Source organism: Capsicum annuum, chromosome 2 (assembly GCF_002878395.1).
Source record: "Capsicum annuum cultivar UCD-10X-F1 chromosome 2, UCD10Xv1.1, whole genome shotgun sequence".
Classification (NCBI taxonomy): Eukaryota; Viridiplantae; Streptophyta; class Magnoliopsida; order Solanales; family Solanaceae; genus Capsicum; species Capsicum annuum.
The window spans coordinates 97,618,411-97,690,499 of NC_061112.1; the positions used below are offsets into that span (position 1 = coordinate 97,618,411).

At 35.9% G+C, this 72,089-nt stretch overlaps 1 protein-coding gene across 12 annotated transcripts; it reads left to right on the top strand.

Moving 5' to 3' along the window:
• Window positions 1-4,960: 4,960 nt before the first annotated feature.
• On the top strand, window positions 4,961-54,990 carry LOC107852625. 12 transcript variants are annotated; one of them, XM_047406525.1, is made up of 24 exons: window positions 4,998-5,238; window positions 5,933-6,025; window positions 10,324-10,374; window positions 13,486-13,689; window positions 14,756-14,818; window positions 18,966-19,306; window positions 19,476-19,563; window positions 19,650-19,727; window positions 19,811-19,870; window positions 19,958-20,062; window positions 20,613-20,723; window positions 21,821-21,862; window positions 21,974-22,066; window positions 22,155-22,339; window positions 27,180-27,469; window positions 28,907-29,028; window positions 29,201-29,243; window positions 29,312-29,403; window positions 44,451-44,499; window positions 45,990-46,060; window positions 46,191-46,310; window positions 53,298-53,398; window positions 53,782-53,827; window positions 54,789-54,990. In XM_047406525.1, the coding sequence occupies exons 4-24, from the start codon at window positions 13,552-13,554 to the stop codon at window positions 54,837-54,839; spliced, it is 2,289 nt and encodes a 762-aa protein (XP_047262481.1). In that variant the 5' UTR covers window positions 4,998-5,238; window positions 5,933-6,025; window positions 10,324-10,374; window positions 13,486-13,551; the 3' UTR covers window positions 54,840-54,990. The 12 variants fall into 12 exon arrangements, 11 of the variants coding, with proteins under 11 accessions (XP_016553140.2, XP_047262482.1, XP_047262483.1 ...); XM_016697654.2 differs by lacking the exon at window positions 5,933-6,025 and having other exon boundaries at window positions 4,961-5,238; XM_047406526.1 differs by lacking the exon at window positions 5,933-6,025 and having other exon boundaries at window positions 4,997-5,238; window positions 28,913-29,028.
• Window positions 54,991-72,089: the final 17,099 nt, after the last annotated feature.

Sequence of the window (72,089 nt, forward strand, 5' to 3'; positions counted from 1 at the left end):
CTAACGCCAAACCAACCAAACCAAACCATAAGTCTGTTTTTTTCTCGATTTGGTTTGGTTCGTCGGTTCGGTTTGACTTGACGGTTTGATCTGTACACCCCTAATTAGAAGGTTTATGCAAGTTTGAGTTTTTAATGTGAACATTTTACACCAAAGTTTTAGAGAATGAAATCTCTCTTGTTCATGCAAAAAGAAAATTTGAACTTATTAAGTATCTTGAATCTTAGAATATCTAAGAAAAATATTATTAAATACCCATACTTGATTAATTTATCTATAAGATCAAAAAAGTTGAATAATCTGAATAGTAACTCAAAAATGAAGAAACCGACTCATTTTATCCTATTTAAAAAGTTTGACATCTGAAACTTATAAATTTTGGATTCGCCTCTGACCTTGGAGATTTGGTTGTGTTCTCGTCGGTACCAGGTTCATACAATAGACAAGTTTTATGACCACTGGCAGACCCAGACTTTTCATCAAGTGGGTTTAATATATAAAAAATAAATATGCAATGAAAAAAATAAAACAAAGTTTGATTGACTAAAACATATTATTACAATACTATTCTACGAGTTTTTATTTCTTGAAACCTATTCTTCATAATACTTTCATTAGAAAAAATATTAAATATTTTTTTTCTACATAAGGCACTGCTCATGAAACCATCATCCATTTGATTTCTCAATCCACTCTTGATCAACTTCATTGCTTAAAAGGCTCTTTCAACTGTAGCAGTGGCAACGGGCAGGAGCAATGCAAAGTTTATAAGATGAAACACACGAGGAGAATTAACGTGTTTCTTTGTCTTAACTAACTCCCCAGAAAGGTCACCAAGTCCTTTTAAATTAAAAAATATTTGATTAGCATCACAAACATCAACAATATAAGTCTGTAGCTGATTCTTGAGAGAAACCATTATATTTTCACCAAAATCATCAGGATATAATCTGGCCATTCTCAATATTTTGTTTATGTCAAAACAAAAAAATGAGTCAATGGGATTCAAGCAAGCAACTCCAATAAGCAAATTTGTTCTCATGTCATTAAAACGATCATTGAGTTCTTGAAGTTGCCAATCAATAATCTTAAAAGATACTTTCACGCGATAGTGATGTGAGATAGTATAATAATCAATTGTTCGTCTAGATCTTCCAAAGTTAACACAGAACTTATTAAAATTGGGTATCAAAATATCATACAACAACAATAAAATGCTCAGTGTATTTTCACATAGTGGGGTCTGGGGAGGGTAGAGTGTATGTAGACCATACCACTACCCCAAGTGAAGTAGAGAGTCTGTTTCCGATAGACCCCCGGTTTAGGATCGATAACAGGATAACAAACACAAAAGATAAGTACATATAAACTAGTACAGTATGCAAAATAAACTAACAGTATAACAAACACAAAAAATAAGTGCATATAAACTAGTACGGTATTAAAATATCATACCTGACACAAAATACAAACATATTCTTAATAAGTGGATCCCATTCTTCATCCCTTAAATCTTGCAATCATTTCTTCACCACTTAAACAAGTAGAATAACATTTGCAATATCTTATTCTTTCTTCTATAAGGATTCATTGAGCTCATTTATGATTGCTAAAATATCTCTCATTAAGTGCAATATGGAAGCATTCTCAAATATTTGACAAGTTCTGAGATATCCTAGTGCACTAGCTTTTTCTTCAACAAATTCAGAATCAATAATAATAGTATCAAAGACATTAGTAATAGAACCAAACATACTAATAAAGTTCTTAAATGACTTATAGTGTGAACCCCAACGAGTCTTGGCAGCTCTAGCAAGAACAAGTTCTTGATTTAAGCCCTTACCAGTTTCAACCTCGCCCATATCTAGCGCCTCATGAACTTTTTCTGCTTGAGCTTGTCGAAGTTCATCTATTCATTTAAAAGAACCTCCCACTACATTTAAGACATAAGTTCTCCAACTTGAAGATATTTTTTAGATACACCAACAAACGTTAACTGAAATTAATGAGCAAAACAATGAATTGCATGAGCTAATTTACCTTCTTGCTGAATCAAAACTTTAAGGCCACTTAGATACCCTTGCATATTGCTTGATCCAGCATAGCATTGCCCTTATAAATGAGATAAAGAAAGTTGAGTAAGATAGTTAACAATTGTTTCTTTTAAACATAAAGCACTAGTATCATGAACATGGACAATCACTATAAATTGTTCCACAACAGATCCCCCACCATCAACATATCACTAAATAATTGTCATTTGTTTCTTATGTGACTCATCAAAAGATTCATCTACTAGCAATGAGAAATAATCACCATTTAGATTCATCACAAGATTCATCTACTAGTAATGAGAAATAATCACCATTTAGATTCTCCATAATAGCTTTAATTGTTTCAAGATTACATGCAATGACAATATCCTTTTGAATTTTATGAGAAATCAATTGATTATTCTTTGAAGCCTTTTTCAACATAATATCTCTAATTTCATCACGCTGACTTGCATAGCATGAAAGGATTTCAAGAAAGTTACCCTTGTTCAATGATGATTCATTTTCACGATGTCCACGAAATGCCAATCCTTGATTTAAAAGTAATCTCACCACATCAACAGAAGCTTGTAAACAAATTTTGTATTCAAGCTTGGTTTGATTGGATGACTTCACAAATGCGGCTTGAATTAATTATTCTTGTCGTATTAGATCTTCACACTTTTTCTTTGCCAGATTGTGATCACTCTTTGGCACTCCAACGTGCGTATTTAATCTTTTCTTTTTGTGCCAACTTCTGAATTTTATACTTGAAAAAGCTTCACTTCACCTTGATGAATGCTTTTATCTTGAAATAAATAACAACATAAACAATAAACGGCATCTTCAATTTCACTATACTCCAATCAATCATGATATATTTTAAACCATTTACAATTAAAACGATATTTTAATCCAGAAATATCTCTTTGAGAAAACTCGCGAACTCGAGGTTGATGAGGGCATCTTTGAATATATGCTCTCCTAATCTTATCACGATCATCGGATAATATTCCCAAATATATTTTCTTTTTTTAGATCTACCGGTAAGAAATTCAAGTTTACTCCTTGTTTTTGTTTTTTAGCAGAATGATGATTTTCTTCTAACTGATTCAAGTTTTCTTCCAGGCGAAGAGTATTTTGAGTGGATGAACTTGATTGTGGCAACTTTGATGATACCAGAGGAAAATATCTCTTAGTAAATTTAGAACCTGTATTGTCGAATTAAACGTCTCATTAAAAAAATAATAGTTATTGTCAACATTTGAATATTAGAAGTCTGTAAAAAAAGTAGCTGAATTGAAGAGAAAATCAATTGTAATTTTCTTCAATTTTAAGTAGAAAGGAATTTTTAAGTTGAGGAAATAAAAAATAACTGTAATAATTTTATATCTATAAATGATTGAATGTAGAGAATAAAGAGCAAAGAACAAACTTGATAAATTTTTTGATTGATGTGAGATTGACTTTTTTTTTTGCTTGGAGGCTGCAGTTTTTATTTATTTATTTTTCTTTAATATCGTAGGAAATGGGGAATAAGAGGGAATTGATTGGAGAATTAACATGTTAATACTTTATGAGAATTGGGCATGTTTTTAGGAAAAAAAAAAAAAAAGTAAATCTTTTTTACCGAAAAATCATTAAATCAACATGTTTTGATAATACCTTAAAATTTTCAACTAAAGCCGCTTATAACCCAAAAAACTCAGCTGCTTATAAACCAAAAGTTCGGACAATTTTAAACACAAAAAGAATGTCGTTGTAAGGGTTCAAACACGCGACGCCGATAACAAGAATTGAACTTCCTGCCACTGGACTAAGCAGTCCACTTGTGCATAGTGGGTTCAAAATTAAATATATACCTTTTATATTTGTAAAGACTGATTATATATACATATATATACGATGTAATTTTTTGACGAAGTGGGTTGAACCTAAGTGGGTCCGCCCCTGTTTACGATACCGGATTACCTTCGAGTGGTAACTACATATTGATCGGTCATATGAGGCCTTCCCGACTTGCCTATCAATTGAGTCTTGTGGTATTTGTCTGGGGATACAATGAGTCTTGTGTGGTCGGAGATGCGAGCCTTGCAATGCTAGGAGGTGTGGAAGAGTCTTGTGTTTCTGATTATACAGTGCGGATGGAATATGGAGTTGACGGACCCTTCAGCCACATATAGCCTATTCACTCTCAAGCTAATTATACAATATTGACGAGGGAAGGGTTCTTGCCCCCTAGACCGTTAAACTAGATGTGGTACAAAGCCTATGGATTATATTATACATATTTTACACAATTCTAATATTACTTGTTTGTAAAATCATTTTTCATATTAGAAACACGTTGAAATTAAATGTGTATTTTTACCAACTTTTGCATTTACCTCATTATCAATTTTACCAACTTTTGAATTTTATATTTGAGAGCCAAGGAACCAGGTTCCTTTAATCTTTCCTTTTAAACTCAACGAATGATTTTTTTTTTCTTTTTATAAAAGTGGCTCATTTGGAAAAATAACATAAGTACATCTTAATATTTACACAAGTTTTCACTCTTACAAATTAATTACGAAAATTTTAACTAATTATGTATCTTCGTTGGATGTATTGGGAGCTAATTATTTATCTTTACTAAGGAAAAAATATATCTTCATTGGATGCATTATGTATTACGATAGACCCAAAATCAAATAAAATATATCGGGAGCTAATTATGTATCTTTACAAAGGAAAATATATCTTTGTTGAATGTATCAGGAGTTAACTATATATCTCAATAGATTCAAAATCAAAATTTTAGTAGTTATGCAAAATACCATGATTTTTTGTAATTAGCCTTTAAATTATCGAAATTTATGTTATTTGCACCATGACCCAAAATATCCAAACGAACTTTTCAGCCCAGAATAATCCCCAACCCGGCCCACATATTCTTTGAACACCCAAGACCCCTTTTCCCCTTCATTCTTTCAACAACACAGACAAAAGCGCGTACAATCAGGGAAAAAACGCGAACCCTAATCCCCTTTGAGCTGGAAAATCACCTATTCGGCTATGATTTTCAAATTCTTATCCCCGAGCCCAAGAGCTTTGGTGAAGTTTCTGCTCCTACTATAATTTTTGTTTCTTCTGTTTCGAGTCCAAGTCATTGGTTTGGAGTCAAAATCATCTTTTTTGTCTCTGTCTCGCTGCCTGGGAAAAGGTAATATCTCCTCTCCTTAGCATTTTATGTCATTACTATGTCCTATGTATGTGTTTAGTTTTTTAGTTTTGTTTGAGTAATCAAGGCTTTTCTGTTTAGCTATTTCTTTTCTCGCCTTTTATCAATTTTTGTTTTGTTTCTTCTTTGAATTAAGTTTCATTTAGTATGTGATGAACCAATGATTTGTTTCATTTATGTTCATTGTCTTTATTGATTTCAATACATGTCTACTTGAGGGAGTATCAGTTTTATTTTTGTCAACGAGAAATTCTGCCTAATACTCTTTACTATAACACCTTTTTTCATGTCTAAATCAAGTTGAATTCAGACAAGCATAATACATTTTAAGACACTTGTAATACATCTATATTGCATACATAATTCACTTTTAAACATAGGTCAGTTGCTATCGATGGTAATAAATAAAAAGTATGTTTTAACGTAGTAGTTATTGATTAGAAGGTAATCAGCCAAGTAATTAGTCCTTCCTTTTAAATTCGACTTATGGGCCATCCATAGCAAATTACCTGGTGTTGAATTAATTTCCTTAATTAATTCTTCTATTTACTGTAATGTTGTTTATTATAGCACTTCTTTCATGTCTAAATCATGTTGAATTCAGTAGACTAAATGTTCATGTGTATTAGCTCAAGATTCTGATTCCAGCGTGTGTTTCTTTCTTCTCCATCATCAGAGGTAGAGGTATGGACTGCGTACATCTTAACCCCCCCAGACCCCACTAGGTGGGAATACACTGGGTTTGTTGTTGATCTTGCCTGTCACGAAGGTTTTGTGGTCTTTTCTTGTTTCCCGCGTCTTTAGTTTGCTGAAAATACATGTGAGTTAATAATCTTTCATTATGGGGATATTGCTTGAGATTTGCTTAAGGTTTCACTTTTGAATAAAAGTGTTGCAACACACAGAAGCTTATGAACGTTATACCCCTATTAGATTCGTAGCCTGAATAGAGGATTAGCAACTCATAAAACAAAGAGAACAATAAAAAGAATTAATTGAAACCATAACTCTTACTTCGAATTTAAGATGAAAGAAATACTTTACAACAACAACAAACCCAGTATATTCCTCCCACCTAGTGGAGGCTGGGGAGGGTAAAATGTACGCATTCCATACCACTACCTCCGGGGAAGTAGAGAGGCTGTTTCCGATAGACCCCCGGCTCAAAACAAAAGGACAAAAGGCAAAAACGTCAAAAGCGTGCAACAGGAATAAAATAACACAACAATAAAGTACACAAACAGACAATGAACCTCCCTCCCCCACCCCTAGACCTACCAACCAAGCTACACCAAACCCTTCTAACTACAGACTGCTACTCGACCACCCACCTTAGCCCTCTACCCTAATGCTTTTCCTCCATATTTTCCTATCAAGGGTCATGTCCTCAGAAAGTTGTAATTGCTCCATGTCACGTCTAATTACTTCTCTCCAGTACTTCTTCGGTCTACCCCTCCCCCGCTTGAAACCATCCAAGGCCAATCTCTCACACCTACGAACAGGGGCATCCGTGCCCCTTCTCATCACATGATCAAACCATCTCAACCTCACTTCCCGCATCTTATCTTCCACCGACGCCACTCCCACCTTCTCCCGAATAATCTCATTCCTAATCCTGCCAGCCCTCGTGAATCCATACATCCAACGCAACATCCTCGTTTCCGCCACCTTCAACTTTTGGACGTGAGAGTTTTTAACAGGCCAATACTTCGCCCCATACAACATAGCCGGCCGGATCGCAACTTTATAGAATTTTCCTTTGAGCTTGAGGAACACCTTCTTATCGCATAAAATCCCCGAAGCAAACCTCCATTTCATCCAACCTGCCCCAATACGGTGAGAGACATCCACATCAATATCTCCATCCCCTGAATCATAGATCCAGGATACCTAAAACTATCCCTCTTACAAACCACCTGCGAATCCAACTTCACTACCTCCTCTTCCTCTCGCCTCGAGTCACTAAATTTGCACTCCAAGTACTCTGTCTTTGTCCTACTCTATCTGAATCCTTTAGATTCTAGGGCTTGTCTCCAAACCTCCAACTTATCATTAACACCTCGACGCGACTCATCAATCAACACTACATGAAAGAAATACTTTCTTTGTCACAAAAGCTTCGAAAACTAGAGAAAGAAAATAGCGCGAACTAAAAACTACTCCATTCTGATAACTCTCTATTACAAAAATACTATGAAAAATATTTATAATGACCTACAAATTTAAAATCCTAAACAAATTAAATTGCCCAGCCGATACCATCCACGGACTGCACATCGATCCATGATTCGTGAATTGCCTTTAACTTTGCCGTAGATTATGACTTAAGGTTGCTGGTTTCAGTTGTGGTTTGACCCACGGGTCATACATTGATCAACAGTCCGTGAATCCTGCCGTAAATATTCCCATCCATCTTATACTTCTTCAATTGTACGAACCAGGATTGTGACATACAGTCCTCACTTCCCTTCATAGATTGATCATCTTTAGAATACCCTGAATACATCCTCTCTGAAATTTTCCACGATGAGAGCCACAGTCCGTATCTTCAATCTACAAGCCTTGGATTCCTTTTTTCTGGCAATTTCTCAGCCTTTTCTCTTTTTGACAATTTGACACCCAATACCTACAAAACAATATTCATTAAAACTCGGAAAATCATGCAAAAGGGATATATAAAAATCAATTAAAAGACATCAGGTGTCCCCTCCCCTAATTCCTAGGCAGAATCATTACTATTAAGTATTAGTTTTGATATTCTTATTATTGTCGTATTTCTCATTTCTACTACTACTTGTTGTCTTCTATGCTTTAGTTTTCTTACTATCCTATTGTTCTTACTGCTTGTATTTCCATAGTTCTGTTTATGCTTTTCTTTAATAGAGGGTCTATTGGAAACTACCTCTCTACCTGGACAAGATAGGGATAAGATTTGCCTACACTTTACCCGTCCTAGACCTATTACATTTGGTATGTTATTGTTGTTGTTATTTGAATCTAAAAGAATTTGAATGTTTTGTCTTAATTCATTAGTCAAAATGTTATTATGAGCTAACATAATGAGGTTAATTATTTACAACAACAACAACAACAAACCCAGTGTATTCCCACCTGGTGGGGTCTGGGGGGGTAGGATGTACGCAGTCCATACCTCTACCTCTGAAGAAGTAGAAAGGCTGTTTCCGATAGACCCCCGGCTCAAGACACGCGGTACCACACAAACACATAGTAAAGCACAGCACAAGGTTACAAGATTACATAACATAAATACGGCACCCATAAGTAATCTGAAACAAAGGAAAACACACAGATCTATAATAAAACATGGGACACGGGCTCCTAACATGCATAAACCCCCACCAAGTAGTTCCCTACACTAGCGACTCAGGCTGGCCCTAGTCCTCTGCCCTGATTCGCGTCCTCCAGACCTTCCTATCTAGGGTCATGTCCTCGGTGAGCTGTAACTGCTCCATGTCTCGCCTAATCACCTCACCCCAGTACTTCTTCGGCCTACCCCTACCCCGCTTAAACCCATCCAACGCTAGCCTCTCACACCTACGGACCGGGGCATCCATGCCCCTCCTCTTCACGTGTCCGAACCATCTCAATCGGGCTTCCCGCATCTTGCACTCCACTGGTGTCACACCAACCTTCTCCCGGATGTTCTCATTCCGAACTCTATCCCCTCTAGTCAGCCCACACATCCAGCGCAACATCCGCATTTCTGCCACCCTCATCTTTTGGATGTGGGAGTTCTTCACTGGCCAACACTCCGCTCCATACAACATGGCTGGACGGACTACCGCCCTGTAGAATTTGCCTTTAAGCTTAGGCGGCACCTTCTTATCATTGATTTATTTAAATATAATTAAATTGATTTAAGTAACTTCATTATTATTGGCCCATTTAGTTGGTCTTCTAGATGAACTCACCCCTAGGGCAAGTTCTATGACCCACTAGCCTTTCTTGAATGTTACTCCACCCTATATTTATATAAAGATGTTAGTGCTCTCTCGTGTGAGGGGACCTTTCATAATAAGATGACACAATAAGGCTTGTGGATCAAAGATCATATTTTTCTTCAAATAGCATACATTTAAGCACCCAAGTATTTATTTCAAGTTCTAAGTATTAATGATCAAACTATGTAAATCAAGTCTCAAGGCGTTCCAGGTCGAAATTACTTGTTCGTGGAATAATTATTGCGCGCGACGACCATCAAAAGTGTTTGTGACGAATAAACTAAGCTCACATTCAATTTCAGATTCAATAAAGTTATAGGACCTTGACCTCAAGTACAAATCAAACAAACTTAAGAACTAGCATCAAAACCTCGAGACAATTGTATAAGAGAATAATCAGTTGATACTTTCTCAAGACCTAGGAAAAATTTCTAAAGATTATATTACTCATTTTACTTGGGGAAAGAAAATACTATAATTGTTACAATATTCTTGTCTTGATTATTTTTTCTTGCTACTAATTTCATTGTTGAATATATATATATATATATATATATATATATATATATATATATATATTACTTTATATGATTTATTGTAGTTACTTTTAGATAAATGGTATATTAGATTCAAGAAATAAAAGAAGAAACTAGGGGTGCGCATCTGGTTCTCCATATCTTTGATTTTTCACAAATTTGAAATTATGGCCTTTTTTTACAAAACTGAATTTATGGGTCAAGTTTTACATTTTAACAAAATTTGAAATTTGAAGTTATACTTTTGGAGAATTGAGATTTGAAATTGAAGTTGAAATTTTGTGCAAATTTCATAAATAAGCATTTATTTCAAATAAAAATTTGAAATTGGGGTCTCAAATTCAATGGCCAAATGCCTACTAAGAGACCTACCTTGAGCAAAATCAGAACCCAAAAACCTATCATTACAACTATATTGATGCATTACTCAACACAACCAGGACATTTTTCACACTTAAGGAAGATTGCTGTGAATAAATGCAACTAAGGAAGACTGATTCCAGACTTCAAGTTCCTAAGAGAACTTTTGACTATTTCAGTCATTAACAATATATTCCTGTTGCCAACAGGAGAAGGAGACTTGATAAGATGATTGAAAAGAGAAAGAGTAACTCAAACAGGTAAAAAGAGATTAGTTCTCATACCTTCTTTCCTTTTTCAACTTTTTTCCTTTTTCAGCCAATAAAAAGACTGCTACTTGAAACCCAATGATTCTACTTTGATGCAATCTGAGCTGACATTGCTGGTGAAAGAAAAGGCCTATATGCGTTTATCTTTGACTATTGGATCGGACAATGACTGATGTATCATTTATCTATCTCTACACTACCTTTTGCAAGTCAGTTTGCACAACATGGCATAGCTTGTTAAAAGGAAGGCCTGAAGTTATCCATTTTGGACAGAACAAAGATATAGGCCAGGGCAATTGTTTTATCTCGCATATGACCAAGAGACATCAACATTGATCCTACTAGCATGATTGAAGTCCATTTGAATTTAGCCTAGCTTCTGTTGAAACAAAAGAAAGTAGACTCATCATCACTGTTAGTAAAACCATTATGTGAACACATGAACTAAAAATAGGAATTGTTTCCGGTAGATTGATCAACACGGTCACTAAAACCACTCTATGAACGCATGCAGCATTCATATGGGGAAGAATTAGCAAACCTGTTGCATAATGGTGGTTCAGAATCTGATACAATCCGTCATTGTTCTTAGGATTATTTAAATTATTCAAACTCAATCCCGCAAGTTTGCGCACCAAACCATCCCCTCCATTTTCCATCGCTCTCTCTCTCCTTTACTTCTTCGGCCCTCTGCGTTCCACCTTTCAACACTTGTCTTCTTTACTACAAGAAAATTTTAAAAAGGCATAAAAAATTTAATCTCTATCATTTTCTATAGTTAGGGCCCAGGGGTGTTCACGGTTTTGTGGAAAACCGAATTAAATTGAAAATTAATTAAAAAAATAATATTTGATTTGACTTTATTTTGAATTTTAAAAACCGACAATATCTGATTTGATTTTGGTTCTACTAAAAAAATCCAAAAACTAACTGAACCAAACTAAAAAATTACATACACCGTTTTTTCTAATTTTATATATATATATATATTTATTTATTTATTTTTTTTTATTTTTTTATATATATTTATTTTTTTTTTTTTTTTGGAGGAAGGTAATTTTTTTCTTTTTTGAGGAAGGTAAAATTTAATCAATATATTCATAGGTGTAACTACATCCAAAACTATGTAGTACCCCTTCAAAAGTTTGACAAACTACATGTGTCCCTATCAAGTCCAAAGTCACATGTAATCTAGCACTTCAAAAATATCTGCTGCTTGGGCTAATACATTCTGCTTACACCAAATATAATACAAAGCAAGACAATTCATCTTAAAACTCTCTAGGTCATTCTGCTCATCTTCATAACATCTATGATTTCTTTCCTTCCACAATGTCCACCATATGCAAGTTGGGACAATCTTCCATCTCTCTTCGTTTATAGCACATTTCCATCCCTATTCCAACTGTTAAGAACTTTTCTGATGCTCATCTCTATATGCTGAGTTTACAGAGAACATTCCTGTGCGCTCCTTTCATACCATTCATCTTTTTCCTCAGACAAATTGTAGAAAGTTTGCATTGTGGTGTATAATGCTGCCACTCTACCCACCTTCCAGTAATTAAGATTCCTCCTAAGGTTTAAATTCCACCCCTGCCCTGTCCATCTCTGTCACAATAGCTTGTTGTAGGAGACACAAATTGTATATGTCTGGAGATTGTTGCTTCAATGGGACTTGTCTGGAAATATATGATATTAGTATTTTACAAATAATTATAAATATTTATACCTTTTAATCATTAATTAATTTGGGTTTAGTCTACTTATTTCACATGCATTGTAGCACTAGCACTACTAAACCCATTTCTTAAATATGCCCAAGCTTAAAACACTTAAAGTCTAATTATCTAAAATCCTAAGTCTAATTATCTAATTGAAAACTATATTTTGGTGTAGATTCTCTTCTTTTAGTATATATGTGGAGGGGTTCCCCAAATATTAATAAAATTATTTACTGTATCAAAAAGAAAAAAACAAGTATTTATTGTGTTAATACCGGCTGTTTCTTGTTCCCTTTACTATTTTTTGTAGAATTTTTTTTATTTTTAGCCGGGGATCTATCGGAAACAACCTTTTTCTCACCTCTGAGGTAGTGGTATGGACTGTATTGACTTACCTTCCCAGTTCCCACTTTGTGAGAATATATTGGGTATATTGTTGTTATTAAAAAAGAAAAAAAAGTAAATATGTGGTGCAATGTGGTGTATTATTGATTTTTAGTTTTCTTTGCTAGGACATCAATGCACTCTTTAATGACTTGCCCTTTTAATTTTGAAGAGTTGACTAATTCTATTTAAGTTGTATATTGATTTCGTGAATGTTAGACATGTGAAGTTGAGGAACTCTATAGCTATAAAACTTAAACATGCAAAAGCCTCGAAATAGTGTTGAAACATAATAGAAGATTCAAATACATTCATCTTGTGATAGGAAAGAGAAATTTGTTGATTCCTAATGCTTATTTGAAATAATTATCTCGTGTATTTGTTATTTTATTATTATCAATTTATAATATAGCTATTCATCATTGAACCGAACGGATGATTTTTGCTTCATCTTTTTTTGGTTTAATCAAAAATTAATAAATTGATCAAAATAATTTGATTTTGATTTAATTAAAAGCCGATCCAAACCGAACCATAAACACCCCCAATGTTGTATCCTGACGAGAAACGAAAGAAACCATCATAATAACAAAGTGATTTAAAGAAAATATAAGAAAAACTAATGGCAACAAGGTGGAAATTCTGAAAGACCAGCACACACCCACCAGACCACCATTTTCTAGTTATCTTCTTTTCCAATACCCGTTTACATATTCCGCCATTTTAATCAGCTTTATTTTCCCCTACTTCTCATGTTTATATTGATGTATTCACTTTCCCGTATTTTTAGGGTTTTCTTGGTTATCTTATTTATGTATATGGCTATTATGGTTTTGTTTCATTTCTGTCGTTTTTCTTGATTTTGGTTTGTTTTCTGTAAATTATGGGAAAATACATGGGTCAAAAATGTATTTGTCATAGTTTCATAGTTTCTTATACCATTTTCTTACAGAGATTGTTTTTCTTTTTTTGATCTTTTGAATTTCTTGTAATAAAGAAGACAAGTGCTGGAAGATTGAAGGCAGAGAGAGCTGAGAGAGTAGAGAGAGACGGAGAGAGAGATATGGAAAATGGAGGGGACAGTCTGGTGCCTCAACTTGTGGGATGGAATTTGAGTGATTCAAATAATCCCAATAACACTGATGGGTTGTATCAGGTTCTGAAAGCAGTTGAAGCCGCTGAAGCCACCATTAAGCAACAGGTTTGCTAATCCTTCCTCCACGTGAATGTCTGTATGTGTTCATAGAATGGTGGTGATTGTGATGATCAGTTGACTGGGAACAATTTCTATTTTTTGTTTCATGTGTTTCACAGAATGATTTTACTGACTTTGATGATGAGTCCACTTTCTTTTTTGTTTCAAATATAAGTAAACTGCAAATGGACTCCAATCATTCCAGTAAGATCAATGTTGAATGTCTCTTGGTCATATGTTAGATAAAACTGTTGCCCTGCACCTATATCTTTGTGTGGAATCAGACTGTTAAGAGGGACCTCCATGATTGGGAGATGAAGAATTTCAAGGTTTAGTTGATCTATTATATAGGCAAAATGCACCGTATGACATTTCCGACTTGTGGAGATGGCGTGAAAATAGGAGTGACATTTACTGTATCATATTATCAGAGCCTGCTAGTGTGAGGGGAATCAGATTTTCCACACCAGTCTATTTGGATTCCTAGGGCCTAGGAAGTTTGTTTCTTCACTGGCTGCAAGGGGAATGATCTTGACAGCAGTGAGTTTTAGGAAGGGGAGGATTACCTATGTTGGATGGTGCTACATGTGTAGATGTTTGGGCGAAGATCATGTCTTGTTGCATTGCCACCTCGCTACGTGGTTATGGTCGCTGGTCCTAAATTGGTTCGGGATAATATGGGCGTTGCTGTATATTGAAGGAGCGTTGTATGGTTGGGCCGTCAGGAATCAAGAGGAGGAAGAGAAGATGGCGGTTTGGATGTTACTCCCTCAGCCATTATGCGGGTCTTTGGAGAGAAACATGAGAGCATTTGAAGAAAATGCTAGTGTCTTTTTAGCTGCAAATCAGTCTCTTATTTCTAAATTCTTTTTGGTGCACATATGAGGTGCTACGTGAATAGAGGATTGGTGTTCTTGTGTAGAGAACCATATTTTGTTGTAGGTTCCCTGTTTGGTATACTGCTTGGCTTGTATATGTGATTTTCCCATCATTTATAAAATAATTGACCTTATAAAAAACTCAAAAAAGAAGAGATGGTCTGCTGATCCTATATGTATTTTTTCTTTTACAGGTTGATGAGAATAATCGGTTAAGAACAGAACTTCAAAAGAAGATTCTGGAAGTTGAAAAATATGTAAGTAAAATTCAGATCGGTTGTTACTCCATGGTCCAAAGTTGTCTTATACTTTACATCTTATGGTTTCAGAATATGGTACATTCTGAATATCATTTTTTTGATCATCTATTATCTTCTGTTGCCCTTTTGCTTGTAGCCTTCACCAGAACCGTTTTTTTGTTTGTTACTTGCTGATGCAATTCATTTCTTTTGCATCACTTCTACATTGTTATATATGTAGGTCTGATGGTTGGCAAATACATGCCCTTTCTAAACTTGCACATGTTTAATGACATTATTTATGTTCCACACTCATATTTGATCATATGGGGATAGCAGTTGATGTAAAGTTGCCATCTATTGCTAGCTTCTCCGCACTTTTACTTAAGGTAGCAGTGCATAAATGGACCATCTAGCTTCACTTTAAGTTGAATATTTCTTCAACTGTGAAAATGAAGAAGGCAGTATGATTATACAGTCAGGCATACATGGTTGTACTAACAATCTGGAGACTATAAAGTTAAGCTTGTGACCTCAACTTTCTTGAGATTGAGGCGTAGTAGTTGTTGATGTTGTAAAAATTGACACATCGTGTGTGCCGATTAGGTTTCTGCCGCCGCTTAAATATGCTCATTTTACCCTTACGGAATTGTTGAAGGGGAAAAGGGTCAAAATTACCCGTCAATTATTGAAATAGAACAACTATACCCTCCGTTTTGTTTTGGTCTAAAAAATCCCTCACTGTTAGTTGATTGACTCAGTCATGCCCCTAAAAACGAACAAAATTCCATATGTGATTTTAATCCAGTAAAAAATATTTCCATGCTTACCGGACGTCCAAAATGAATGGGGAGGAATATTTTTATTTTAGCAAAGTGCCACATGGAACCCAAATAATAGATCGTTGTTGAAGCTGGTTCTTCCTTCACCAGTTCCATCGTAGCTGGTGTCTCAGCCAGTGCAGCTGAAACTTTGCTGACAATTTTTTAACGTACGTTGAGCATAAAAACCACACTGTTTCCTAGATCTATGCCAACTAAGAAAACAAATTAATATACAATGCTTGAGAGAATTTTGTAAATATAATATTAATTAACTTAAGATGGTACTGGAAACCCAGAACAATAAACAATTTCTCATTGGCATAACTTTCACCATTTTATCAACAACTTAATCTCCATTCTTCAAATAATACATTGTCAATTTAAAATTTGTATTCTTAAAAAAAGATTTGAGCTTTAGTTCACATAGCTAATCAGTACTTGCAAGTACATCTTGAGGAACTACTCTTCTTTGAACTACTGGAATGTCATGTCAATTTTATCTCATAAATTTTCCAGCAATATAATTGGGCCACTGCCAATAGCTCCAAGGCCAGTTCCAATTATCCCTATATCTGCACCTAACGCAGTTCCGACAAGCCTTACTCCTGTCTCAAACCAAGTTCCCGCCATAACTTGAACCAACCATTCTGAAATCTTCTTATTTGGTTCCATGTGGCATTTGCTAATATAAAAATATTCCTCCCCATTAATTTTGGGTGTCCACATCAGCATGGAGACTTTTTTCATTGGATTAAAATCAAACATGGAAGTTTGTTGGTTTTTAGGGACATTACTGAGCCAATAAATTAACTGCGAGGTTATTTTTGTTACCAAAACCAAACAGAGGGTATAGTAGTTCTATTTTCAATAGTTGAGGGTAATTTGACCCTTTCCACTTGTTAAAATGTAACTACCATGCATTGAAGTACATTATTAATTTGTTTAAGGTTGCAAGTAGCATTCATTAGAATAATTTTGTTGAATTGGATAATACCACATAAAAAGTCTGGTAACAGGAAGGATCCAATGAAGTGAAAAAAAGAACTATCCTATATTTCCTCAGAGCTGAAGCAGATAATGATTTAGACTAAATGGATTTAGTGTTTCAGTAGCTTTTTTGGTTGGTAAAAGATGCCTTTACAACGCTGGAGAAACTACAAAAACCAAAAGAGCACATTACAAGCTATGCGATGAATAAATGAAGTGAATCATGACACTATTACAACAGCAATGTTACACCAACAATTAAGCAAAAAAATGCAGCATAACAGAGTTCTTCTTGTCCTTGAACAGCCTTCCATTTCTTTCTTTCCAGATGCACCAGCACCACCACACTGTGGCTGGAATATTCTTCCATATGTTGTTCGATGACTTATGTATACATTTCCTTCGCCATCCTTGCATAGCCTGTAGGGTTATTCTTGGCGTACAACAATAAATGCACAAAAGGTTAGAAATTAAATCCCCAAATCTTTGCTGTAAATTTACAATATAGGAAGAGATGGCTGTTATCCTCAATTTGCTCTTTACGGGACCGCAAGTTTTCAGTTTTTTGGTGGATGGATCATCTAAGTTCTTCGATTCAAAAATGAGGAGATTGGGGGAGGAAGGCTAAACAGAATGCAGATATAGTTGCAAATTTACTATTCTTAGAAAAAGTATGCGGATCGAAAAATACAATACATCGCCTGGATCAAGTTAGAAAGGGTAAGTATGAACAGAGAGAGATCAGTTACAGCTCTTGACAAGTGTTTGCTGCAGATTGCTTCTGCAGACACGATGATGATTATCTCATGTGATAACAGACTTATAATTAGGTGACCAGACTAAGTGCCCGCTTGGATGGGCTTATTTTAAGTGCTTTTAAGCCAAAAATAGCTTTTAAGTCCTTTTGATAGTGTTTGGGTAAAATTATAAAGTGCTTAAAAGCACTTTATTTTAAGCTAAAAAAAGTCAAAAGCCAAAAGTTAGAATTTCTAACTTTTGTTTTTTGGCTTATAAGCCCAAAAAGAAATAAGCTCATCCAAAAGAGCTTTAAAGTTTACTTGCGAAGGGAACCCTATCTGCTGCGTCTTGTGAAGATTACATCTATACAGGAGATGAAGGAATTCGATTGCAGTCTCAAGCTTCCATTTTGAAAAGGATGGAGAAAAATAATGTCCCAACTTGCTGTGCTGTTATCATGAACAAATATGCAGTTGATGTTCTTTGAGAAGTGCACCGTTAATTTTCAGTGAACTAACTACAAGTAGTACAAGCACCACTATCTATTTTTCTTTTTAGTAAGGGAGTAAGTATTGATTCTTTTGGACAATCACCATAATCTTTTTAAAATGATGAGCACAAAAGTCATTTTCTATTGCGGACATTACTGGTAATAAATTTCCATCTCATTCTCTCTGAATAAGTTGTCATTACCACTGTTCATCCAACTAGTAACCAAGATTCTAGATATTTATCGAACAGGAAATTTAACTGTAAAGGAAAAGGAGGATGGCAGAATAGCTTTTAGCTTCATTTAGGACGAATAAAATATAGTAATCACTGTTTGATGCATTTGCAACAGTACTTAAGTTGATATTTTTGCACTTCCCATGAACTACGTATGCTTAGGTGTATACTAATCCTAGAAGAAAATGACTGCAGTAAAATACAGCAATGACACCCTCTGTGATTACTATTTATCGCACTGTTTCAACTCTGCATTCTGTGTACTGCCCAACAATTTGGTAATTATGTGTACAATTATTATCCCTTGGATTGACATGATCATCAAAAAGTTCAATGAATTAGTTTTATGTGCCAGTTCTAGTTTGTCATTGAAGTTTTTTACTGGCTGACGTGGTTCTGTTTGATAGATATTTAACAAAGCCATTGTCATACTGATTTTCTATTTCTCTGCATGTTGAAGACATTATTGTTAATTAATTAAATAAAAGTCTACTCTTACTAACAACTTAAGCTTCTAAATGAGAGAGCCGCATGTAGGCTATGGTTTTGAGTTTGAGTTTCACCACCACCCATTATCTATAAGAATTTCCACGCGTTTGACTTATCATAAAGAATCAAGCCTTGCACGTGAGAGGCTTGTTGAAGACATTATTAAATAAATAGAAGTGTGCTCTGTCTAAAAGCTTTACTTTTTGATTCTTTTTGCGGAGATGGTCACACAATTCAACAAAGACTTCGCTTCGAAGATTCCTCAGCCTTTCTAACAGAATTATACCATTTGTGAAGCCCGTACCTCTTTGAAATAGTGTAATGTGAATTTGTGATAAGAAATTCAATTCCCCTCACATATCCGAGGTTCTTACAATATTTCGGATCTCAACTTTTTGCAGAGATCAGGAGAGCTGAAAGGTCAAACTCCTCATTCAGTTGGTCAATTGGATCATCTAAATGAGGCTGATGGAGCACATCCGTCAACTTTGAGTTTTGGAAGTCAACTTCCTGAACTTAGAAACATGGATAGTATAGAACATAATTTGTCTAGTAATATGGTTCTTGCAAAAGATCCCAGGCAAAATGATTTAGACTTGACCCTGCAAAATCAGGGAGAGAGCCAAACCGGCTATAGCAAGGTGAATGGTACATTGAGAGCACTTCCTGGTGGTCTGACAACAACTGATAACTCTGGTGTTTCTCATTTCTCATCACCTTCGGCATCATTTTCACCCAACAGGTATTCACATAAATACAATTCATCATCTAAGCATCAGTTTACCAGGTGGAAACATTAGAACTTAGATGTTACCAATGCAGTATTAATAATGTTTGTGAAAAGGGTTTTAAGCCAGCAGTTCTCATCATAGATACAAACAGAAACACTGACATTAGATTGGCTTAGGTAGGTATCAAATAGAAGGAGAATATGACAGACAGCTCAATTTATCTGGACAAAGTTTGATGCCAGTGGCCGATGTTAATAGCAGTATGAAGGTCTCTCTCTGTTTCTATTAGGAAATGTCATGTTCTAGCACATCATACTGATCTTTTCCCCTAATTTTAGTAATGTATCATTTTAGGATCTTGTATTAAAGATCCAGGGGCATGAACAGGAGATTGCACAAATGAGGAAATATCTTTCTGAATATTCTGTCAAGGTACTGAAAGAGCCTCTGTTTTTAATACTTCAGTTTTGTTTTATTATTTTATTTTTGAAGTGAATGGTTTCTGTTTTTGGTAGGAAGCACAAATTCGCAACGAGAAATATGTTCTGGAAAAGCGAATTGCTTATATGCGCATGGTAGGCCAGAGTGGCTGTCATGTCAATTTCACTCATCCCAAATTGGCCTTGAACTTATTGATGTCTTTGCTCTTAATCTCTGCGTAGGCATTTGATCAGCAGCAACAAGATCTTGTTGATGCTGCTTCTAAAGCGATATCGTACAGACAAGACATAATTGAGGAAAATATACGCCTTACATATGCACTGCAGGTATGCCTGCACCTTCGTGTGGACTGATATTTTGCTTTGTTATGCTTCCCTCCTTCATCTATTAGTGTGTTAATGATTAGATCCATATGGGGAAGAACACGCCGTGTATTCCAATTTTTGGATTATTGTGTTTTGCTGAATATACCTTCCTTGTTCATTATGTTTGGATCTCCCAGATCCCCACCCATGCGGCTATTTATTGCTCTCCATCTGGTTTTCTGTTTTAGTTATACGATGTGTTTATTTGCAATCAACTTGTGTTGTGTGGCTTTGATTCTTCATAATGAAAAGATTTAATTTTTAAGGATTTTAAACTGATGTTTTCTTGGGATGGTGCATGCACAGTTTTTTTAAAGTATTCAGCAGCTTTGTTGAATCATGATGAGTAGTTTTTTAACTTGGTCTTTGGTAATTAGAGTTAGCCTGCTCTACCGAGTTACTTGTCACGGGATAGTTACCACAAAAGATGTTGAGCTGCAATCTGATTTTCTTTAATTGCAAAATATCCCCCCTTCTATGATAGTATTTTGAGGTCAATGTATTCTTTCAGGCTGCACAGCAAGAAAGATCAACATTTGTATCATCTTTGCTGCCACTTCTTGCAGAGTACTCACTTCAGCCACCTGTATCTGATGCACAATCAATTGTCAGCAATGTCAAGGTTAGCGTGGTTCTATCTACCTACCTGCCTACCTACTTACTAAAGGCACAACTGCTATGCCACTTCCTGTACAGATGTAACAAAAAAAATAGGAAAAATAATTTATTCAAGGCGCCAAGGGTTGCATCCTACTGATGCTATATGTAAAGGCAAATTCTACCTTACCACTTCAAACTGATTAATTCTTCCAGAGATCAGTAGAAGTTATATGATTAGCTGGAATTACTGTTGTGCTGCGTTACAACAACAAATATGCTTCAATATCAAGTTAGTTGGAATCAGCTATATGAATTTTCTATATTCATTCAGCTGTTGTTGGGTCTGTTCATTGTAATACACAATGATTTGTCTTTTTGGACAAATTAAGGGTTCTCGAAAACTAGAGATAGTGGCGCATTCTATAGTTTTAATCCTCTAGAACTCATCCCTCTAGTGCAGCATACCCAGTACAAGCTGTTAGCTGTCTTACTTCTTATATAAGATAGGGAACCACTAAATAGTCTCATTTGATGGGTCAAACATATCATTATTTCTGCTTTATCGAATTCTGTATTTGTTTGTCTACTTTTTCATTAAGTCTTCCATATTATTTTGTCATCATATTATTCCATAAACTGGCTGAAGTGAAGAAAAGCAAAAGAAGCTCAAGATGTATCATATGAACAATGTAAGGGGAAATAAGTGGGGGATAATGACACCCAAGGGTGTGGCCTAGTGGTCAATGAAGTGTGTTGAAAACCTGAGGTCTTAGGTTCAAACCTCCGCGGGGACATAAAACACTAGGTGGCAAATAACTCTGTCCTAACCCTGGTGGACAGAGTTACCTGGTATTTGTTGCTGGTGGAAGGTGGCAGATATCGCGTGGATTTAGTCGAGGTGCGCGAAAACTGGTCTATACCCCACGGTTATCAAAAAAAAAAAAAAAGTGGAGTATAATGTTCGAAATTGATATTGAGGATTGTTTAAATCGTAAATAAACAAAAACTTGATTCCCAAACTTGTTAAGTGTTGATGGAATGTAACCAGAGTTCATTTTAACTCGAAACATTCTGAAATGCCAATATAATTTTAATAGCTCAATAAGCAATGTATTGCAGGTTTTGTTTAGACATTTACAAGAGAAGCTTTTTGTTACTGAGGTATGTTTGCTTGAATTACCAATTCTATTAACTCTGTCCACTAGTCACAGGGAGATAAACTTCCCTTCCTTAACTGAACCTCTTAAAGATAAAAAGGTACTCTTTTTGTAGGCAAAGTTGAAGGAGTCTCAGTACCAAATGACACCTTGGCGCTCAGATATGAACCTGTCAAATTTTGCTCATTCACCTCCTCAGTCTGCTGGGGCAAGTCTAATGTTTAGTGACACGATATGCTGAAGAAATTTCTTTTCAAATTCACAATGGATTTCTTATTTCTCGTGTTCTCTTACAGATAAAAGAAGGTCTTGAACTAGTACCACAACAAGCCTATTCTAGCGAAAAGGCTCCTCTTTCATCAGATACTCGGACTACAACAGATTGGGATCCCGTGAGGAATCCTCAGAGTGGTCTAAACCGTGATGCAGAAAGAAATCTGGAGACTGATGACTTGGGGAGGTATTCACCTCTTACAAGCAGGTGAGCCTGATCAAATGGAGACTGCTACTGTGAACTGAATGTACAATTCCAACTATCTGCTTTTGGTGGTGGGTTCTGTTATCATTGACTTTTCCAAATGCTTGGTCATTTTTGGATGAAATTGATGACCAAATCATGTTTCCATCTTTCCACAAAATTGTATTTTCCAACTACCGTTTCTGGCTCTTCAGAAAATGCTGAAAAATAATGATTCATAGATTACGTGAAAATTCATCTTTCCTTCTTTCAAATTCAAGCAAAAATAGAATATGTGAAAATAAATTTTAATCTTCGAGAAAAGATTAAGAAGCTCAAATGCTCAGAATTTTGTTAAGAATGAACAGCCGTTGAAATTTCCTTATCAAGGAAAATAATAATTATTTTTGTGAAGTCCTGATGATAGTAGAGGTTGATTCTGTCTGTGTTTGTTTTTGGTGGTGAGTTGTGTTTATGGGTTGTAGTTGATTCCCTTTATCCCAATTTAGACGTAAATGTGACCTTCTTGAACATTAAAATAGAGAATGTTTTGGCTGCGTTGTTGTAGTGGAGTTGGTCTGAAGATATAGATTTTGAAAAGTATACACTCACTCCGTTTCAAAAAGAATGACCTACTTTCCTTTTTAGTCTGTTTAAAAAAGAATGACCCTTTCCTTTTTTTGGGTAATGTTTTATTTCCAACTTTCCATCCGGCATGTTTAAGACCTTAAGATTAAAGGGCATTTTGGTACATGTAACATAACTTTAATTTAAGACCACAAATTTCATCTTCTTTATTTTATTAAGAAGGTTTAAGGATAGCTTGGTTGGGAGTTCCAGTTATGGGGGAGGGGGTCCTTGGGTTGTTAATTATACTGTTTTTTTGTGAATGTTGGTTCTTTTGTTACTTTAGCATATTGCTTGCCTTTTGGTTAATTATACTTTATTTTTGTGGATGTTGGTTCTTTGTTCTTTATCATGTTGCACGACTGTTGGTCTACGGTCTTTTGTCTTGAGCAGGGGGTCTATCGGAAACAACTTCTCTACTCCTTCGGGGGTAGTGGTATGGACTGCGTACATTTTATCCTCCCCAGACCCCACTATGTGGGAATATACTGGGTTTGTTGTTGTTGTATTTTCTTAAGCTCCGTGCCAAATCAAAAGAGGTCATTCTTTTTGAAATGGAGGGAGTAGTTTTATCACACCATATAATGTTCTGTTTAGAGTAACCCGGAAAACCTTACTTTCATATCTCCCACGGGCATTGATCCCTCCAACAAAGGTCCATATCTAACCATTTTCTGCTATGTCAAGTGATGGAAATGATTTTTATATATATATATATATATATAAATATATATATATATATTTATATATATATATAACAAAGGTCCATATCTAACCATTTTCTGCTATGTCAAGTGATGGAAATGATTATCTTAAGTTACATCAGTGGTAATAAAAACATTTAGGAAAGTGCCTTTTGGAGTCTGCTAGAGAGGTGTTTGGCGCTTCAAGGGGCTTGTCTGGCCGGTATCGAGGGGATTGGTGGTGGAATGAAGATGTCAAGAAGAAGGTGGCTTATGCTAACTTGATGGAGAGCAAGGATGAAGAGGAGAAGCGGGTGAGCAGGGAAGAGTACAAGTTAGCAAAGAAGGAGGCTAAGTTAGCAGTTACGGCTGCTAAGTTAGCAGTTTTTGAGAGTTTGTATAAGGGGTTAGAGGAGAAAGGCGGGAAAATAAGTTGTTTAGGCTTGCGAAAGTTAGGGAGCGGAAGGGTCGGGATCTGGATCAGTTGAAGTGTATTAAGGGGGAGTATGGCAGAGTATTGGTTGCCGACGCACACATTAAGGAAAGATGACAGTCGTATTTTCATAGGCTCTTGAATGAGGAGGGGGACAGAGGAGTTGTGTTAGGGGAGTTGGAGCACTCCAGAGAGTGTCACGATTTTGGCTATTATCGGCATTTTAAGGTAGAAGAGGTCAGTGAAGCCATTCGCAAGATGCGAAGAGGCACGACGACGGGGCCCGATGAGATCTCGGTGGATTTTTGAAAGTTTTCTAGTGGGGTAGGGTTGAGGTGGCTGACCAACTTGTTTAACAACATTTTTAAGTCTGCTAGGATGCCCGAGGAGTGGAGATGGAACACGATGATTCTTCTGTATAAGAACAAGGGGGACATTTAGAGCTGCAATAACTACCGGGGTATTAAGTTGTTGAGTCACACGATGAAGATTTGGGAGAGGGTGGTGAAATGGAGGTTGAGGAAGATTGTGTCTATTTCGGAGAATCAATTTGGATTTATGCCTGGTTGCTCCACGACTGAGGCAATTCACCTAGTGCGGAGACTGATAGAGCAGTATAGAGAGAGGAAGAGGGATCTGCACATGGTGTTTATTGACTTGGAAAAGACGTATGACAAGGTCCCTAGGGAGGTTCTGTGGAGATGCCTGGAGGCGAGGGGGTCCTGTGGTGTACAACAGAGTGATTAAGGACATATATGAGGGGAAAGACTCGGGTAAGGACAGCGGGAGGGGATTCCAAGCATTTTTCGGTGTTGATAGGATTGCACCAGGGATCAAATCTTAGTCCGTCTTTATTCGCCTTGGTGATGGATGTGTTGACGCGGAGTATACAAGGCGAGGTGCCTTGGTGTATGCTTTTTGCGGATGATGTAGTTTTGATTGAGGAGTCGCGACAAGGTGTTAATGATAAGCTGGAGGTTTGGAGACAAACCCTGAAGTCTAAAGGTTTTTGGTTGAGTAGGACCAAGACGGAGTACTTGGAGTGCAAGTTTAGTGACTCGAGGCAAGATGAGGAGGTGGTAGTGAAGTTGGAGTCCCAGGTAGTGGCAGTTTGTAAGAGGGATAGTTTTAAGTATCTTGGGTCCATGATTCAGGGGAATGGAGAGATAGATGAGGATGTCTCTCATCGTATTGGGGCAGGTTGGATAAAATGAAGGCTCGCTTCGGGAATTCTATGTGATAAGAAGGTGCCCCCTAAGCTGAAAGGCAAATTCTATAGAGTCGCAGTCTGGCCGGCCATGTTATATGGAGCGGAGTGTTGGCCGGTTAAGAACTCTCATATTCAAAAGTTGAAGGTGGCGGAAATGAGAATGTTGCGTTAGATGTGTGGATTTTCAAGGGCTGATAGGGTTAGGAATGAGATTATTCGGGAGAAGGCGGGTGTGGTGTTGGTGGAGGATAAAATGCGGAAAGTGAGGTTGAGATAGTTTGGTTATGTGATGAGGAGGGGCATGGATGCCCCGGTTCGTAGGTGTAAGAGGTTGGCCTTGGATGGCTTCAAGCGGGGTAGAGGTAGACCGAAGAAATACTGGAGGGAAATGATTAAATGTGGCATGGAGCAGTTATAGCTGACTGTGGACATGATCCTAGATAGGAAGATATGGAGGAAATACATTAGGATAGAGGGTTAAGCCGTGTGGGCGAGTAGGCAGTAGTTAGGAGGGCTTTGGTTTTGGTAATGTTCAATATTTTTGGGGATGTCGTGCATATGTTATTTTATTATGTCCCTTGTCTTGGATGCTTTTTTTTTTATTTTTTTTTTTAGTATATTGTCCTTTTCCTGTGCCGGGGGTCTATCGGAAACAACCTCTCTACTTCTTTGGAGGTAGTGGTATGGACTGCGTACATTCTACTCTCCCCAGACCTCACGATGTGGGAATATACTGGGTTTGTTATTGTTGTTGTTTAGCAAATGCCACTCGACTTTCATCATTAAATAGGTTGTCATCTCAACAGCTAGTTTACCATTCAACTTCTTGTAGATTATTTCCTTATAAGTTAAGTTTGAAGACTTCTACTTTGCTTTTAATTTTAAACAATTGATGCTTGACAATGATAAAGTAGGTCCTGGTGTGTCGTACTTGTGAATAGTTGGTTTGATAACTTGCATTTTTAACCCATCAGACTTTCAAGGTTTTTTGCGATGACTTGTTAAATTGTCTTCGTCTGCTGTCCTCATTGTGTCTGCGATCTCTTTGTGCATTATTTTTAAATATATACTTTTTATTCTTATTTGTAGATTTAATCAAAGTTGCCCATTTGAGCTTATGGAATTATGAGGTGTGAACGTGCATTATTTTTTGATTATACTCTCGCAAGCAATTGGACTATCAGTTATATCTTATAGTTTTATGGTCGAGTCGTTGAATGTCAATATGGATATTTGATTTAGCTCTTGATTTTCAAGGCATTTCCTTGTAAAATATTTAAGTATCCATGTTTTCTCTTCTCCCCTGGGGTATGACGTTAACTTTTTCTGTTTTAACTCTTTTCATTTGCTACAATGTGTGTGTGTGTCTGGAATAATTTGCTGACATCATTGACTGCAGGGCGGTCTTTTGCCAGTCAAGTTATATGGGATAGTCCTCAGCCCTTTTATTGCTGTTGCAATACCACTATAAAGATTGTCAACATTGTTGTGAACTAGAAATTTGCAATCAAATAAGAATTGTTAAGAGCATCATACTACACTTGATCACCTATGCATAGACTAATTTTGGGCAGGAGCAGTTGTAGTCATAAATTCATAGGCTAGATTAGGACCTCATCTTGCTTATTTCTCCCTCATGCATGGTAATCTGGTTTGTGTTAATCTGCTGATCTCTCTGGTTAAACATTTGTTTTGATGAGTACAAATTTGGTTCGTCTTGCAAGAGGATTTATGAAACACCTTCTATTGTTTGTGCATTTATCTTATGGTTCACCTTTTGGTTGCTTTTCTGACTACTGCGTATTTTCATGGTTTGTAAGTTTTGCTTGTTTTCACTCCGTTTATTGATTGATTAAATACCAATTTTTGGTAACTTTGTTCTTTGGGTTTTTACATCACGCGATTCTACAGGAACACTACAGCGCAAGTCATACCAGCACAACTTGCAGTAGGCCAGGGTTCTACGCATTCCAAACCTAAAAGCGAAGAAACATCCAGTAAGCAGGTTACTTTTAGTGATCTCATCGGCAACAATGAGATGGATGATTCTGACATGGAGAGACATCAAAATGATAGAGAGCCTTCAGTCAATTGGGCTAGTAAAAGCTCACCATACACATCACAGCTAGACGATCCAAGCTCATCGTACTCTCCATACCTGCCACCAGTTCTCGAGGAACCTTCATCGTCCTATTCAGAAGGTGAATTTAGTGTCTTTGCTTGATTTCTGTTGTGGTGTAATTTAAACTGAAGTCCCTTGAACTCAACCAAAATGGTAAGTTCTCGATTAAGATGATTAAAGGACCGTTTGGAAAACCACCCTAGGAATTGAATTTGGTGTAATTGGGTGTAATTACATTGTTTGGCCTTTTTGGTTGGCCTTGTAATTATTTGGTTAGCAGGTAATTGGGTGTAATTGGCAGGGGGAACTACACTCTCCAATTCTCAGTGGTGCTGTGAATTGTTGGTAATTACATGGTGTAATTACAAGCGGATTGCTTTTTAATTTCTTCATATTTTTTTAATTTTAATTTTATTTTTGTTTTAATTTATTTATTATTTCTATTATTTTAAATTCTTTTTAATTTTCTAATATTTTCAAAAACTATATTTTTTATTTTACATTATCTATATTTTATTTCTTACTTCTCATTTCCCAACTTTTACTTCTTGTGATTCCATGAAATTATTTGTATTATTTATTAGTTATTTTTTTTCATTTAGCATATTCGTGTTAGTACTATAAGCTTTACATTAAAGTACAACTCATAGTTGAATAAGGTTATAGACTTACATTTTTATTTTCTTTTGAATTATATTTATATATGTTATGTTGAAATTTGACATAAGAGTATTATGTTTAACTTTTTTGGGTTGAATTTTGAACTTGTTATATTTTTGGTGCCAATTTATCTGTTTAGTAGTATTAATTTAATATTTCACATTGTTTTAGTAGTTAGAATTGATAGATTATCTTTTTGTTAAATGTTTTAATAATTCTATGACATTATACCTATAATATTAATCTTTTTGTTAAATATGCATTTCATGATGTTCTTAAAAATCATGTACTTTTAGTTTTATGATTAATATAATTAAAATATAGTAATTTAAAAAAAAAATATATTCATTTTTTTTTTTTATAATATTAGTTAAGAACATATGTTTGTTAATTTAGACATTTCTAAAAGACAATGTATATCATAAATACCTAATTTAATATTCTTTATAGAGCCCTTATTTTTCAAATATTAGTAATTTTAATTTTTGATAATTAAGTTTTATTTTAAAACTTTAATATAACCATGATTACACATGTGCAACCAAACAGTACACTTGTAATTATACTGCAATTACACTGTGGCAAACAAATAGGTCGGTGTAATTACTAGGCTGGTAATTACTACCCTAGTAATTACACCAATTCCAATTATCAGGTGGCTTTCCAAAAAGACCCTAAGTGAAATGTGAAAATTGAAAATGTTCCAAAAGTTCCACTGTGAGGTAGTGTCCACATCTTATCATGGATAGGCAAACAGTTGGAGAATTGTGTTGTTCCCCGATAGGGTTTTTTGTTTAAATCAGTCAGACCTTATGCTGGTTAGTGGTTATTGTGCCTTAAACTTAGCATTGTTCAGCCGCAGATGAAGAGGCACTACCTGCAATAGAGGGTCTCCAAATTTCTGGTGAAGCTTATCCTGGACAGGAACTCCAAGCTTGTGGCTACTCTATTAATGGAACAACCAGTTGCAATTTTGAGGTGTTCCTTGGTTCGACCTTTCTTGCTTTCTTCCTTAATTATTTCCTTTACTGCTGCTTTTGATTCTCTGGTACCACTTGTATCATGATAACTAGATCTTTCATTCTGTGTGTTGTCAGTATTCGGTTGGAACTTACATTTTTTTTCTTTTTGGTTATTCTTGAACTTGCAGTGGGTTCGCCATTTGGAAGATGGATCTTTTAACTATATAGAGGGTATCCTGCTAAACAAGTCACATCTCTTTTTTGCTTTCCTTTGAGGTAACATGACGCTGTTGTGACAGGGGCGAAGCAACCAACTTACCTTGTCACTGCTGACGATGTTGATACGTATCTTGCTATTGAAGTGCAACCATTGGACAACCGAAAACGGAAGGTAGTGCTTCTTTCCTTTACGCTCTCTTTATATCAGCCTCATGCCTCCCCCGGAAAATAAAAGCTCTCCACTCCATCCTCTAATCAGACGAGAGAAAACGGTAATGCTTCCCCTGAGTTCTTCTTTCTTGGTCCTCCATTACCACTCACTTCATCACCGTCGGAGGAATAGCACCCACTTAACCACCCAACTCCCTTCTTTTTTTTATTTTTTCTGATCTCCCTCCTTCCTGATTTTTTTTTTTTTTCTAAATAATAATGATCTTAGCAGTCCATTTTAAAGTCCATTGAAGTGGAAAGTATAATTTACCAACAACCAGATCTTGAAGATGGTTCAATGAGAAAGAGTTGGTTCCTGTTTGCCAAACTTAAATGTCTAAATTTCATTTTAATTTGAGGTTAAAAAGATTTAGTTTTTTTTTGCCAAACTTTTGAAATTGGTAACGAGTTATATTCATCAGCACCCTAAACACTAAACAGGCCTGGTATGTCATACCTATAGATACAGCCTCGAACAAAACTTACAAAGAGGCCGAAAAGTTTAGTAATGATTCAACATCATCAACTAACTGTTCCTTACACCAAAAATAAAGAAGAGAAATGCAGGAGCTCTTGATCATTGGACTGGTTTTGCCTTCAAAACATCTTGCATTCCTCTCTTTCCAAATTGTCCACCATATGCAAGCTGGAACATTCTTCCTCCACTCTTTAGGACAAGTTTCTCCTTGTATATTGTTCCAACTGCATATTAGGTCAAAAGTACTCTGGGGCATCACCCAAACAATTTGAGCTAGAGCTTCAAAAAGTTGCCGTAGTTGTCAGGTAATTGAATAATGCAAGAAAAGATGCCCATTAGTTTCAGCTTCTTGATTGCTAAGTTGCTTGGACTCTCCAAAAATGTTGCCGCACTCGTGTCGGATCCTTCAAAAATACACTATTTCTTCTTCAGTTGCTACCCAGCCTCCGCAAAGATTTCCAATTTCTTTGAAGGTTCCTTGAGACCATAGATGCAGCGGCACTCCCAAGGCTCGAATCCAGGTATTACTGGATTTTTGATTAAAATGTGAGCATCCGATAACTGGGTTCCACCAATGAAGTCTGATTTTGGTCTTCTTCCAACTCCACTCCCTCTGAATAATCTGCTCCGCCATATTCCTATTTGGAAATTCGAAGAGGAACCTACTGTTAGCCATCTCATAGATGTTGATCCCAAAAACCGCATTCCATGAGATTGCAGACCACTTTCTGATATCTGATAGTGTCAGAATATTTGTATCTCACTCAAGAAAGGATGCCACAATACATCTCTTGAATAAACCAGTGTCTTTAGTTCCGGGAGACACTGTGAAATTAAAGTCTGCTTTGCTGGATGTAACTGTCAAATCACTCAAGCCCTGCGACATGCGCATAAGAAAGATCTTTCTTAATAGGTCTGAGTTGTTCTGTCAGCAAACTATGATTGACGTATTGAATGAACCTTTCTATCTTAAATGCTATCTCATTCCACCCTGCATTTATGGCCATCTCTGGAATAATGATCACTGATCTTTCCAGCCCATGGAGAGATATAATACTCATGTATTTCCATGTTCATTAGCTTTCTTTGTACAGAGAAGTTCTGAGAGTTTCTCCTTGTTCTTCCATCTCCTTATTGCCATTTTCTCACTTTTGGAAGCTTCTTTGAGTATGCTGTAGATCCATTTCAAGACCTTCATGCTCATGGTTGATCTTCTCATCATATTTCGGCTTCTCTCTACCGATTCATACCGACTGTCCCTACCTACTGTCCATCTGGTAATGTCAAAGGATTTGAATCCAGTGTTGAAATTGATTCTGTTTTCCTCCATAGCAATTAAGATCTCAGGTTGCGAAAAAATAAAAAGGAAACGAGAAAAAAAGGGTTTAGAACTACCACAGAATATGGTGGCTCAGGTGAAAAGATGGTGTTTCCGGCCGAAGAGCATCGGAGAAAGGGGGTGATCCTCCCTCTTAGGAAGTAGGAGAGAGGGTGGTCTTGGGGAATGTGCTTAGTTGAAAATGGGCGAGAATCCAGATTGCAGGGGATGGTGAGAATTGTCCTAAAGAGATTCCAATACAAAGAGATGGAATTATATTCATCATCCCAATTTGGGTTGAGAAAAGAGTTTGTTTTCAAAGAATCTTGCCAGAGATGGAGGATTACAATGCTATAACCTCTGGTCCAAAAGATCTCATGGACCACTGGGTAAGAGACCCGATCTCTGTTGGTAAAGGACATAGGAGCATGTGCGATCTTGACAGATCACAGAGAGAACACATGGGGTGTTCAGTGACAGCCGGAGGATTTTTAAATTTGAGAACACAAGCACGTGACAAAGAGTTGGGTTTTTTTAAGTCTTACACTCAACAAGTGGACCGGTGCAAATCAAATAAATTGATTGGGCCTGATGCAGCTCAGGTCATTTTTAATGATCTGGCAAGCCCAAAGAGTGATTATTATTTTGATCCTCTTTCTAAAGAAGCAATTAGAAACAACTCAAACAATACAGTAGTGGTGATGGAGTCTTCTATGCATGGGGAAGATGAGAACCAAAGAAAATCTGATTCTAACACAGGTATCAAGGATATGCAGAGTAAAATAGCTTGGGAAAACATGGCAATCGAGGTCAGCAATGAAAAAACTTGATGGGAGATTCAAAAGACAATAGAACAACAAATTGTCACGATTACGCGAGATGGAACAGAAATTGAGGAGTGGATTGTGGAAGATGCAGAACCAATCCAACATCATCATGACTCAAATATACAAAAGGAGAAGGAGACCTCAATATGGGTGAGACAAAATTTGATCAAGTTGGGGAAAATTTTTGGGGTCGATTTCCAGGGACACGAGGAAGAAACATTAGAATCATTGATGCAAATTGACAGTTGTAGGCAGGCAAGGAAGATGAAGAGTGATTCCATTATCAAAAGGCCAAGATACAAGGGGACTTAAGAACTTAAAAGGCTCACTTTTGATGTTAAGTTCAAAGACGATGGGAAAAGGTGTAGGGGGAAGGAAGGGAAGCTATTATAATAAAGGTAAAACTGGTGACATCTAATGTTAGGGGTCTAAACAGTGGTGATAAAAGAAGAGTGAGGAGTTTAATTTGCAACTAGAATGCAGATATTGTTTGCCTTCAGGAATCAAAGTTAGAGGGGGAAGTCAAAGAGTTGATTAAAGAAATATGAGGTGGGAGATGGGTGAAGCGCTTGTCTTCAAGCTAGTGGTACTAGAGGGGGAATCCTGATGATTTGGGATAGCATGTCTTGGAAGGGGGAGATTCTGGAAGTTGGATCTTATACTCTTACCTGTAGTTTTAAGGCATTACTGCAAGACTTCAGGTGCCACAGAGTATATGCTCCAAATTGTAGATTGGAAAGAAAACATGTATGGGAGGTATTAGGCGATGTCAGGAGTTTGTTCGAAGGGCCATGGACTGTTTGAGGAGATTTTAATGTCACAAGATTTCCATCAGAAAAAAGAAATTGCATTAGAAGAACCACAACTATGGAGGATTTTGCTGATTTCATTTAAGACATGGAGTTGCTGGGCTTGCAACTGGAGGGGGGCAATTATACTTGGTTTAAAGGAGATAGTAGTAATGTTGCCTCCAGAATTGACAGAATACTAGTATCCAAAGAGTGGGATGACAGTTTCAGGAATATTAAACAGGTTCTGCTGCCAATATTGGTCTCTGATCATAATCCTGTGGCATTACAATGTGGCGAATGGGAACAAACTAAATCATACTTCCAGTTGTCAAATTGGTGGCTGAACACTGATGGTTTTGTGGATAGAGTTAGAGGATGGTGGGAGTCTTTTGATTTTGCAGGAAAGCTCGATCACATCCTAGCATGCAAACTAAAAGCTCTAAAAGGCAAGCTAAAAGAGTGGAGCAAGAACATAATGGGCAATTTGGGGATGCAAAAGACTCAAATTTTGAATCAACTGGCTACCTTAGATGCTACCTTAGATGCTGCTCAAGAGATAAGACTGTTGACCAAAGAAGAGTCTGTGTTGAAGTCAACTCTATTGATGGATTATGAGGAACACCTGAAAAATGAAGAAATAGCATCGAGGCAAAGGTCTAGGGCACTTTGGCTTAAATAGGGGAATAGAAATACCAGTTTCTTTCATAAAGTAGCCAATGCACATAAGAGAAGCAACAATATTGACCAACTAGTTATTCAGGATACAACTATAGTAGAGCAACAGGGAATTAAGGTGGAGATCATTAATTTTTATCAAAAACTTTACACAGAGACCCTGGACAATAGACCTGTAAGCAATTTGATTGACTGCCCACAGCTTACTGAAGTTGAGAAAGAGTTTCTTCAAGGGGAATTTATGGAGGAGGAAGTCCGTTCATGTTTGAAGTTGTGTGCCAGACGAAACACCTGGTCTAGATTGTTTCTCAATGGGGTTCTTCATCAAATGTTGGGATGTTCTGAAAAAGGACACTATGGAAACTTTCAAGAATTTTCATGATCATGGAATCTTTGAGAAAAATTTTAATGCCACATACATTGCACTAATACCAAAGAAGAAAGGAGCAAAAGAGCTGAGAGATTTCAGATCAATCAGCCTAATTGGCAGCGTATACAAACTGATTTCTAAGGTGCTAACATAAAGATTGAAAAAAGTAGTAGATAAGCTGGTGGACATCCAACAGATGGCTTTTATTAAAAACAGACAAATAATGGATGCCATCTTGATAGCTAATGAAGTCGTGGATTCCAGAATCAGTCAAAGAAAGGTTGGAATACTTTGTAAGTTGGACATTGAAAAGGCATACGATCACGTTAACTGGGAATATTTATTGAAAGTGCTTTCTTGTATGGGTTTTGGGAGGAAATGGATTAAATGGATGAGATTTTGCCTATCCACTGTCAGATTTTCAGTTTTGATCAATGGGTCACCCGAAGAATTCTTCCCTGCCCAGAGAGGTCTAAGGCAGGGAGATCCATTGTTTGAACAATATGATCAAGGTAGCAAGAAGCGAAGAGTACCTTAGAGGTTTTGAGGTGGCAACAAACTCAAACTCTAATTCAAATGTCAACATGGAAGTCACACATCTCCAATATGCAGATGACATATTAATTTTCTGTGATGCTAATGAAGGTCAACTGTTAATTTTTAGATCAATTTTGGTTTTGTTTGAAGGTGTATTCGGGTTACATATCAACTAGAGGAAGAGCATGTTGTTTCCAATCAATGAGGTTCCTAACATGGTAGAGTTGTCTATGGTTCTGGGAGGTGAAGTAGGGTCCTTGCTTACTACCTATTTGGGAATGCCCTTAGGAGCCAAGTCAAAATCCTTAAACATTTCGAGCACGGTGATTGAAAAGTGTGAAAAGAAGCTAACTAGATGGAAATCACAATATCTTTCTCTAGGAGGCAGAGTAACTCTCATAAACTCGGTTATGGACGCCCTTCCAACATACATGATGTCCATCTTTCCCATTCCAGTTGGAATCATTCATTCAGAGATTGGACAAGGTGAGAAGGGACTTCCTCTGGAAACGGAACAAAGAAAATGTTTCTACAGTACTACACTTGGTGAAGTGGAACAAAGTTCTCTTGGGGAAGAAGCAAGGGGGTCTAGGTACAAGGAACCTAAAGCTACAAAGAAAAGCTCTTAGATTAAAATGGCTTTGGAGGTACTCCCAAGAACCTCAAGCATATTGGAGCAAGATCATCAAGGCAAAATACGAAGAAGAGAATAGGTGGATGACAAAAGAGGTTCATATTCCCTATGGGGTGTTAGTCTCTGGAGATCTATCAGAGTACTTTGGCTTTTTTTAAAAAATCACATTATTGTCAAAGTAGGAAATGGTCTCAAGACTTCCTTCTGGGATGACAAATGGTTGGGGTCAGATAGTCTTAAAAGTTTGTTCCCTCGGATATATGGGGTGGCTGTTCAACAATAATTGTATGCTGCAGACTCTCGGACACATCAAGGGTGGAGCATCCAATTTAGAAGGAACTTCAATGACTAGGAATGGGATACAGTGATTGAATTTTTCAGAGTGTTGGAGGAATTTAAAGGCACAAATGAAGAAGCTGATAGATTGTGATGGAATTTGGACAGTAAAGGTATTTTTAAGGTTAATTATGCATACAAACTTTTGATCCAAGGAAGTCAGCAGCCACATCAGTGGCCTTGGAAGCATATTTGAAAGGTGAAGATACCTTTCAGAGTTGCCTGTTTCACATGGATATTAGCAAGGGAAGCGGTTTTAACTCAAGAAAACCTTAAGAAAAGGAAATTTTCCCTTTGTCCAAATGTTACCTCTGTGGTGAAAAGGGTGAGACAGTCATCTGTTACTACAGTGCAAGATTACTTATCAACTATAGAGGATTTTTCTTAGCTTTAGGGGTATGGTTTGGGTTATGCCGAACAAAATCACTCATTTATTATTTAGCTGGGAGGAGGCAGGAGCAAGAGCTGTAGACAGAGACAGATGGAGGATTGTCCCAGCTTGTATCTGGTGGACAATATGGAAAAAGAGAAATTCTAGATGTTTTGAGGGCAAAAACTGTGATCTACAGAAAATCAAGCTAAATTGTATCAAACTGTTTTGTTTTTGGTCTAAACAGATATACTTAGAGGATACTGAGTCAATCATTGACATCCTAGGCTCTTGTTAGGATTTGATTCAGTTCTCTATTCTGATATGTTGTAAATATGGTTTTAGTACAATCTATGTACTGTCTTTTGTTAATATACACAAATGTCACCTTCTAAAAAAAAAAACACTATTTTTGGAAAATCCGACACACACTCGTCGACATTTTTGAAGAGTCCGAGCAACATAGCTTGATTGCATAGAAAGCACCTAGAACAAAGCTGAAAACCCCTTCTTTGAAGTTTATCATGAGTGAGACAAACTTTCCGTACTAATATCCAAGGAAAGCATACCACTTTGGAAGGAACTTTTGCTTTCCATATCTCTTTCCATGGCCATGTTTCGCTTATCTGCTCCAGATCAATTTCGTAGTTGTAAGCTTCTTTGACAGAGAAAGCAGATTTGGTGCTGCCTTTCCAAGTGAGAAAATCCTCCTCCTCCTTTAGGCTAGAAAAACCTTCAAGCTTACCCAAGAGATCAGTAACTCTAGGAATCTCCCAGTCATATAGGAGCCTTCTAAATATAATATTCCACCCTTGTGGAGTCCAAAGCTCTTCAACTGTAGCATTAGGAGAGGATGAAATAGTTAACAGATCATGGAATTGATCTATTAAAGTCCCATTGCCTAACCAGTCTAAATTGCCAAACTTTAATGTCTAAATTTCTACCTCTTCGGAGGTAGTGGTATGGACTGCGTACATTCTACCCTCCCTAGACCCCACTATGTGGGAATATACTGGGTTTGTTGTTGTTGTAACGTCTAAATTGCTTTTTTATTTGAGATTAAAATGGTAGTCTGGTTATCGAAGAGTGGTAGATCTGAAACTTTATTTGAATCTTTATGTGAGTTGAATAAAGGTGGCAGTAGATATTTTGGTTCAAGAGCCATGTATTTTAACCTATCAACCTGAAATTATTTGAAAGCGGAATAATTTGGAAGTTGGATACCATTTTTTCAGTGGTGATATGTTTATGAAAACGGAAAAAGAATGAACATTTTCGGTGATAAGGTAGCTATAAATATAAACAGCGTCCTCAATAAATTAGATTTATGAAAAAAAAAACAGATTGGACTTTACCAAAAAAAGGAAGAGGAAAATAATCCTGTCAGTTTAAGTCATCGACTTGTGGTGATAACTAATTAAGCCTATTTAATTGTATAAGTTCCAATTGGAAAACGAAAACAGGTCCAAATTAATCAGTTTTAAGTTTTTCCCCTCTCACATGCTCCCAAGAGAGTGAACATACTCTGCCTCATTATTAGTTAAGTGTGTATTTATTCCGTTTTAAAGAAGTCCTTTGCTGTTATAGGACCCCTCGAAGATCGAGTGTGTTATTGGGAATTCGACTCAAGCTCAGGGGTTTTTAATGCCTTTTCCCTTGGACTTTCAAGGCTTTTGTCAACATTAGTAGTTCACTAGTTCTTATATGACTGTTTTGTATTTCTTAATGGGGGAGCGAGGGCCCGTGAATAGGGAGAAGAAGTTCATACGCCTAAAATATCCATTTCTGTTAGATAAGATCAATAGGTCACCATAGTGTGCTCTGACTTGGGAAATGTGCCAAAACTTTTCCTCTGAATCTTCTCTCCTGAAGTTTGCCGTCAACTTTCTCCGGTGACTTCCCTCTTCTCTAGACATGGGAGAGGATAATTTTTATTGCAGGCGACAAATATTTTGAATTATGAAACATTAGTGAAGATTGCGATCGATGGTTCACTTTGATTGAACGTGGGAGGAGGAGGTTTACTGGCAGAATCAGAATCGACTAAGAAAATCTACGTTGGGTGTATGAAGCTCTTCTTAAAGATTCTCAAGGACGGGGAAATCGATGCAGAAGTGGGCGAGGAAGATCCAGTCCCATTCATAAAGGGTGGTCCAAAATTTCAACATCCATGGCCGGTATGTGAGAATAGAAACTCTGCTGGGGGAGAAAACCTCATCAGTGATTATCCCAGAGAGTGACTACAACTGGGGGTTGGAAGATATAGCAGGGAAGATGAAAAGATTTCTGGGGAAGGCTGTAAAATCCACGATTCCAGATTGCAGATCCAAAGACAAAATAATTTCAAACAGCAAAATTACTAAGTGGCCGACCAATTCTGAGAATGTTCAGTGTGCCAAGCAACAGAAAAGGAGAATTATCTTGCAAAGTGTGTAATTGGGACATTTAACGACTCTTTTAATATCAGCACTAATCAAGAGATAATTCAAAAGTGGTTCCTCAGTCGATGGCAAGTCAGTGTAGGGCTTAGAGTCACCCCTATAAATCACAATAAATTGCTCTTCGAGCTACCCTCCAAGCAGGAAGCTGTAAAGCTGTAAGAGTAAAAAATGGTGATTGGTTTTGGAATGGAAGGAGGTTAACTCTCGATTGGCGGTCGCCGGCTGGTGAATCTGAAGTAACACTCCGAGACGCAGGTTAGAAATGGTTGAAGGTGTTTTGGATTCCTTTGCATGCTTGGATGATCTAAAATTTCAAGAAGATAGGAGACCAGTATGGGGGATATGTAGACACAAAGAACAGAAATCAGCTTTATTGAGCTCGCGTCTGCATTCATCACTCCGACATGGAATTCCCAAGGAAGGTGGATTTAACTGTTGAGGAGTGGAAATTTGAAATCTCCGTTATCTCCGATGCCCATATCGTTGCCAGCAATCAGGTCTTTACCCAGCAGTCCAATGAATACTCCACTTTTACGACTCCTGTAGCTATACCTATAGCTGCGCTTGTTTTGGCAAACCATAGAAGGCAACACGTGAACAATCACGTGGCTCAACAGAAGTCAAACTTTTTTAAAATGGTGGGTCAGACCGTAAATGAACTTTAATTTTAAATGCAGATTGGGCCTATTATGATTTGGGCCCAAATCAGTTTAAAAGAAAAGGTAAACTGAGGGCCAAACAACACAAGATTTGGAGAGGTGTTGGGCCAGTGAATAATTCTAGAATGGCTCCAATTACGGACACCCTGAAGCCCAGTCAGTCCTTTGAATTGAACTCTGAATCACCCACAGAGCATGGAGTAGGAGGGGAAACAGACGGAGAAACTGATGATGAAGCAGATAACTTTCGTTATGGCTAAAGCATGCAAGGCCTTTGACCTGAATGTAAATGCATTTGAACACGAGATCCTGGAGATGATCTTATGTATGGAGCAGAAGAGGAAACTACAGCTTCAACAGCAAAGGGAGAAACTGAAAGGCACAAAAATTCCAAGAGAAAGGGGGATGGCGAGGTGAAAAAGTCAACTATTACAAAGGGGTCCACAGTGAGGGTGAGAGAATCATGAAGGGTAGGAAACTTAAAGCACTGTCCGAATGAAAGTGAAAATCATAAGTTGGAATGTGCGGGGGTTTAACGACTGGGAAAAAAGACACCATTAAATTGTTGGTCAAGAAGTGGAAGCCAGATGTTTTATGTCTACAAGAAACAAAATTTGAAGAGACTGTTATGGCAACACAGATTTGGGGATCTAGATGGGTTGATTGGGTGGAATTAAAATCATGTCGAAGGAACAGGGGTATCACAATATTCTGGGGTAAGAGGCAATGGAATCGTATAGGTTTTCCGCAAGGTACGTACTCCATCAATGCAATGTTCAAAGCACTACAGGGAGAGAGATCTCAGATGGTGCTTTACTGGTGTATATGGGCCACATTCAAATTGAGAAAGAACTGATCTTGGGATGAATTAGCTGATATCAGAGGGCTATGGACTGATCATTGGGTAGCTGGAGGAGACTTTGACGTCTCTAGATTCGAACATGAAAGGTTCAGCTGCATTAGAAGATCAAGATCAATGAGAAGCTTTTCAGATCTCATTCAGGACTTGGAATTGATCGACTTACCTCTTCAGAGTGCTCATTACACTTGGTACAGGGGCGAGGACTCAACTCAAGCCGCCAGAATAGATAGATTCCTGATTTCTACCGACTGGAGTGACAACTTTGGAGCTGTGAATCAGCTTCCCCTCCCAAAAGTCACTTCTGATCATAGACCCATAGTATTGGAGAGTGGTGACTGGTCTGCTAATCCTTCATATTTCAAGTTTGAGTGAGGCAGAGCTATAATGTTAATGGTTCTCTGGATTACATTCTGGCTCAGAAACTGAAACACTTGAAAAGGGATATCAACAAATGGAATTAAGAGGAATATGGCAAAGTGGAAGTCAGGGAAAGCAAACATTGGATGAACTTCTAATACTTGAGCAGGCAACTGAAGGCAGAATGAAGATTCAAGAGGAAAAATCTCAGATCTTGAATCTCAAACTGGAAATTCGGAGGTTGGCCAAAGCAGAGGAGGCCTCGTGGGGACAAAAATCCAGATTTCTGTGGTTGAAAGAGAGTGACAGGAATACTAAGTTCTTCCAAAGGGTTGCAAATGCCAACCGAAATACAACAGGATAGACAAACTGCTAGTGGAAGAAGAGATTATAGAAGATAAAGAGCTTATAAAGGAAGAAATAATCAGCTTCTACCAGAACCTTTATACCGAGGAAAAACACTGGAGACCTTCAACCTATTTTGAGAGGATGGGATGCCTAACAACTGAAGAAAAAGACGGGTTGGAAGCAACTGTTGGCGAGGAAGAAGTGCTAGCTGCAGTCACTTCTTGTGCCCCGATAAAGCCCTTGGACCTGATGGCTTGACAATGGCCTTTTATCATAAGAATTGGGATACAATTAAGAATTACGTACTTGGAGCTCTCAATCAGTTCCATCACAATTGTAACATGGTGAAGTCTTTTAATGCATCTTTCATTGCCCTCGTACCAAAAAGAAAAGGAGCTATGGCACTAATGGGCTACAGACCCATTAGTCTTATTGGTAGTTTCTATAAAATCACAGCTTAGGTTCTGGCTGAAAGACTCAAAAGATACTTGGAAAGATGGTTTCAGGATATCAAAATGCCTTTATTAAAGGCAGGCAAATCACAGATACTACACTCATTGCTAATGAAATTATGGACTGGAAGCAGAAAAATGGAGAAGCAGGGCTCCTTTTCAAGCTTGATGTTGAAAAAGCTTGATCAAAAACTGGGCATTCCCCATTTCAGTTCTCAAAAAGATGGGATTCAGTGAAAAGTGGGTCAGATGGATAAAATACAGCATGTCTACCGTGAAATATTCCATCCTTATTAATAGTAGTCAGCGGGGTTCTTTTCTCCCACAAGAGGGACCAGACAGGGGATCCTCTCTCTCCATTGCTCTTCATTCTTGTTATGGAGGGTCTTAGCTGCATGCTTGAGAAAGCCAAACAGAGATAGTGACTGGAGGCTTTCACCGTTGGAACTAATAGTGAGACTTCCGTGTCCATTTCACACCTATTATTCGCAGATGACACACTTATTTTTGGCGGTGCTGAAAAATCACTAGTTCTCTACCTTAACCTCACCCTCATAATCTTTGAACCATTGTCTGTCCTTCATATTAACATGTCGAAGAGTGTTATTTATTTATTTATCCTGTTTATGTCGTGCCAAATTTAGTGGAGTTGGCTGATATCGCGGTGTGCACTATTGGCAATTTCCTAACAACCTCTTTGGGATTGCCTTTGGGTACCAAACACAAAGCAATTGACATATGGAATGGAGTCATTGAGAAATTTGAGAAAAGACTGGCTTCATGGAAAAAGCAGTACCTATCTGTAGGAGGAAGATCGACTCTAAGTGCCTGTTTGGGATTGCTTATTTCTCAAAAGAAAAACACTTATTTTGAGAAAAAAATACTTTTTTTTGAAAAGAACGGTGTTTGGTAAACTTGCAAAAGTGCTTTTAAAAAGAAGCAGAAGCAGTAAAGGAAAGAAGCAGAAAATTTCTGCTTTTCAACAAAAGCAGAAACAGAAAATTACTTTTTTCATGACTAAAATATTCCTATCACTCTCTCTCGCACACACACTAATATATATATATATATATAAAATTTACATATCTTATAAGTATGATTAAAGTTTGATTTTAATATTTTATACTTCATATTTACATCATAATTCTTTATTTTATTTATGATTTATATATTATTATTTTATTTTCACTCATTTTCTTTAAATAGATTTTAAAAAATCATTGATGATGATCCGAAGAATATATAACTTTTTATTTTTTATTATTAATGATAACAAATGACAGATGAATCACGTTACAAGAATAAATGATATTTTGACAACACTTATAAATTTTTCTCGAATATTGAATAAATAATTCATGAAAAGTCATATTTGTTACCATGTAGTTTACATATATGAAGAAGGAGATGAGCCTTCTGGTATACCTTCAGAAATATAAGACGGATCTTCTACTAGTATGGAGATATTGCATAATAAAATTAGAGATGAAATCATTGAGAATTTTGTGATGTATGAAGGACTAATTATTTTTCTCTTTAAGTTTTTCATAAATAATGATTTAATTTATGAAATAATTTTTATATTTATTTTTGTTTGATATTTTAAGGTGATATTTAAATTATTTAAGTAATATATCATTATTAATATTTTTAATGTATTTATGTATATAAATATTGATTGAAAATTTTAGAGTACGTGCTTTTCAATTAAATAAAAATAAAATTTTAACTAAAAATGTTATAATAGATATTTAAAATAAATTTTCTCTATAAATTAATTTTAGTAGTAAAAGTCTATTGATACATGTCCTTTTCGGTCATTTATCTCAAAAAAGCACAAGATTATCCAAACACAATCTGTTTATCAAAAGTACTTTTCAAATGGATTTACCAAACACAAATTGCTTTTTTCAAAAACACTTTTCTGAAAAGCTATTTTATAAAAGTGCTTCTTTAATAAGCAGTTTTGTAACAGCAATTCCAAACGGGCTCTAATAAGCAGTGTTTTGGATAGCATTCCAGCATATTTCATGTCTCTTCCCAATCCCCGACAAAGTCTTGAAACGTTTAGACAAAATCAGGAGAGACTTTTTATGGAAAGGCAACAGTGAATCTCACAAATTAGTGAATTACACCTTGTGAAGTGGCCAAAGTCACTCTTCCCAAACTTTTCGGTGGCCTTGGTATCAAAAATCTTGCTATACATAGCAAGTGTTTGCTTATGAAGTGGCATTGGAGGTTCATTCAAGAGGATGCTGATCTGTGGAAAGAGGTACTTGTGGCTAAGCATGGCACCAAGAGTCAATGGAGTACCAAACAATCCACACTTCCCTACGGAACTGGATTATGGAAGACTATTAATACTTTATGGGATGATGTTTTCAAACAAACTCACTTTGAGGTAGGAAATGGGAACCATATCAGATTCTGGCTAGACAAATGGATAGGAGACTCCTCTTTGAAAGAAGTCTTCCCAAATATATTTAACATCGCCAGACATCCGAATTATTCTATGGCTCAGCACAGGAATGGCAACTCTTGGAACCTGAACCTAAGAAGAAATTTTGCAAGAATTTGAAGAGTTATTAAATATGCTCAAAGGTCAAAAGTTTAGAGAACTGTAGCATTGACATCCAGAGAAGTGATAAGTTAAAATGGGGCTGCTACAGTAGAGGTTTATACGCAAACAAGGCAGGATGGATATGAACACTTGAGCTCCAATAAGATGATGATTGATTTGTGGCCTTGGAAATTAGTCTGGAAAACTAAACTTCCTCCTGAAGTCTCATGTTTCACTTGGACAGCCTTAAAAAGAAGCATGCCTCACTCAAGACAATCTTATGAGAAGAAGATTCCAACTGGTCAATAGGTGTTACATGTGTGAGTCAACATCGGAAAGCATCAGCCACCTTATGCTTCACTGCCCTTTGCAACACACTTTTGGAACATGTTTCTAGCACTTTTTGGTATAAACTGGTCCATGCCCTTAAATATCAGAGATGCTTACACTAGCTGGAGCTCTATGAAAGTTAGAAATTCCACCAGAAAAATCTGGATCATGACCCCAACATGTAGTTTTTGGTGTATTTGGAATAAACGAAACAGAAGATTCTTTGATGGAGTTTCACCTCCAATTTGTAAGCTTAAGGCTAGTAGTTTGGTTAACCTTTATAGCTGGGCGAACTTTTCCCATGTAAATAACTTGGATCACTTCTTGGATTTTGTCAGCTCCTTAGCTATATAAGTTTTTTTGTTATTACTGAACTGACAAATCCCCCCGTTTGCGTCTTTGCATCTACTTGATGCCTTAATAAAATCTCACTTCATCAAAAAAATAAAAAAAGAAGAAGTCCATACGCTTTAGTGGTGTCGGGTGAAATTTCAACCATTCAACTCCAATCACACTGTTTATAAACATTCGTTGGTGTTTATTCTAGTATAAAAAGGGAAGACTGCAAAAAGAACGTGTTTATTTTATTTATAATAAAAGTTCTTTTTATTTGGTTTATCTCCAAGAGAAACATTGCAATGACTTCCTGGTTTTTGATTTTCAGGGTGAACTCGTGAAGGTCTTTGCAAATGAGCATAGGAAGATAACTTGTGGTACTTTTAAGTCTATTCTCATACATTTTTGAGACTTTTGACTGTTATGATTGCAAATTATAGAAGTCAACATTCTCTCCATCATTATTATGAGACTGAGAAATTCCTAGTTGTTGCTTTTATTCTCCATGTTGGAACAAACATGTTACTTCATGAAAGATGGATTTTTCAGTTTGAAAGATCACTATATTAAATAAATGCTTATGAATGCAACCTTAAGTTAGTGCTTAATCCGCCTGTGTTATTTTTTTCCTTTGATGATATTTTGAATACAATAATCTGATCTAGGAAGGCAGACACTTCTGTTTGACAAGATGGTGGGAGAATTGTGAAAATATGAAATTTGTTACTCCTTCCCCAATCTATGTTATTCTTTTCCCTTTTTAGTTTGCTACACGAAATATCTATGGCTTCTTTTAGACCACAAGTTTCAAAAGTCAAGTTTTTTCTTTCCTTTTTTTTGATCAAGTAGCAGTATTTTCATTCATAAACATTGATCCAACAGCCGTATACCAGAGATGTACCAAAAAGTAAAGAATTTACAAAACAATATGATTCACTACAAACTCAACTCAATCATCTATACAGTAAGGAACTTTCTGAGTGCACCAAAAGAAAATAAGGGAACAAAGACTATCCGCATATCCTCAACTGGGAGAATCCCGACTCTACACCTTCAAAAACTTTCCTATTCCTCTCAGTCCAAACAATCCACATTATAGTGGAACCATATTCCATGCCCTTCTCTTCTCCTTCTTCTCATGCTCTTCTAACTGCATACCAACTCTCTCACAGTGTTTGACATTGCCCAAGAAGTGCCAAACCGCTGCGTATCCCACCATAACCTCATAGTCAACCCAGAGTCTTTCTTTCGTGAACTCCACGTGCATCACGTAAGTAGATACGGGGAAAGTATATGGTTAAAACAGGTTCAGTTGTTTTTTAGCTACTTAGTCAGGTTCTGAAGTGGTCAACGTTCTATTTGCTTGATTTGGTTTTCCGAACTGATTAGATAAAGGTGAAAAGAAGTTCGTTCAGGGTGCTTGTTCATGTTCATCTTCTCTCCATGTCATGCAACAACCCAGAGGGTTGTACTGGGAGATTTTTCTAGATCTGTTATTGTCTGATCTGTATTTTTTTTTCCCTTTATACTTTTATCTTGGAATAGTTCTGGTTACTTGGTTCTAAGTACTGACCTCCTTGCAGTGGAAAATCCACTAACCTTCTGTCAGCCGCTCACTTATCTCTATTCTTGTTCAGATAGCAATATGTTACATACTTCTTCGGGGAGTTTCTTATACGTCTTCTTTCATCTGAAATGATGCCCGTGGATAGTCATGAGTTCAGAAGCCAAATAGGTTTCCTGTTGTGTATTTGCATGCAGATCTCTTTGCAAGCTAAAAATCTCAGAGATCCTTGTTCTTGTTTTTGTTTCGAAGCTCTATGTACTTTCACCTCATCTTATGTGAACTCTATTTCTATGTTTGCAGATCCTGTAATGCATAATTGCATAGAGAAAACCCTTTATAGTGGCCATGCTACATATAAAGTTTCATTGTTGGTAAGGACATTTATGAGTTTCTAGGTGTGGAGAATATCATAACGACCTTATTCAATCTCTTATGATCATGAATAAAATATTCTGGTTTAGCTATCGCTTTCTTTTGCTCTTATCATTTTTGGTTGTACAGACACGATATCTTGATATATGGGAGCCTGCTACCTTGGCTATCAAGAGGGATGGTTATAGCATCAAGGCTAATGGGCTTGGTGGGGTTCCTGTTAGTGAGAAGTTTTCTCAATCTACAATTGTACGTCTTTCCTTCTTTTACCTTTTTGTATCCATGAACAGTTTGCAACGTATTTATATACCTTAAATTATGTAGACAAGACCAACAAATGATTGGTGGTTTAGCATATACTATTGTACACCCTTCAACCTCATGCGTATGAGCCCTCTCGTGAAATACATTGAATCTGCACATGGGTCCTTTGAATGCTGAGGATCAGTGAAGTTACCATCCAATCATGCCTGCTCTTGTTCACTTGTCTAATTTTCAAGCAAAAGGTGTTCTTTCAATATGATGCTTGTCACTCTAAGGAGATGGGGTTTTCCATCTTTTTAGACCTAGGAGTCGTGACTTTTTTTCCCACAGCTTAAAGAGGAGTATTATCCGTGATATTAACAATAATTTGTGGAACTCATCAAGTCACCAGAGTCTCTCTCCCAGTCCTGGAGGAGATCATTAAAATTTACAGAGTTATAATATGGGCTCGATCAAACATTTTCTTTGTTAAGCATAGATTAGAACTCTTGAACTTTGGATATTTATAGGCTATAGCTATAAAGGAGGCCCACTAGTAACCAAAATGAATCAGGTCATAAAGAGTTTAAGCTCATCTCTTAGTTGCTTTGAACAATTTCCATCTGTGGAATCTGCAGAGTTAGAGACCATATCTCGTCCAAGTTAGACAGTACAGATGTAAGTGCATTATCTCCACAGACCATAAAGAACATCTTGTACCTCTGGCATCAATTAGGAAAGAAAGGTTAATGCAGTAGTCCCCAGAAAAATAAAATAAAGTTCAATATGGTAGATATGCGTGTTGAACTTTGTAATTGACACTTCTTTTCCGATTACTTTTGTACTCATTTATCTTGGAAGGCAGTGCTAGATAATACTGTGCATTGCACCAGAAGTCTATGAATTTTGCTCGTATTTTCTTACCAAACTTGAGGTTTACTTTTTCTTAAAGAAAAAGTCAAAGTGGTATAGTAATTTCTTCACTTTTTCTGAAAGGAAAATATAATTCTCTTCCATATTTGGCTAACATGGAGGAAATGTTTTGTAACTCTATAAAATTGAAGAGCCCTCTTCTCATACCATAACACAATAACATCCAGAATATAGTCATTTAGAGAGTCTAGTTTGTGGTGGGAGATTTTCTCCCAATAGGTTCTACGCTTTTTCAGTATTAGTTTATAAATGTACGTCGTTTGACCAAACCATATTAATAATATGCTTTTTAGTAGGTTTTCTTTGTCGACTGAATTATTACCTTTATGGTTTGCAAACTTATAGCAATTATCTATAACTTCATAGGGTGCAAAAAAATCCTATAAATCTTAAAAAATCCTGTGGATTTAGTCGAGGTGTGCAAAAGCTGGCCTGCCCCCCTCCGAACAAAAAAATAGGAAGATGAATTGTTGGGTCCTGTGGTAATCCTAATTATTAGATGCCAACTCTCTCAGATGTCAGGAAATGGGCCTCATCTACATGGAAAGAAGCATTTGCGGGAGAGATGTCAGGATGTAGGCCTCATCTATACATGGAAAGAAGCATTTGGGGCAAGTATTTATGAAATGGTGGGGAGCCTGTTCTTATTTGAACCAAATAGAAACTTCACTGAATGGATCCCTCAAGGGGTTTGGACCTGTAAAAAAAATTAAGGTATGGCTGGAAAGGTGGAGCCCTAAAGTAGGATTTGTACCGGTCACAAAAAAACATGTCCACATGGATCAGAGCGAAAGCACTTCTCCTGCATTTGTGGTCACATGAAACTTTCCAACAAATAGGAGATCTATGTAGCAGTTGGAAGTCGACAGGGAGGACCGCCTCAACTGAGCTCGGATTGTAGTGATTGGAGACTTTTGGAACATTCCCAATGAAGTAACCCTCTCAAAAGAAGAATTTAGTTTCACATCCCAATTTAGGTTGAGAGGAAGACTAGATTTGATGTTGCACCTGGAGTTTTTCGGTGATGGCAAGTGAAGAAAGCGGCGGTCTGAAGATAGTTGTACCCAACGGTAATTTGCACCCTATGAAGTTATAGATATAACTGGTACAATGACAGTTGTTGATTGGAGTTGTTTGGACCACGTGGGTGTTGAGCCCTATTTAGAAAAGCTCGTGGAGTCACGTGAGGAACAGTAGAACACTTGGGAGTCCCCGATTCCATGTTGGGGCAGTCCTTTAGCTCGACTTTTCCTGGGCCGGACCCTTCTCAAATCATTTTTAATGACATATTAGAAAAGCCCAACGCTGAAGTAAAATGACATTCTTTTAGATGAGAAATACACAAGTAGCATTTGGCCATGAGAAGACTCTCAAAGATGCACAAAACCATCTGGGAATTTAGAGCTCTATGTGCACATACCTGTCGAAAATTTGCGAAGAACCAGGCACGGGTAAGGAGGCCAATATGCAAGTAATAACTAGGAGGAGGAAAATTGCAATGTTACCAAGTGGGAAGTGGATATGGAGGCGGATGATTCTTACCAAAAAACAATAGTTAACACCTTGCAACGTGACAATTAATGGGGAATTATGGGAGATTGAACATGTTCTACCTCCGCAGTCCGAACAAAAAGATGCTCTTCTAGAAAAGACCGGTGAGAACTGCTTGTGCAAATTGACAGGAGTAGGCAAGGGAGGGGAATGGAACCTGGTATGGACATCAAGAAAACCAAATTTAAGGGCACTCAAGAATTGAAAAATTTGGTCACCTTTGATGTCAAATTCAAAAACAGTGGCAGCAGAGCAAAAGGGAAGGGGAAGTTGTCCAATGAAGTTCAACCTAGCTTCATGGAGTGTCAAGTGTCTAATGTGATTTGGGAAAAGAAGAATAGTCAAAATCAAGTGTTGGATTGGAAGGCAAATGTTGTCCGTCTGCAAGAAACAAAATTAGGCCTCATTTGTTGCACTTTATTGAGGTTTGAATCTGAATGGTTCAGACTTCAGATCATTAAGTGCATTTGTTTTTTTATTAAGATTTTAGCTCTTAATAGGTCTTAATCATTCAAATCTGGAATCAAGTCTTAATATCATTAAGAGATCCACAATCACCAGTCACCACCACTACCGTCTCTGTCACGACCACTATTGTCAACCACCACCCACCACCATCAACCGCTGCCACCAACCACTTCCACCATCACAACCACCATTGACAATCAATATCGCTACCAACCACTATTGTCAGTCGCTATAAAACCTACGACCTCCATATTCTAATTATATCCACCGCTACCGCCACCCCAACGCTAACACCAATTCCAACGCCACCACCATCATCAACCATTACTGACCAATCCTTACTATCGACCAACTTATCAATCACAACTAGCACTAATGCTAACTACCTCTAATACATCATCAACCTTCAGACATTCTTCAGTCACCATCATTGTCACCGGTATCGCCACCTCTACCATCACTTCAACCACTACCGTCACTACAATCTATCTCTGCTAACAATCATCTACACGATCACAGCTAATAGCGTCTCCCATTACCACCAACACATCGTCAAATATCACACATTCATTTTTCAGCCATTGCAATCAATACCTCCAAAAACTACCGTCAACCAAATTCACATCACAATCACCACCACTGCTACCAATCGCCACCGTTATAACAATCACTACATTACCAACCATCTCTGCCATCACAACTGTCACCACCACTATTACTAGTCACTAACATCAATTATTATCACCACCACCGCCAGTGCAAACCACCTCCATTATCACTAGTAAATATAGATATTTCTTTTTTCAATCAAATATTCCCTCCGTTTAAAAAAGAATGACCTACTTTGACTTGGCAGAAATTTTAAGAAAATAAAGAAGACTTTTGAATCTTGTGACTTTAAATTAAAGTTGTGTTAAATGTACCAAAATGCCCTTTAATCTTGTGGTCCTAAACATGCCATGTGGAAAGTTGAAATTAAAGTATTGCCAAAAAGGGAAAGGGGTCGTTCTTTTTTAAACGGACTAAAAAGGAAGGTAGGTCATTTTTTTTGAAACTGAGGGAGTAACAATTTTGTTGTATTATTTCAAATATTTTCTTAATATATAACTAATTTTTTATTTGAATTATATTTTTTATTATATATACAAATAAATAAATTTGGCACATTCAGATGTTGAAAAACAAACAGTTTTAATCATTCAGTTTTTAGATCTGGAGACAGCATTTTAATTATTCATTTTAATTATTCAGATGTGCATTCAGACATCTGAATCATAATATTAACAAATGCAGCGTTGGAAGGGAATCGTCAGGATTATTAGTCAGTTTGGTGGAGGAAAATGGACGACGAAAATGGACAAGATATGCTTGTTTGGAAGCCAGTGGCCCTAGAGGAGGAATTCTTATGATGTGGGATTGCGGAGTCCGGAAGGAGAAGTCGTAGAGATTGGCACTTATTCTTTAACTTGTAAATCTGAGGCTCTTCAACAAGAATTTTCATGTCATATTTCTTTAGTTTTTGCACCAAATGGTAGCTAGAATGGAGATCAGTTTGGGATGAGCTGGGGGCTGAGGGGTCTGAAGGAGGGTCCTTGGGCAATTTGTGGTGATATTCATGTCTGTAGGTTCCCATCTGACAAAAGGAACTGTATTAGGAGGTCCTCAGCAATGACAGAATTCTCAGATTTCATTGACGACATGGAGCTGATGATTTACAACTTGAAGGTGGCTCAAATACATGGTTTAAAGGAGATAATCTTAATACTCTGTCAAAAGTAGAGAAAATCTTGTTTTCATTAGAGTGGGATGTGCTTTCTCGTAAATATCAAGCAAGCTGTCCTACAAAGGCTGATCTCTGATCAGGTACCTATTACACTTCTGTGTGGCACCTGAGAGCTTCCAAAATCGTATTCTAAGTTTGAAAATTGGTGGTTTACTACAAAAGGTTTTGTGGATAGAGTCAGAAGTTGGTGGAATCCTTTGAGTTCATTGAGAGGGCTGATTTATCTTAGCTTGCATTCTCAAAGTCCTCAAAGGAAAGCTTAAAGATTGGAGCAGGAGTGAACAGGGAAATCTGAAGCTCCCAAAGTCGAAATTGCTTAATCAAATAACAGATATGGGCTCCTTATTAGAGACAGGGCTTTGTCAGAAGAGGAATCTTCAAAAAAGGTAGAAATATATTTGACACTGGAAGTAGTTCTCAAGAATGAGGAGAGTGCATGGAGATAGAGATCAAGGGCGTTGTGGCTAAACGAATGTGATTAAAAAACAGAGTTTTTTCATCAAATTGCTAATGTCCACAGGAGATGCAACCATATTGATTAACAAGTAGTACAAGGGGAACCTAAAGTGGAACCAACAAGAACAAAAGAAGAGATTATTAAATTCTACGAAAAGTTAAACACAGAGACAGCAGAATGGAGACCTGCAGGAAACATTTACAACTGCCCTATAACAACATCAGAAGCAGAGAAGGAGGCCTTACAAGAAAATTTTGATGAACAGGAAGTGTATAATTGCCTTAAGATGTGTGTTGCAGACAAAGCACCAGGCCTTGATTGTTATACAATGGTTTTTTTCAGTGTTCGGAGGTATTGAAGCAAGACTTTTATGGAGGCTCCGCACAATTTACATGCCCAGGAAATGTTTGAAAAAAGTTTCAATGCTACTTATATAGCCTTGATTCAAAAAAAAAGAAAAAGAAAAAAGAAAGGGGCCAAGGAGCTAACAGATTTCAAACCAATAAGCCTAATAGGAAGCTTCTACAAACTGATTTCAAAGGTTTTGGCAACATGACTGGGAAGGGTGGTGGACACTTTGGTCGACTCTCAATAGATGCCTTTCATTAGCGGAAGATGAATAGTGGACTCTGTGCTGATAGCTAATGAAGTTGTAGACTCGAGAATCTCACAAAGCAGGCCTGGTATACTATGTAAACTTAACATTGCGAAAGCCTATGACCATGTCAATTGAGATATCTTAAGAAAATCCTAAGACAAAATGGGTTTTTGGTGAAAAGTGGATTTAATTGGGTGAAGTTTTGCATCTTTACAGTGAAATTCTCCATTCTCATCAATGAGGCGCCTGGATGTTTTTTCAATGCTCATAGAGGATTAGACTAAGGAACCCTCTATCCCCTTCTCTATTCATCTTGGCAAGCGTACTTTGAGAAAATTGCCATGTTTCCCCTTGGCTCCATTTAGAGAAAGGGGTATATTCGAATAACAGACTAACAACGAGGGCAAATTTGTTCAAAAAGTTTAACAAAGGTTAAATGTCAACTATTTCTGGAATTGGAGGGGTAAATTTCAATGTAATTAAAGGCGTGCATTAGCCCTGAAGCAAGGTTCAAAACTTGTTGAGTGCTTTGCCTCGTTTAATGTGAACTTTAATGTCATCATCAAGGTTCTAAGGCATACTTTCTCTCGTCAATTAGCCGCTTCTGAAGAGGCGACACTGAACAATTGATATTTCACTTTGTTGTAATTGTTTTTTTCAATTTTTTTGTTCATATATTTATTATTCATGCTTAAAATTATTAGTCTTGGACGAAATGTATGTACTTTTATTTTTTCTCTCGTTGTGCCTTTTTTAATTAGAGCCCATGCTCTATTTGCGCTTAAAACCTCAATGGACCTTAGAGCCTTTTTTGCTCTTTGCTTTTGATAACACTGGTAAATTGGACCCTTTTCCTTACATTTTTCTTTTGATAAGTCCTAGCGACAGTATTTGTAGAGGACGGGTCGTGATAAACTGCTTTCCTCTGGAGGTGCTAAACTGGCAACTCCAACTGTATAAAAAACTTAAGAAGCATTGGTAAACGATGATATCTCTTGTTTCCAAAGTAAAGACACTATTTTATTTTAATGTAAAGACATTGGTAAGAGAACACACAAACTTTTTCTAATAATGACTACTTTGTTGTGTACTGTTTCTCCTATGACTTCTAGTTTAAAAACTATAGTTTTAAGCTCATGTTGCTATAACTTTTATTGGTTCCTTGATCTCCACGTGTTTCTCACCACTTTATGCTTCTTCAAGGTTTCTATTCCATATGGAAGTCCTACAGAATTTACGATCTTTGATAGTCGGGGAGCTGAGCATATTTTGAAGGCTGAGAATGATCAAGGAGACATTAGCTGGTAAGATCTCCCCCCTGAAAAAATGGAATAAATTAAGAAAAAAACTGTTTTCTTATTTTCCATAGTTATGAGCAAACTCAAGGCGTTTTACCCAAAAATAAATAAAAATAGAAGATTAAATGGTTCTACCATATGCTTCTGGGAGTCTTCCAATTCAGATGGAGCAATACATAGTAGATTCTTTGCTTTCTTCCTTATCTGTTATCATTTCTTATGTTCTGCTTTGGTTAAGAGGCATTCATGTCACGTCATTATTTCATGTCGAAATTTTACCTTTTCGATGTTGTACTCTCTTCTTCTGCATGTGACCATCTGACAATGTGGTTCAAGTGATCATACAAATTAATTTCTCTATTTATGTGACATGTGACTTTGTTTTGCAGTTCAAGGGATACAATAGTCCTTACCATGAGATTATTTATTATACGGGTATGACTTCTACAATCTGAAAGTTATTGTTGTGATATGAATGATACATGGTATTCTTTCTCTATTCTCTGAGGTTCAGTTGAAGTTTACAGGCTCCCTGAATGTTGCAACATAGTGCATTTGTGGTCTAGATCTGTACTTGGTCATGGTTCAGATCATGTATTTTTTATTTCATTGTTTTAGCGAGAACTGGGTTAGCGTCTGATACATGCATTCCCACGTGTGAATTTGTATGTCTTGTAAAAACTGTAGATTTTTGAGCTCTTTCAGCTAAATCTGTGCTTTATTCCTTTTTATTCTATTGCCATTTTCATCATGGTTCCGATCATGTAATTTTATCTATCTGCCTTAGCATGAAAATCGGCTAGCATCTGGTATATGCATTTTCACACATGAATTAGTATGTTTTAGTTGGTAAACCGTGTGTTGCTCTATGGGTACCCATCTTGATGCTGAATTTATATTAGTCACAATGCCTTTATTTGTCAAAAGGAAACTGTTTTTCTGCACAAAAGGCCATCTCTTGAATACAGTAGCTCTCTTGATCAATCATCCAATATCGTTCATGTGTTAGATTCTTTTATGATCTATTGTTATTTTTTGTGGATCGACATATTTTCTCGACATTGGAACCTGATGCCGCTTCGTCATGGCCTTGCAGCTATATCTTGTACATCATTTCAATAGGTATACATAGGTTACGGGCGAGTTGAGATACGCCAGGTCTTGAGTGACCATATGCTTATTATGAATGTCATTTAAAACTTTATGGATATGGATTAATGGTTTTGGGAATTTGTGATGAAATTTCTAGAGAACTTTTTTTTTTTTTTTTCCTCGTAGCTGAGTCAGAAAATCTCTTGAATTGCTAGTTAATTTTCATGGTGTCCAATCGGTGCTAAGATTTTGATGTAAATAGGACTGATCGCTGTTTTGAACTCCCAATTCTCCTTTGTTGCAGGCTGGTGAGAAGAAAAAAGGGAGGAGGAGGGGTTTGTTTTTCAACAAGTGAAAAAACTAGTCAACCTTCCAAGACATATTTATTAGTGCACTTGTATTCTTTTGTGAGTAGTTGAGCTTTTAGATCTGTATTTATTTTGCTTTTTTGGTTACCAGTTCTGTTATATATATTGTAAGTTCGTTCAGGTTATCATTGGCCTCAATTACTTTTTGTTAAAATTTATTTAGTTCCTTTTTATTTTACAAGAAAAGAAAAGTGGGGAGTCTCATCAGAATAAGATAGTAGAAATTGCATCATTAAAAAAGGGAACTCAGAGAAAGGGAAGTGGAGGGGAATTAGTTAAATGGTCTCTCGTAAATCTCAATCATAAGAATGTGATTAAAAAGGAGAACTGAACAACAAATCATTGCAAGAATGCTTTGCTCGAGTCGATAGTAATTTATTAGTCTCTTTTTGCTACTTTGCCATTCACACAAATTCTCGACATTTAAAAATTTAATTAAGCTTCGAGCTTCTTAATTTTTTTCCCTGACGTTCGTTTGGGAACAAATTTATTCCAAAATGTACAACCTGTGCAATCTTGACTAAAATCAATGCGCACGATAAACCATATATTCAATTACACATGTATTATTAAAAACTTTTCAAGTTAACTATACATTTGCATATATATATATATATATGCATGTCCTAACTTTCTGAGAAAGGGACATCTCAATATTACACTCGGTTCGTGTTAACGCCTGAACAATGTATGAAAGAAGAGAGACATCTTAAGATGTTTAGTAGCCTTCTATAAATATGTAGGATGAATATAAAGTATGTGGATATATACTAATTGTTGAACACATTTGACACGAAAAAAAGAGTGATGGGCCAATAGCCGAGAGTGTGCCAAGCTCCTTGAAGACTTGGGTTCAAATTTCTTATTTTGCCCTTTTACAATTCTCTTTTGGCATAATACGTAAATATGATAATACATAAATATGCCCTTTTAACTTGGCATCAAATTACATCTATGATCTTCAATTTTGGGTGTGCATGAGTAGACACTTAAAACTTGTATAAAGTTGAACAAGTAGACACACGTCCTGTGTGACATAATACACGTAGGACGCCATGTAGGACAAGAATTAACCACATAGGATGTGTTTATTTGTTCAATTTTATAAAAGTTTAAGTGCCTATTTGTGCACACCCAAAATTGAAGGTCATAATGTGATCTGTGGCCAAATTAAAGGACATGTTTATGCATTGTGCCTTCTCTTTTTGTTGTTAAAAGACCAAAACGAATTTCTTCTATTGTTAAACGAAGAAATGTTCTGATCTTTATACTAATCAGAACAAGCTAAGGACATCATTTAGTGGACTTTATCCCATTGGATTAAAAGATAGTTACTAATTTATTTCCTTTTCTTTCTTTTTCGCCCACCTATCTATATCTATAATCTATAATCTATAATCTATATCTATATCTATATCTATAATCTATAATATATTAAAATTGTAAAGACCCTTAAAAAAGTGATTTAAATTTTTTGCCCTTCATTAAAAGACTCCGCAATAGACAAAATCATCTTCTCACGCTTTTCATCTAATTTTATTTAATTAACTTTATAATATTAAGTATAATATTAAAAGATTAAAAAGTCCTAAACTATATGGTAAAAGGAAAATATATAGCCAATTAATTTTTATAGATTTTCTTTCCTTGTGTAAGTAAAAAAAGAGTCCTAAGATGTATGGTAATAAATAAAGAATCTTAAAAAACCCTATAAATATAGTGTAACGGAATAGGAGAGCATTAAGAAAATTGGTCCATCAAGTAAATAATGGTATCTTAAAAAATCCTATAAATATAGGAGAGCGTTAAGAAAATTGGTCGAGTAAATAATGGTATCATTGTTGCAAGGTTGTTGGCTTCTCTCTTCAAGGTACCAACTCCAATTGAGATTATGAGTTGAATTTATGATCTTCGTGTTTTATTTGCTTCGCTTGACTTATGTATGCTTCCTTTCTGTTTTATGTTTCTTTCTTTTCATCATGGCTTACTTTAAATTTTGTTTAAAGAAAAATCAGAAGCGAGATAAAAAAACTACAGAAAATTAAGGACAACGAGACAAAGAGGAGAGTTATTCTTAACATTTAGAATTAAATATAAATATATTTAATCATTATCTCTATTTATTAAAAATAAGATAAACAAATTGTGTCTTAAAATACTACTATAATAATCTAATGAATTTCAACATTTTACTATAAAAATAAGAAAGAGATATATTTTTGGACACCAATTTTGTAATGATTAACCAAATTATTTATATTTATATTTAATCTTATAAAAAGTAAGAAGATTTTTGTAAAGTAAAAAGATGATAGGTCAAAAGGCATGTACATATAAAGTTTACGTAGGATACAAATTATCTTATTACCATCATCATTAAATTATATGACTATTTGAGATATACAATTAACAATATGTTAGGCTCAAATAATATAATTTTGGAGAAGATGAATATATTATTATTATTATTATTTATTTTATCATCATTAATTTATTTATATAAAATATATTGTGCTAATTAATTCCACGTAAGTGGACCGTCGAATAACTTCAATAATTGAAAGGTAAATTTTTCAATCACAGTAGTCTGTTAAGTTAGGCAAGATATATTTCGTTATTACACTAGCCAAACATAATTGTGTTGACCATTTTCAAGCACTTAATTGTTTTAGTTTGATATTTACTTATAGCTTAAATTTATATTATTTAATAATTCTCACGTTAGTTTTGAAGTACGAGGCACTCACATTTAAAATTCTTAAAAATTATGGTAAAAGTATAGAAGAATTAATAACTAAGAAATCTTAAAATATTTACTAAAAGGAAAATATAATTTAAAACTTAAGAGTTTTTAAAATATTTGATGAGAGTTCTAAAGTTTCTTTCATAAACATATATGTATTTTTAAAATTTTTTAAGTTGGTTAGTTTTCTTCCTTAAAGAAGAAAGGGGCACGAGAGCATCATAAAGGAAATATTATTTGTACGTTTAAAGTCTTATTTAATATGAAATTGTGTGTTTATTTAGAAGTCTAATTATGGTTGATATAAGAAAACTTTTCAACTTATAACAAATAAATTTGGAGGATCACATTTATGGTAACTTTATTTAAATGAGAAAATAAATTATAAAAACAATAAATTATGGACTTATGCTATATGGTGAGGATTAATTAATTAGTAAAAGCTTGTTTGCTAGATGAAAAGTTTACGGTTTGTGATATAATTGAATTAAGAAAAGGTAACTATAAATGTATGAAAGAAAAAGATAAAGAAAACAAAATATAAAACTCTTATTCCTGTTGTTGTAGTTTATTTATTTTTTGTAAATAATTTATGGAGAAAAATAAAATTTACTACACGACTCCTTATCTTAATAACATGCTTAAATTAAGAGATGAACAAGAGTATACTAAAAACAAAGAGGAGGTGATGAAGATCATTCTATTTACAGTATATAGGAAGAAGAATTAATATTAAAACCCTATCATTTTGCTCTACAACAATAACTTTATCCATCGATAATCATATTTATCATCTAAAATTGATGTCGGGGTCATTCAAAATTTAAGCAAGATCAATCAATTTTTTGGGCTTCTTTAAAATTTCAAAATGTGAAGTTTTGAAGGTGTACTTTCATATTAATGTTGTGTATGTATAATTACTGATATTTATTCAACTGAAGATGCATGATATCCATGTCTAAATGTGATAGAGGAAGCAAGAGGAGAATGATGGAAAGAGAGCGTTACGCATGTTCCGAAGTGATTTTGCTCGCCTACAGCTTAGCATCGAATTGAGATTTGATCCAACCTATATTGTGTACTACTATTCCAACATGATATGGGTTTAAAATTAATTAATTTGTATTGTGAATTTATATAGACTTCAAATTTATTATGACTTGCAATTGTATTATTAGTTAATTTATCCGAATTAACTATATTAAAAATTTATTGACTATTTACTTGCAGTATAGATTTCAAAAAAATTTGTTGACTACTTGCAGTATGAACATACTTTAGTTAGTCATATGCTTGTAAAGTTGTGAGTTATGTTGATGAATCTCATTTATTTATTTGTAATGAGTATTTCTGATTTTCTTTAAACTTCAGCTAAGAATCATATTCACTATAAGTACTTGAAATATTGACTTGCAAATTGTGATATTGTCTTGACAATATTATTTAATTAATTTCTAACGTTAAGAAATAAATATTTAATGATTTTCATAATATTTAAGACTTTGAAATCAATAACATCAATTGTTGTTTTATGATTTAGTATTTTCTATTTTTTTATAAATAATTTAATTAATTGACGTGAGATACACGCGCAATGCGCGTACACTAAACTAGTTGTTCTAAACATATGAACAACCACAATGAAAATTTTGACCTCGCTTCTGCTTGAATATCAACTTTATCACGTTTCCACATATCCCTAAACATAATTGACCCACAGTATATACCATCACCAGATGAATCGAATTTCCTCACCTTAATCATTAATTTATAGCATTTAATAAACCATATTCGTTCCCAAGCCATTTGATAATTGCATGAGTTTGAGTATCGAGCATGTAAACACCAGAATAAAGGAAATAACTAAAAATCAATAAGGTACAACTGAATGACAACCTCCACGAATGATGCGGTGGCTCAGTCCAACAACAGAATCCACTCAATGAAATCTTTAGCCATTTGCCTCATTTACAGTAATGGTATCCACATGGATATGCATGTAATTAAGGAGTGAGTTTATACATGATATATTCCAGTAAAATTTTCGATCTACCACTTTAAATATTCTTAGGATAGGTGTTAGAAAATATAAATACACTGCAGTATCAAAATAATATGCACAAAAATATATTTCATAAAATAATATTCTATTAAGTTCTGACAAATATTAAACAAGTCAATACATATCTCAACACAATCCACACGCATGACTTGCCATATGCGACAATGAAGGATATCACGTTAGCATCTTGACTAGTGCTCGACAACATATAAAGTTTTTCAAAAAAAGTATTATGATAGCATGTACAAGGCCCCTAACATATTATAGTAGCATAAATATATCCCGAATATATTACTACACCAATGTATGTCCCTAATAAGTCTATCGCGGTAGCGAAGAAAGGATATCTGGTGACCCAATTCCATGATACGAAACCATGCCACACCATAAATCACTTATTAAATAATTTTAATATTCTTCTCAAAATAAACAGCCTCTGGCAAAAATTCAAGGTAAGACTGCGTACGATACACCCTCGTGGTGGGGCCCTTCCCCGGACACCGCATATAATGGTAGCTTTAGTGCACCGGATTGCCCTTTTTTTCTCAAAATAACATCAATTCTTTTCAGCACACGCTTATCTCAACACATGAACTAGACAAATAAAATACTTTTTTCCAAAAGATTTAAGAAGTAAGCACCAAAACTTAAAATCAATCTTACATCAAATTAACAACTCACACTATTTTATTAGTAAAGCAGAACTATACTCTCGGATTTCCAAATTTACATCAAACTATACAAAAATGGATTTAGAATGGTCAATATCCATCTAGTGCACATTCTCTTAATTTTTAGAGCAAGTCAAACTCACGGATAAAGGTTAACCCAAGAATTCAACTTCGGTCAATAGGTCAGAATTTTCGAATCACGACCACCAAAGAATTTTCCTGGACGAGACGATTCTAGAACACTAATCAAAATTAAATTTTGAGAACAATTATTATTTCAAATAAATGATTAGGTTGGACAATCCTAGGGTTTAACTTTCTTAATTCTTTATAATTTCCCCATGTTTCCACCAAAGAAGTCCAACCATAATCAGCAAGTAATTTTAAATAAAAAAATTAGGGTCATCACTTCGATGATTTAGAATGAAAAATCCTGTTTTCTCCATTTTTCTCTCTCTTTCTCCCTTATGTTCTTTTCTCTTTCTGGGCAGGGGCAGAGCTACAGTACTTGAGGGGTTCGGGCGAACGCAGTGGCTTTTGCGTAGACCCTATATTTATACTAGTAAATTTTAAATATATGTATATATTTATATAGTGCGAACCCATTGACAAACAATGTTGCTTATCCTAGGGTAGATGGACCACTGATAAGGCCTCTCTTCTGGGCGGACATGGGTTCAAACCCCAGTAGCTACATGTGATTTTTTGCTTTTTTATGCTTCTTTAATTTAGAACCCACAGACTTCAAATTCCGACTCCGTTTCTGGGTTATTTTTTTCCTTTCTAGTGCTTAGGTTTGTTTTGAATATCAACAACGTTGGTTTCTGCTTTTCTTATACGAAAGGCTTGATCTCTCCTTCTTTTTGACCCTAGTTCTTTTCTTTTCCTTTATGTTGTTACCAGATAATACTTATAAATATATTGTGGGTGTTATAAAGGACGAGAGTATTTTGAAGGAATGAATCAGTTTTTATGATGCTCTAGCAGTATATGACATATATTTAGATTTTAAGGATTGGATTAGTTTTTGTGTTATCATCTAAGTATATGATATACATCATATGAATATCATAGAAGACGAAGTTGAGTTTACTTGAAGGAGTCAATCAGTTTTATATGATAGTATGATATATATCATGTGAGCATTATAGGAAACTGAAGAGAATGAACATGTCCTTTAGGATAGTCAGTATATAATGCATACCATGTGAGTACCATAATATACTGATGAGTTATTTTGAGGTACGTCTACTCGACGAATTTTTTTTGGATTTAAATTCATACGAAATTTGAATTATATTAAATTCTAATATATTAATCCAATAAATATTGTGGATCAATATAATTAAATTAATTATTTTAAGTTTAATAAATTCAGATTTAGTTAATGTCACTTTTTATTGGGCTAGTCCATTAATTTGTGCTATAAATGATGAGTCCACTTTGCTTGACACGACCCGAAACCGGGCATGTCGTATGGGCACCTCAAGCACACATGTACCGAAGGTTGCCCCGTAACTCAACCTAAATATCAACATCAATCCACAAGGGTCAGGCAGAATCCCAACCATATAATACGAAAGCAGAAACAACACCAATAGTCATATCTTAAGTAAGTCTAAACACTTCATTAGGTTCAACAACTAGCCATTATACCCAAGTCCATAGTCATCCACAATACCTCTATACAAATCGATAATTAGAAATGTATATGTCGGGACAAGCCCTCGACAATAGCCAAACCAAGTCTACATAAGACTAAGTCTAAAGATAAAGGACCAAGGATGAATGTTTTCCAAAGTAAGGAAGCTCACCACTCCAAAGTCAATGCACGAACCACTTCGATCTACTAATCACTGTGTAGGAAGAGAAGAAGAAACTCCGGCCCCTATGTCGCGTGAGGACATAGCATCCGGAGACGGTTAGCGGTTGGAACGCTAGTATGTAACTCAAGATTAAGGATAAAATAGCGTCATCATTTGACAACAAGTCAATATATTATATTCATTCACTTATTCATGCATATAAATATATCAAATGATAAACAAGAGATCAAGGCTAAACAACATTCTCAAGGCATTCAATCATGAGCCATCACGTGAAGGACTTCGACCTTCCACACTTAGGATCAACCAATTATGTTTAGGCATAGGACTTTAACCACATTTATATATTATTAGACAAAGGACTTTAACCACATACACCTTCATCCAACAAGGGGCTCTAACTGCACACATATATTCAAATAGGCATGGGACTCCAACCACATGCTCACACATTCAATTAGGCATAGGTCTCTAACCTCGTGCCACACTTAGACTCTAACCACAAGCTGTATCATCCGGCGAGGTTCTCTAACCTTAAGAGATCTCTTTACGCAAGGGACTTTAACCTCAAGCAATTTTATTGGGCAAAGAACTTCAACCTCAAGCCATCCATAAGGAAAGGGACTCCAACCTCAAGCCATTTATAAGGCAAGGGACTCCAACCTCAAGAGGTCACAACTACATTAGTCGACATTGAGACTCTAACACTTTGCCCATGCATCAAGATACATTCATTACAACACTTAAGGACTCTAACCATTTAGCCAATTCAATACTATACGTGACCATATAGTCCTTAGTGGAACCTTTATTGCTCAACCATTTCAATAGGTCAATGCCTCCATTCAATTTACCATACAATTCAATTTATAGTCATCATGACCTACAAAAACTATTCATATTTCATTAGCAAACTTATACCACACTCTTACCACACTTTGTTCAACACACAGTTCAAATACATTATTATGTCTAGGGACTTCAATACCTTATTAGTCAATTAACTCAACAAGGTCATCATTACACAATACATGGCTCACTATTCTCTTTTCAACATCATTTATCAATCATTCACACTTATTGGGCCATTGCACTAATTTAAAACATCATCAACATGTGACTAGACAATTCACTTAGACATTTTCATAAACACCTTGTGTGCATACCTTTAATAAGGCTATTTTCATTGTAGAAATCATCAATATTAGGGTTACTGAAGACCCTCATGTTTAACCATATACAATAAGCACCCACATGTGCAAATCATCATCAATAACATATATAATCATAAGTCTAAGCAAGAGTCAACAATATTCACCATTAGGCAACAAAATCCTTTTTATTTGATTTCAAAATCACCATGTACACTTACTAATCCAAGTGTAAAATACATGGGTTTAGAGTTATTTAACAAGGGGAAGATTTACATGCCTTAAACAAGATGATTCACCAAGAACTTGACTTCACTTTACCTCTTGAAGATCACCCTTGAAATCCTAGCCTCCAATCCTTCAAAGATGAGCATGAGAGTATATTTAAGGTGTTTGATCCATCAAAATAAATGTTTAAGAGGCCACAAACACTTATATAGTGAGAATACTTAGGGTTTTAGGCGTGGGAAATGACCACAAGGCCCTTAGTTAAAAGCTGAAAATTAAACTCGTCCAGGGATACGGCTCACTTAAGTAATCGTACCCTAGGGTACGAGTGGTACCCTGACTCGTACCCTAGGTTTCTCCTAGGTCACACGCACTATAAATGGTATGACAACACACCCATGATTCGTATCCAAAGGGTACAACTCACCCCTAACTCGTATGCTTCAACCGTATCAAAAACAGTCCACACAAAGTTCAAGTCCAAACTCTATACGACTCACTTAGTACGACTCATACCTTAAGGTACGATTGAGGAGGGTATCACTCGTGCCTAGGAAAGTGAGTAACCCTCACCATACTTCCTAGGGTACGAGAGGGGAGAGAAAAGAGGGTAAGATCTATATCCACCAGTTACGACTCATGCCCTTTGTCGTACCTAGTCTAGTGACACCAAAAGATGAAAATTTCCAATGGTTCAAAGCCTAGGTGTTTCAATTCTCCCCCACTTGGATTATTCATTCTAGCATGAGGGGTGAGGCAAGTATAAACACAAGCTAACATATCATCACACATCAAAACAACCTTCAAACAAGTTAGAACGAGCATACAACAAGGATATAGCACACATCATGCTCATTATCAATCAATCATTCACTTCATCGTTTTTAGGACTCAAACTCATTATTTATCAAAGATAGTAGTTCCTTTCAAAGATTAGGGACTCAAACCCCTTACTCATTTTATGACTTAGGGACTTCAACCCATCAACTTATCAAGGATACTTACTCAATTCAAGAATTAGGTAATCGAACCAATCGTTTATGAAAGGTATGAATTAACTCAAGATACTAGGGACTTAAACCCATCGAAACATGACACACATAATTTCAAAGCATTAGGGACTTAAACCCATGGTCTAACAAGACATAAATAAATTCAAAGATTGAGGACTTTAATCTATCATCTAGACAAGGCATACTTAATTCAAAATATTGAGAACTCTAAACCATTGTCTATAGAAGACACAAATCAAAGTAAGGAGATTAACACATTCCTCTATCACAAGTTTCTGAAATGGAAAACAAATATGGATACTTGGACTTCATGTCCTTTTTCTCTTTCGAAATAGCTTCCTTGAACTTTTGGTTCCTCTATAGAACCTTCATCGAAGCCACCTCTTTCATTCGCAATCGGTGAACTTGCTGATCCAAGATCCTCATCGGGATCTCCTCATAGGATAAAGAGTCCGAGATATCAACATCCCTCAGGGGAACAACCAATGAAGGATCACCCACACACTTTTGCAATATAGATACATAAAAAACTGGCTGAATGGAGTCCATACTATGAGGCAACTCCAACTCATTGGCAACATTGCCAACCCTCTTCATAATTAAGTAGGGACCAACATATCGGGGATTAAGCTTTTCCTTCTTACCAAATCGCATCACTCCCTTCATGGGAGACACTTTCAAGAATACCCAATCGCCAACACTAAACTCTAAGTCTCTACGCCTCACATCCGTATAGAACTTTTGATGACTTTGAGCGGTTTTCAACCAATCAAAAATTACCTTTACCTTCTCTAAGGCTTGGTGAACTAAATTAGGGCCAATCAACTTACCCTCGCCTACTTCGTACCACCCAATAGGAGATTGACATCTCCTACCATATATGCCTCAAAAGGGTTCATGCCAATACTAGAGTGGTAACTATTATTATAGGCAAACTCAATCAAGGGAAAGTGGTCATACCAACTACTACCATAAATGATTACACAAGCCCACAATATATCCTTCAATATTTTGATTATTCTCTCCGCTTTCCCATTTATTTGTGGGTTAAAAATGGTACTAAGGCATACTTTAGTGCCCAAACCCTTTTAGAACGACTTCCAAAAGTGGGATGAAAATGGAGGACCACAATATAAAATGATTAAAATTGGAGCACCATGCAACTTTACGATCTCCGCAAGATACGACTTAGCATAATCTTCCGTTGAGTAATTTGTCCTCACAGGCAGAAAGTGAGCGGTCTTGGTCATTCTATCAATAATGAACCAATAGAATCACATTAATTTTGGGATCTTGGAAGACCGGTAAAGAAATCTCTATTAATTGCCTCCCACTTCCATTCGGGCAACACAATTTCTTGGTACAAACCACCAGGCCTCATATGCTCAACTTTCACTTGTTGACACACCATATCCTTGGCCAAATAGCTAGCTACATCACGTTTCATATTATTCTACCAATAGAACTCTCTAAGGTCATGATACATCTTGGTGGATCCAGGATAAATAGCTTAACGGGATCTATGAGCCTCGACCATGACCCTTTTCCTAGATCCATTAACGTTGGGAACATATAGCTTACCTTTGTATCTCAAGATACTATCACCACCAATCACAAAGTCCTAAACTTTGCATTGACCCATATTACTCTTGATTGTCATCAAGTTGGGGTCCAATACTTGATTTTCCTTTATCTCAACAACAAAGGACGACTGAGATATCGAATACACAAATACACCACCATTCTTGGAGTCCGCAAGTCGAACTCCAAGATTACTTAAACGGTGAATATCCTTTACTAATTCCTTCTTGTCTACATCTACATGGACCAAAATTCCCACAAACAATCTACTAAAAGCATCGACGACTACATTTCCCTTACAAGGATGGTAATGAAGACTTATATCATAGACTTTTAACAACTCAAGCCATCTCTTTTGTTATAGATTTAACTCCTTTTGATTAAATACATACTTAAGGCTCTTATGATCGAAAAAGATATCAACATGAACCCCATAAAGATAATGCCTCCAAATCTTCCAGGCAAAAACCACGACAAACAACTCTATGTTATGAGTGGAGTAGTTCCTTTCATGAACTTTCAATTGCCTAGAAGAATAGGCCACCACCCTACCATGTTGCATCAACATGCAATCTAGACCAACCCGAGATGCATCACAATACACCACAAAACCATCACTACCCTCGAAAAAGGTTAAAACTGGAGCAGAATTTAATTTAGCTTTCAACTTTTCAAAACTACCCTCACACGCATCGGACCACAAGAACTTGACCTTCTTTTAGGTCAAATTGATCAATGGGGCATCTATGGTCGAAAAACTCTCCACAAACATTCTATAGTAACCAGCTAGACCTAATAAGCTCTGAATATCGATTGGTGTCATAGGTCTAGGCCACTTCTTAACTGCCGTAACCTTTTAGGGATCTATTGTGATCTCTTCGCTAGAGATAACATAACCAAGAAAATCTATGACTCTTAATTAAAACTCACACTTGGAGAACTTGGCATACAAACGATGATCCTTCAAAGTTTCCAACACAACACAGGGGTGATCTATATGATCTGCCTCACTCTTAGAATAGACTATGATATCATCAATGAAGACAATGACAAACATGTCCGAGAATGGATGAAAGACCTTATTCATCAAATCCATGAATGCCACCGATGCCGCCGAAGAATTGTTCAACCCAAAGGATATGACAAAAAATTCATAATGACCATATCGGATTCTAAAGGCAGTCTTAGGGATATCTATATCCCTAATTTTAAGCTAATGATAACCCGATCTAAGATCAATCTTAGAGAAATACTTTGCACCCTAAAGTTGATCAAATAAATCATTGATCCTATGAAGAGGATATTTATTCTTTATGGTCACCTTGTTCAACTGACGATAATCAATGCACATACGAAGGGAACCATCCTTCTTGTGCATAGACAACACGGGAGCACCCCATGGAGACATACTACAGTGGATAAAACCTTTATCAAATAGGTCTTTCAATTGCTCCTTAAGCTCTTTCAATTCCACCGGAGCCATTCTATAAGGAGGGATAGAAATCGAACAAGTGTTTGGAATAAGATCAATCCCAAAATCAATTTGCCTATAGGGAAGAACACCGGGAAGATCATCAGGAATAAATTCTAGAGAAGGCTCCTCCGACTTATAATCTTTAACTCGAATCAAATGATACAAACACCCCTTCAAAATTAACTTTTGGGCTTTAAGATATGATCAATCTAAGCCAAAAGCCAAGATCAGGACCACCAGATTCAATATCAAATTTAAATTCCCTTGAATTAACATACAAGTCAAGCTCAAGTTCATCAAGATTCAAGATCAAGCTTGAAAGACCTTGAATTTATATTCGAAAAGAAGAATTAGAGGATTCATATTAATTGTAACACTCATATATTTGAAATCAAATAATATAGTTATTGCGATATTTTTCCTGTCTTGAATATTTTTTTTATCGACTCAAACTTTATTGCCTAATAAATTCTAGCACGTCTAGTGGGATAATTTATACCTTTCATATCTTCCTTTTAAAGTTAAGGAACATTAAAATAACTCAAATAAAGATCAACTCCAAATACAATGCTAATAAAGCTACTCATTAAGAAATCAAATTGAAAGTGGTCAAGGAGATTACTAATCATATCAAAAGCAATTTGGCTCAATTTGATCTTCTGCAAGAATGTTATCACAAGTTTGACAAATCCATCATGCAAGAAGGTGATGTATTGAACGCTAAATGTGATCCAATATTCACTCAAATTATTCCTTAGTCCAAACACTATTCAAATAAAGATTTACATTATTCTTCATACTCTACGATGGTGGTACATGCAATGATAATTGATGCTTCCTATATAGAAGAACAACTTGAAAAGTTGACTAAAGCAATTAAAGGCTTGATAAATCATGTGTAAGAACAAGATGCTAAATTTTTGAACCTGACAAATAAGATGGATAGCATGAATGAGGGAGAATCAAGTCAAGTATCTTTGAATCTTCCTAATATTAAAGAGAAAGGAGAGTCTTTCATAAAACAAACAACAACAGTCAAAGTGATCCAAGTCTCTATTGAAGGTTTGATTCATATTAACCAATTTAAGGACTTCATCATAAAGGTTATTGAAGATAATCTTAGTCTCTATCTAATTTTTCTCTCATATATGTAAAGCCAAATAAGAAAAGAATTGATAAGTTGAAGATGCCTGATGGGTATAAATTTCTTAAGCTTCAACAATTTGATGGAAAAGAAAATCTCAAACAATATATAGTGCACTTTATCAATACTTGCAATGATGCTAAAATGTATGGTGATTATCTCTTCAAGAAGTTCATCCGATCTCTTATTGAAAATGTCTTTGATTAGTATACATATCTTGAATTTGGTACCACAGATAGTTGGGAGCAGTTAGAGCAAAAGTTCCTTAATTATTTCTATATCACAAGACGTGTCATTAGTATGATTTAACTTACAAAGGATCTCTAACATAAATATGATCCAGTTGTGTACTTCATCAATCGCTGAAGGAGTTTAAGCCTCAACTACAAAAATGGCCTTAGTGAAACATCTAGCATTGAGATATGCATTCGAGGCATAAATGGGGTTTTCTTTATATATTGCAAGGTTTAAGGACCAATACATTTGAAGACTTAACAATTCGTGCACATAATATAGAATTAAGCATGACTACAAGAGAAGAACAATAATTGCATACCTGTGAGGCTTGCAAAGATGAAGATATAGAAGAACTTCATAATAGGGGCAAGTCTACATTCGAAGATGAATTTGAAGAGTCTATATGTGTCTCAGAGATCCTCAATGCATGAGTCTAAACTACAAATTACATATCTCCTTAACACATGAGCCTAAACTGTATGTTATAACGTCCCTCAATGCTGAGCCTAAATTGCAAGTTACAAAGCTCCTCAATGTATGAGCTTAAACTGAACGTTAGAAAGCTCCTCAACTTATGAGCCTAATTTGCAAGTTATAAAGCTCCTTAATGCATGGGCCTAAACTGTATCTCAGGAACCTTTTCAAAATTGAGCCAATTATCCAATTCGAAAAGCTTTTAAAATTTGAGCTAAACTCAAAGTTGTAAAGCTCTTCAAATTTGAGATAAATTTCTAAGTGGCAGCTCTTCAAATCAGAGTCAGACCTTTAAATCAAGGACTTTAAATTTGAATAAAATCTTTACGTCACAAAGCTCACCAATTTACAAGATAAACTTTCAAATCATTAAGCTTTCAAATTTTAGCAAAATATTCAAGTTAAAATGCTTCTTGAAACACAAGCTTAAACTATATGTCATAAAGCTCTTCAAATTTTGAGCTATATCTTCACGTTGAAATGCTCCTTAAAATACGAGCCTAAACTGCATGTCACAATGCTCCTTAAATTTGAGCCATATTTCCAAGCTATGAAACTTGTCAAAATCAAGTTAATCTTCAAGTTGCAAAGCTCTTCAAATTTGAGCCAAGTATTAAAGTTATAAATCTTTTCAAATTTGTGCTAAATCTTCAGAACTATGTTATGACTTGACCCTATTCATCAAGGTATGTGGCATTTAGAATTTCATTTCAAGTTTAGTCACATGAATGTAAAAAAATACATGTTTCCACTTGATCTGCCACATGAAATTCAGGTCGTCAAGTATTCATTCATTGAAGTTTGGACTCTCATCAAATGTTGATGGCTTAATGAGGGCAAAATATCTAGAGAAAAAATGCTTCGTCAATAGGACTTGAAGTTCTTGAATCCTCTAAGTCTGTAAGTTAAAGTTCTCAAACTGCCAAGATTTTAGTTTGTTATCTCAAATCCATCAAGTTTGCAAGTTGAAGTATCAAATCTATCATACTTGTAAGTTGAAATCCTCAAAATTTAGCAATTCTGCATGTTGAAGCATCAAATCTACCATACTTGTAAGTTGAAAATCTCAAATTTTAGCAAATTTTCAAGTTGCAGTCATCAAATTTGTCAAGTCTTAAAGTTAAAGTCTCCAAATTGCCATGTCCGCAAGCTGAAGTCTCCAAATCCTTCATATTTGCAAGTTGAAGTCGTTAAAACCTCCAAGTCTTCAAGTTGAGGCATTCTAAATTTTCATGTCTTAAGGTGGAGAAAATTTGTCCCTTTGCACCTTAAAGTGGACCCTTATGGATTTTTTCTTAAAAGGATCTCAAAATTTTCATGCCTTAAGGTGGACAAAATTATCTTTTTGCACCATAAGTTGGCTCTTTCACGAATTTATCCTAAAGGTTCTCTAAATTTTCATGCCTTAAGGTGGATAAAATGTGTTCCTTTGCACCTTAAGCTGGCTTTTTCACTAATTTATCATTGAAAGGAATGGTGTGAAGTCTTTGACTAGATCGATATGACTTCTTTGGCTTAGATGGTGTAAAGTCATTGGCTCAGGCCACATAAAGTGTTTGTCATAGGAGTGTGCAAAAAATAAACTGAAAAAAATGCTATTGATTTATTGTTATTGGATTAATAATTTTTAGTGGTTTTATAATCTTTTTATTGGGTTATTGATTTAATTTTTATTTTTTCTTATTGGGTTATTGCATAAATCGATAACCCAATAAGAATATACTAGATTACTATTTTACCCCTACTTATACTTTATATATATATATATATATACATATACATATACATAGTACTCAACATATATTTTTCTTAATTTCTCTTTAATTTCTACTAACCTATTGAATTTCCTAAAAACCTATTCAAACCTAAAGATTCTTGTAAATTAGAATATATCATGTAGGATTTTGGCTACAACTAAGATTTAGTTTCTTTTCATGTTAGTTTCTATTATTTCTATTTTATTAGTATTTTCTTATCGGTTGAACAAAAAATGAAACTGTTAAGTATAAAAATTGATAAACCAAAAATCGATAAAAATATCTTATTAATTTGGTTATTGGTTTATCATATTTAAAAATTAAAAATTGATAAATTGAATCTATAATATATAAAATAACACTAAACTAACTGATGTACACCCCTATTTTGTCATGTACTATGTAAAGTCTTTGCTTTAGATGTTTTAAAGTCTTCGATCGGGGAAAGGCTACACTTGGCTCAGATGGTATAAATTCTTTACCTCAATGAAGTAAAGTCTTTGGCTTAAACGGTGTAAAGTATTTATCGTGAATCATGTGAAGTCATGTAATGTCTTTGTCTTAGATGGTGTAAAGTCTTTTGCCTGAACAATATGACATCTTTGCCCTAGGTGATGTAAAATCTTTAGTCCAAGCAATTAAATGCCTTATGATCAAATATTTAAAATTTCACGAGGCCTCAAATTTGTGGTCCCAAAATGAGGATGTTAAACACATCCCTTACCCAAATTTTATATCGAGATAAAAGTTTTCTTTCATTGGCCAATAAAAGAAAAAGAAAAATCATAAAAAGGGTAGAAAAACACACCTTGTACTCAAGATTCAGGTTCCAATATTTTTTTTGAAAGACACGAATAGATGCCGAAAAAGGCAAAA

What these genes read in the sequence shown, in the direction of transcription:
- LOC107852625 (XM_016697654.2), top strand. Translation starts at nt 13,552, where the DNA reads ATGGAAAATGGAGGGGACAGTCTGGTGCCTCAACTTGTGGGATGGAAT. An exon ending in TTCTGGAAGTTGAAAAATAT is followed by an intron (nt 14,819 to 18,965) that starts GTAAGTAAAATT and finishes AACTTTTTGCAG; the next exon opens with AGATCAGGAGAGCTGAAAGG. An exon ending in CAACCAGTTGCAATTTTGAG is followed by an intron (nt 29,029 to 29,200) that starts GTGTTCCTTGGT and finishes TTGAACTTGCAG; the next exon opens with TGGGTTCGCCATTTGGAAGA.